Here is a 72089-nt window from a genome sequence, read left to right as displayed (position 1 = left end):
TCCATTATGGCCCAAGGTTCATGTTTCTTCTCCTTACCAAGTTTGAGACCCCAAGTACTTTAGGTGATATTATTGGCCTAAAATGCCTAAAATATTTCTTTAGGGCCAAAGGATAGGTTTTCCTTGCCCAACCATGTTTAGGGAACTATGACTAAAATCTAATGCTAAATACCTTACAAGAAGGCCCATATCACTCATCAAGGCCAAATATACCATAGGAAGGTCTTGTGTGGCCGTCCAAATCCTTGTTCATGTCTCTTTAGCCTAATAAGCTACCTTTAAAGCTTAGGGCATGATTTTTCTTCCTTAACCATGGTCAAGGAAATGAATCTCATACGTAGAGATTAAATCTCCTGATGATTCCCACATACCAACTAAGAGGGAGACAATACTCTCAAAACATCAGACATGGTGTTTTGAGGTCTTCATCTTGAAGTTGAATTTTTGGGAGCTCCCCTTACATCCTAAGAATGAATGTTCCTCCATTAACCATGTATATTTCCAAACCACCTATGCCTGGTCATCAAAAACTTCTAGTAGTGTTTATCATTAATATCCATTCTCAGAGTGCATGTATAAGTTGAAGAGGTCATGCATAGTAGATCAAGTTTTCATTATTGAACCTTAATTCGTACAAGCTTCATTTATGGTGTAAGGCATATATTTCCTCCTTCAAAGATATCTAGTGTAGAGAGAATTATGAACCTGTATGAAAAGTCCCCTAATAACACCCATATCCTTAATAAAAGGAACATATTACCTTGAGAAGCCTTTGGTGGTGGTTTCATATTTTTTTCATAACATGTATTCCAGAAAGATGTCTTTAGGGTTTAATAAGTTTTCTCCCTCCCATGGCCATGTCAAGGGCCTCATGGATCATAATTGTTGATCAAAATATTCTATAGATGCACACATCCCTACTTGAAAAATAAGGATGCCCTCAAGATGCCAAGTGTGGTGATTCAAGTTGTTGGTCTAGATAAATTCATACTTAGAAGAAACCTCTATGGCCTAGGAGCCAAGTTTCCTTCCTTTACCATGTTAAGGGACCTAATACCAATACTCAATGCTGAAATCCTCTAATGTCATTAATATCCCTACTTGAAGAGGAGGGTATACACTCGACAAAATAATTTATTCACAAAAGTGTGCATGCATTCCTGGAAGTATCATACACACTTTCGATAGTGTGAATACACATTTAGGAGCATGTGTGTTTTCAATTGTGAGTGTGTGCTTTTAAGAATGTGCCAATGTTATTTTATGTTCAAATTCTCTTTAAGCGGGTTATGACTCTCACATATGTTTTTTCTGCATTGGATTCCTCAGATATAGATTAAAGATGACAAGTGTGGGATAAAAATTGATTGAAACTTACATTTTTCAGAATACCTCTTATTATCTCTATTTTTGACATTGTTTTTTTGTATGTTAAACAAATCTAATGTCCATAAAACTATAGAAATATATAGAATCAACTACATAGACTCAAACGAGGTTGGTATAAAGACACCAGGGCCTAGTTAAACCATTGGGAGATCAACGAGAATGTTGCATTGCAAAACATTAATAACATTAAAAATATTGTTACTTCTAAGTTCAAAAAAAAATGTGGTGTGAGAAAGATTTAACAGCTAAAAAAAAATTCAGATATTATAAGGAGGTCATCAACCCCACCCTAGAAGATAAAAACTATTTCTCTATTTTAACTAGCTCAAAGAAGAAAATTAATCTAGCCAAGATTGGAACGAACTCTCATGAGCTCCATAGTGAAACAAGTCATTGGGCAGTTCCTAAAACACCATGGATGGAAAGGTTCTGCCATCTCTGTCAGAATATGAACATCGAGGATGAAAATCACTTCCTCTTAGAGTGCCCCGCGTACAACCAAATTAGATCTCAGTTTCAAAATCTTTGTTGCAATACTGACCTTCCTAACCTTTTACGTTGTCAAAATTATAGTGAGATCAGGAGGCTTCTCTCCAAGCTTTTTGAGCATAGGAATAAAATATTTAACCAAACTAAATAATTCGTTTCTTTAGGTCTGATAGACCAAAGTTTGGTCTCAGTGGATGTAACCATCATCATCATCATCATATCTATATATATTACTATTTTTAACATATTTTTGTCTTGACATATAAGGAAATTATATGGTGCACGAAAGAGATTGAAATCTAACATCTAAAAAAAGATTGTTTTATAATTCCAAAACTCTTTGAGTTATCATTGATGCAAGGCATTGTTATTTAAAAGATATAATGTCTTTGATAATTTAATAAAATATAAATTTAACAATACAAATTTTGAAAAAATCATTGTGCACAAGAACAATGTCTTTTCTACAATTTTTTTGTAGGGGATATCTATTGTTTAGGTACTCAAAATTAGCATGTAAACATATACATTTGGAAAATTAGCATACTCATTTTAGGAAAACTCAAATGCGATGTAGTCATACACAATTTTTATATAAATAAAAATGATATGTTCGGAAGCTAATTCATTTTCCTTTTTACATCATTTTCAAACTCATTTTGGAGGTATCTAAAATCAACCCTCTAAGTTGATTGATGTTTTTTTTTTTTAATATATGTTTGTATTATCCCTAATGTGTCATGAGATACCATCATTAACTTGCACCCACCATTGATGACTAACACTCTTGTGTTTGTCTCAAAGGGTCATTACTCCTATTCTTTTCCTCTCATCGTGGGTTAAGAGATAACCTTTACTATGAGGGGGTTGGCCCACCATTCCTATAAAAATTTATTAGAATATAAAACTTTGTTCAATATGATTTTGTGTAACATCTAATTTATAGAGTGATGTTTCCATTTGAGAAAATATTTGGAAAGAAGGGCCATTAAGCACTTATATGTATTAGTAGTTTTGGTATATTGCATGTTCTTCTAACATCCATTCTATTTATATAATGTGTATAATAGTTTTTTTTACAATTTTATTGTACAACTATGTTCCACATGATTAATAACACTTTCTGAATAATAAATTGTAAAATGATTAAAAATATATATATATATTTCTTTCATCGTTACTTTATTTTAATAACATAAAATATCCAATATTCATTTACCCAAGAAACATATGACCAAACCCTTTTACTTGGAAAAATGAATTGCATTGATATTCCATAAATACTTGAAATAAAATGATGATTTTAAGAAATCATATCATCGTCCTGTTAAAAGTCATTTTAATGATTATGAAATTTTATATAAATTTTTTTCCATAATTGACATCTCAACAACCATTATAATAGAACAATAAGAATTAATTATTTTATTATATAACCAATTAGATTTAATGATTTGGCAATAAAAATGACACCTATCCTATTTTAGAGTTTTATAAGTATTCCATCTTTCCCAAAAATATATCTTTCTTATTTTAGAATTTTATAAGTATTTCATCTTTCCCTTAAATAATAATTTTGTATCTAAAATATTTTTCATCGAATTATACAACTTAAAAATAAATATTTTTTTGTAATTCTCTTACATTTAATTATTGAACTTTAAAATCAAAAGATTTCTTTGATTTCAAGAGTCAATGATCCATTTTTTTCTTCAAATTTCTTTTCCCAATTAATCAAATCAGTTTTTTTTGCTGGTCGACATTTATTACATATCTTCTTATTATTTACAAAAATGAGCTAACATTTTAAGTTTTTTTACTAGTAGACATTTATTACATAGCTTCTTATTATTTAGAAAAATGACCTAACATTTTAAAACCTAAAGTTGATATTTTAATTTAATATTAAATGATTTAATATTAAATTTCATTTAGAAAAATATCCTAACATTTTCAAACTTAAAGTTGATATTTTAATTTAATATTAAATTTTATTATCTTTATTTGATTAGTTCAAACATTCATATATTTGGAATACAATGCATTTTGGCCATTTATACTTGTTGATAGATTGAGTTTTTTCTTTCTTTGTTATGATGACGAACCACATTAATAATTCAAAATATCAACCAACAAAAAAAAATAATGTCATTAACTAGAAAAAAAATCTTAATAAACATTTTTATTTTTTATTTAAAGAAAATATTAACATGATAAGTGATAAATTTTATATATAATATCTAAAAAAAATAACCAAAACATTATTTACTGAGACATTTAAGAAATGTGGAATAAATTGGTAAAAATAATAATGTAGAGTGTTTGTAACATTTGTTTGTGCAAGTGTCTTAATACTTAACTTTTTTCTTAGTTCATTAATTTTGTATATACACACATTTATGTTCGTCATATATATACACACACACATATGATGATGATGATGATTGTTAATGTCCACTGAGACCCAACTTTGGTCTATCAGACCTAAAGAAACAAATTATTTAGTTTGATTTAAGATTTTATTCCTATGCTCAAAAATCTTGGAGAGAAGTCTCCCGAGCTCACTGTAATTTTGACAACTTAAAAGGCTAGGAAGGTCACTATTGCAACAAAGATTTTTAAATTGAGATCTAATGTGGTTGTACGCAAGGCACTCTAAGAGGAAGCGATTTTCATCCTCGATGTTCATATTCTCACAGAGATGGCAGAACCTTTCCATCCATGGTGTTTTAGGAACTACCCAACAACCTGTTTCACGATGGATCTCACAAGTGTTTGTTCTAATCTTGGCTCTATTAATTTTATTCTTTGAGCTAGTTAAAACAGAGAGATACTTTTGATCTTCTAGGGTGGGATTGATGACCTCCTTATAATATCTTCATTTTCTTTTAGCTGCTAAATGTTTCTCACACCACATTTTTTCATTGAACTTAGAAGTAACAATATTTTTAATGTTATTAATGTTTTGCAATGCAACATTCTCGTCGATCTCCCAATGTTTTAAGTAGGCCCTGGTGTCTTTATACCAATCTCGTTTGAGCCTTAGGTGGTTTTGGCTAGAATTTAAAGCTAGCTTAGGAAGTCTATGGTCTCCTATGTTATTGAGTTTGTGCTTGTACAATAGAATCCTAGTCATAGCTATGTTCTCGATAGGGAAAAGACCCACTTCTATAATGAGAATAGGATAGCATGTGTTGCTTTAAATTTTGAGGTTATACGTTATAAAACGCTTCTATATTTGCTCAATCTTTCTCCAGGATTCTTTAGAGATGCTACAACCCCAAACCTCACATCCATATAAGATAACCGGAGTGACTAAAGTTTGAAAGAGGAACTTCTTTCTATCCCACATTACGAGGTTTGTCGTTTTACAATTATTTTCAAGACCAAAATAAGCTTTCCATCCCCCATTAATCCTTTTCTCAATGCTATAGTTCCAGTTGAGCTTGTGATGAATATAAATTCCTAGGTACTTGTAGGAAGACACTTCCTCCAAGTTATTATTGTCATACATAAAATTAGCATAAGTGTCCTTCTTGTATTTGATAATCATAACTTTTGTTTTGTCAGTGTTAACAATCATACCCATGGTATAACAGAAATCCTTAAGAAGTATAAGTTGCTTATCAAGATCATATGTGCACCTTGCGAGAAGAACAATATCGTCAACGTAGAGAAGAAGGATGATGACTATCCCAGCTAAGACTGTGTCAGCACATCCTGCTTCCTCTAAACAACCTTCTAGCTTGTCGAGGTAAATGCCAAATAGGGTAGGGGAGAGGGGAAACCTTGTTTAAATCTGATATTACACTTAATATCTTTCGACCACCCCTCATTTCTCTTTAACTTGGCAATTACATTCTCGTATAACCTTATAACAACAACTCTCAACTCAAAAGGAACCTTTAGTTCTTCTAATTTGTTCCAAAAGTTGTTTCTAAGAACTGTATTGAAAGCCTTTCTAAAGTCCACAAAGCAACAAAAGAGATTGGATTTATCATTGCGGCATTCCTCCACAATTATCCTAAGCGTAACGAAGTGGTCTATTGTTGAGTGCTGCTTTCTAAAACCCGCTTGGCCTTTAGCCCACTTACCTTCACTTTCAAGACATATGCTCAACTTCCTTTCCAAAATAATACCATATAACTTGGCTAGGAGAGGGCTGATCATAATTTTCCGATAATTAGAGGGGTTGTTTGTATCCCCACTTTTAAAAATAGGGATAATGAGGCTCTGAGTCCATGGCTTAGGGAACCCTAGCTTGACCACTTGATTGAAAAGCTTGTGAATGTGGGGGATGAGGACAAGACCTCCAATTTTTAAGATTTCTGCCTGGTAACCTTCAATGTCCTTAACTTTCCCATTAGCCAAGCGATTAACCCCAAAATCAATGTCTTCTAATGAGAAAACTTCTTTCACTGTGAGCAGGGTTTCAAAGTTATCCATGACATTTGGAGATTCATAAAGCTTTTTAAGATAGGAATTCCAGTCGTGTAAAGCAATTTTATTATTATGTTTAGTTTTCCTAGTTAGAATCCGCCTCCAGGATTTCTTAGGAGCTACCTTAGAGAGGTGTATGAGATTCTCTTGACTTTTACGAATATACTGCCTTTTTCTCCTTTCAGTTAGGGCTTTGTATATTTTTATCTTGCCAATTTTAAGAGATTCATCAACAACTTCCTTAATTTCTCTCCTCGCACTTTTACAATCTTTGTCATACCATGGGTTGGTTTTGCTATTTCTTTTATTACTTGAAACTTCAATTGAGAACTTGTTAATAGAATATGAGAGGGTTGTAGTAAAATTATGATAAAGATCTTCTATATATATATATATATATATAGCAATTATACATGTATATACACATACATACATATATGTACTAGTTCACCATTTCATTTCTTATATATTCCAGTCTTCTATTACACTTCCTTGATTCATTTTGTTAAGGTTTTATTCATAATGGTGTAAGCTGGAAATATTAAATATAAATAAATCTAAAATGACTGAAACCATTAACTTTTGAAAATTTGAATTTAAATTATTCATAAATAAAATTTACACATTTTAATAATTTTGAATATATTGTTATTAAGGGTTCAATTAAAAAGAAAATGGAAAAGATGTGAGGAAACCCTTTTTAAAAAAACCAACATATTTTACTAAAAAAATCTAAAATAAATCGTCTTAGAAATCAATAGTATTTTAACTTTTTAAAAAATTAATCATATTTTGACTTTTGGAAATGTGAATATAAATTATTTATAATTAATTTTTTTTATTAAAATTTTAAATATTTTTAAAAAATTAATTTTATGTTCTTTTATTAAAATGATTTTAGATAGATTTAATTAAGTGTTTTGTTAAAATATTTTTTAATATAAAATCATTAAATCATAATTATATATTAGATATGACAAAAATATAATCTCATAAAACTTAAAAAAACAAACTTCCCAATCAAATTTTGTCATATATCTTCATGAGAATTTACAAAAAGAATCTGATTCACGATCTCCTGCATCACTAAGATGGATATATAAAGCCTTTTTGTTTTTATAAATGAATAACGTGTAATAAATTTTTCTTCTTTATAAATAGATAAAATTTACAGATGAATAATGTGTAATAAATTTTTACTTTTTATAAATAGATAAAAACACATCTCAATCCTATTAAGTAAAAAAAATGGAATCCATAAATTATTCCTGTATTCCATGCATTAATTGTACATGAACGATAAAAACAAGTATTCCTCCATTGTACAGGCCATATGAGCCCCTAATGGCTTCGGCCTTGTTGGACACCTAATCCTCTAAGGGTTAGTGTGGAAGCCGAATAGACAAAAGGAAATCCAAGAGACCTTGGGATGTGGAACCCAACGATCACACAATGTACTATAAATGTATATCATTTGTTAATAAAAAATGTACTCTCATGTTTTATCTTTCATACTCTTTCTGCCATGTCCATGTTTAACATGGTATCAGAGTGGGTGATCTCCTGCCCTACTCAAGTGTGAGCCACCTGTTTCTATGGCCTTTGTAAACCAATGCTCTCCTCCTGATTATACCTTTATGAGAATTTCTTAGAATAGAGGTTGTTACCTCTATCATCTCTGCCATTCCTCTATTGTGAGCAGTCCTAGCCCTCTGTAACTTAAATTCTCTATTCTCAAATCCTATCAGCCATATTTTAGTTGCACTCTGTGCACACTAACCCAAATAGAAAATTCTGGCAGCTCTGATGCTTCCATTGGCCTGAACGCATCATTATTCCCCTACGACTCACTATTATTCCACTGGCCTATTCCTTCTGCTACGCTGCTCCTGTCACTGGTCCACCTGCATACAAAATGCACAGCTCTCGCCACCGGTTGCCATACCCATACAAACCTAGCACCTGGCGTCATTACCATTCTGTCGCGTTCTGCATTCAATCTGACATGGATTGGAGTAATTGTACATGAGGCTATGATAAACATCTGTTACGAGGCTCAGGCTAGGCTCTCGGATCCTGTTTATGGTTATGTTTTGACCATATTTGCACTACAACAGCAGGTGAGTCGCAACCCAGCCTTTGCATGGCACGCTTAGTTATGGTTACTTATTACACACATAATTTCAACAAAAAAATTTCCTTCCTGCCATCCATGTAGTAAATCGACCAAGAAATGGTCCTGTCGTGAAGCCAGGACAACAATCTTGAATTTGGGATCTATCTCTAGCACTCTCACAATTGATTTCTGTGCATTGAACATCTTTGCCAATTTCATGAAATCCTCCTCCATGACTGCCCGTGGCCACTGCGAAGGATCATAGACAAACTCATTCTGGGAGTAGAAGACCTATTTTTGTCTGCTGACAAAAACATCACTGATGAGGATATTCCCGCCATGAGACGCTATGCATTCAGTCAGTTTCGCCATTATCCCTATCTGATCCGGACACTGAAAAACATGCACGCCATTGAAGAGGCTAGAAGTTGTGGATTGTATGGTTGTTTCTTCTCCCACAACCTTCCATGAATGATACGAACGAATTAACTATGGTGGGCTTGTGTTTGACAGGGATGGGAATCCCACTGCGGATGCAAATGAAGGTATTACCGTGCTGCCTCTATTGTTAAGAGCCATACTCCAGAGACAATTCCTCGCTGCTGTTAACTGCAAGAATGTCTACCCTAGCATTATTGTTCTATGGCATTTTTCCATCGTGATTCCCTCCACAGCTCCACTTGCCTACCTCTGAACGTTGTAACCCTTGAGCCTCATCGTTGTTCTACTTTTTTGTTAATTCGGGATATGGCCAGATCCTTATGAAAGAAAACAACAGGAAAATTACAGATCAATGCTTCTGCTACTACTGCCTCAGCACTACTCATAAAAAAAATAAACTTTATAAAAAGAGAACATGATCATGCAATTCTCTGTGCTCGGAAGTTTTGTGTATTTTGTGTGAGCCCAGTGGTTCTCAACTCAGCTATAGCTCAAATCAGTATCTATCCACCACTCATTGACAAGCGGCTCCGCTCCTCTCCTTATCCGTCTAGAGGCTTCACACCTTTTGAAATCTGAAATTCTAATTGCTATGGGGCCTATTTAACCTGACCTGTAGAACTTGCCATTGCATCTATACTATCTCTTGTATTAATTCTTCCTAGCTCTGCATTAACCCATGTTTTGAATTATGTATTATGTGCGACGCCCTAATTGAAAAAGACGATAGTGTTGACTGCATATGGATGGTTTTAAATGTGGGTGTTGTTTGAAGGTTGATATATATGCATACTTCTCTAAAAAAAATGGGATTTTGAAAGAGACTTTTTTGATGTATTTCAATTGAGTATTTATAGTGGAATGTGAAGCAGAAATTCTTGTGCCCTGACTGTGATTCAAAAGGCTGAGTCATTCTAGATCTAAGGGTTTCAAGAGTTGAGTTATAATAGGGAGAAATCCACATTATTCTAGATGCACCCGTGATAGTCTCAAGCGCTTAAGTGGATCAAATAATCCGCCATCACTCCATGTCTATCGAAAGGAAACAATTCATCTAGCCATTGGAGAAGCCATGTTGCAATATGAGGATCAAAGCAATCAAACTACAACTACTAATGTTATAATCTAATTTCTACATGCCTGTAGCAGTGAGTTTATGAGAGGCTGAGCTCATGTACATGTTCCTTATTTTATGTGCCTGTAGTAGCTTTTAATGTGCATGCAGCAGTCTATCAATATCTTGTGGTTTATTTTCTTTGTAAAGGAAGGGAAGATCTCGAGAAAGAGAGCACTTTACTGGGTTCACCAGAAAATTTCATTGAAGGCTATTGTGCACCGATGTTAATATTATATGGTGTATTGTCGCTGAAATATAGAAGCTAATCTCATTTGTGTTCGGGTCTTGTTATTGCTGGAAAAGAAGAGCCTGTGGGCTGCAAACCTGTCAAGCTAGAAATTTTGTTAAAATAAAAATATTGGGATTGACGTGCAAAAATTGAGGCACAAGACATTGTGAAGTGAGAACATGAGTAGTGCAAATTATTTCGTGTTGAAAAGTTGGCAAATTAATTTTCTAAAATCATTATTGTTTCTACAAGTGCATTTTTGGTCATTTATTGATTTGATTGTTTAAATAATGGAGAAAATTCATGGATTATTGAAGTTATTAAGCACTCTAATCTTATCTACTGGTGGAAGCACAGTTAAAGTTAGCAAAGACACTCTCAGAGATATTCAAACATCTTTACAACATGCACAAGAAAACATTGATTTTTTCCAGCTTGAATCTCAGCTATAGCGAGCAGAATTACAACAATGGAGTCATCATTCTGAACCTGTTTCTATTCAAAACAATTAAACAAACTCCCATAAACAGCAAGAAAATAATGTTACAGTTGATTCAGATCTAGTGCCCAATAAAGCAGCAGTTGTACATGTAGATGTAGAAGTCTAGTTTGCACTTCCCAAGCCCATCATCAGACCTTGGGAACAACTTGTCCACAACAAGCACATAATTGGTCTTGGATATGACAAGGACATGTCCTTTCATATTCTAGACTACTCCAAACCAATCCAATTTCGAAGTGATGGATTTCTTCAGGACGGTTCATCTTCACCTGCTCTTCATGACAGTTCACTTCAGCTATTTTAGATTCTGGTTCTCTTCCACAATAGCCACAACAAATTGTGAAATGCCAACACTATGATCAAGTTGGCCATCTTTGTTTTGATCTTCATCCATGTAAGCACTGTCATTAAACCAGTCATTCTTCAAACAGATGCTTCAGAAACAAACCTCCTGCAAGAACAAAGATTCATCTTGGATAGATCACTTCTTGGCAATGGGCATCAACAGCCAAGAAGATATTCCAGACACATGTCAGAACTTGTTCTAGAGTATTGAACAGTCTTGCAGTTGATTTTTCTCCATCATCTCACCTTGTATCTGACAGTGCGGGAAATGATGGTCATCTACAAGCTTCAAAGCCACATCAAGCGAACCTGAGCCACAACCTACCATACTAGATTTAGAGTTGTAGTCAAAGACAAAGATGCCCCTGAGCATGCCTTCAGTTGGTAATTTGGGACACTTCCTCTAGCATAAGACTTCAGCTTCTTGCCAATTTCGGAAGAATTCCAGGAATAGAATTGGGGAGACTTCCTCTAGCAGAAGACTTTAGCTTCTTACCAATTTCAGAAGAGTTCCAGGAATTGCATTAATCATTCTAGAGCTGTTGGTCATCCTTAAACCATCAAAGGTTGAGATTTCCATTTTCAGGTTGAAGTTCTCCCTTTTATGTGGGGTGAGACCTCCCTTTCGTGGTTGAAGGTTCCTCTCTTCAAAACAATAGGAGCACTTCCTCCAGCAGAAAACTTCAGCTTCTTGCCAGTTTTGGAAGAGTTCCAGGAATTGCATTAAGCATTCCAGTGTTGGTGGTCATCCTTAAACCACCGCCCTTTGTACCAAGATTTCAGAAAGCACTTTAGCCTAGTGCTGCCATGCATTTTTGAACATTTTGTATTACATCTCTCTTCTTGGACTCATACATAACCCTTCGTATTGAAGGGGGGAATGTTGGACACCTAATCCTCTAAGGGTTAGTGTGGAAGCCGAATAGACTAAAGGAAGTCTAAGAGACCTTGGGATATGGAACCCAATGGTCACACAATGTACTATAAATGTATATCATTTGTTAATAAAAAATGTACTCTCATGTTTTATCGTTCATAATATTTCTACCATGTCTGTGTTTAATAGGCCTTCCTTTTTGTTAATATTGTTTACAACATGTATGACTCTACAAGTTGAGCAAAGTGGCTAAAGTTTTTTATAACACCAAATACAATACCAAACTGATCTCTGACAAATACAGGCGAAAATAACATATTTACATGACCATCTTCTCATCTCCACTATCGTCCAAGAAGCATCTTGGTGAAAATAGCTACACCGGACATGGAAATTCTATAAAAGTCATTGCACATGGATAAATGAAAAAATTACACGGTGAAATAAAAAGCTCAAGATTATTACCTAGAGTGGTAAAATCCAGAGCGACTGTCATGTTACGTAAATGGAAGGAACATGTTGCTAGTGCCCAGCCCTTCTGTAGCAACTTGGGTAATACTAGCACAACCACATTTACCAATGTGGTTGATATACGCCGATAGGCGTATATGAAATATATATACTAATACAACCACATTTTCCAATATGGTTGATATACGCGGATAGGCTTATATCAACTGAATTAATAGTTATTATGTGTATTTTTTTAAACACCAACTATTTATCATTATTAATAACTATATAAATAATAGCAACCATATTCTTATATATTTATATATATTATTATATGATTAATATATTACAATATAATGATTATTATATTATAATTGTTAATAATATTAGATTATTATTATAATAATGTAATAGTTATAATAATAATAATATATTATAGTTAATAATGATTAATTATAATAATAACCCTTAATAATATTATATTATTATTACATTATAATTATAATAATAATAATAATATTGTATTATTATTATAATAATATAATATATTTATTATTATATCATTATAATAATATTAACTCATAATAATAATCATGATCCAATAGTAATTAGAATTGTGATAAAAAGTTTATTATGTGTATTATTTGAAAGACCAATTATTTATGATTATTAATAACTATATAAATAATAACAACCATATTCTTATATATTTTTATATTCATGATTATTATATTAATATTATAATAATAATATTAACTCATAATAATATTAGTAATATTAATTAATTAATAATAATAACAGATAATAATATTATATTATTATAATTGGGGGCTATATTATTAATATTAGTGTTGTTTAACAATAATAATGCTTCATTTCTATCTATGACATGCACTATTGATAAATATATAATAATAATTTATTATTCATTTTTTACAACATATAAATAAATAATTACTTATTTTATTTTAAAAAATTATCTTATTTTTAGAAAAAATATAAATATTTTTAACCAACCATGGTTTTCCATGGTTGGTTATGGTTGATCATGGTTGACCATGATTGATATTATAAAACCAAGTTAATAATAAACCGAAGGGATTGATATTACGAACACAAGGGAAAAATAAACCCAAGGTTAATACTAAAACCCCAAGGGATTATGAAGCCAAGGGGATAATATTAAACCCAAGGGACTAATATTATAACCGCAACATTGTTAAACCCTAATATAAATATTACAAGCACTAAAATAAACATAGTTTATTTTCATAGTGAGACAATCCCAAAGGATTATGAACCCAAGAGAATAATCTTAAACCCAAGGGACTAATATTATAACCCCAATGTATATAAACCCTAAGATAAATATTATAAACACTAAAATAAGCTTGATTGACCATGGTTGATTTTCATATTGAGACAATTTTTATCACAATTTCATGCTGGACCATGGTTGACACGATTGATTTTCATATCAAGACAATCTTTGTCACAATGTGACATTGGGCCATGGTTGATCATAGTTCATTTTCATATGGAGACAATCTTTGTCACAACGCGACATTGAAACATGTTTTAGAATGATTGACCATGGTTGACCATGATTATCCATGATTGTCCATGATTGTCCATTATTTTTATAACAACCATATTCTTATATCCATATGTTATGACCATGGTTGAACATGGTTGGCTATGATTGACCATGGTTGACCATGATTAATATTATAAACCCAAGAGATTGATATTATAAACCCAAGGGAATAATAAATCCAAGGGATTAATACTAAAACCCCAAAGGATTATGAACCCAAGAGAATAATCTTAAACCCAAGGGACTAATATTATAACCCCCAACGTATATAAACCCTAAGATAAATATTATAAACACTAAAATAAGCATGATTGACCATGGTTGATTTTAATATTGAGACAATACTTATCACAATGCCATGTTGGACCATGGTTGACATGGTTGATTTTCATGTCGATACAATTTTTGTCACAATGTGACGTTGGACCATGGTTGATCATAGTTGATTTTCATATGGAGAGAATCTTTGTCACAACGCGATGTTGAAACGTGTTTTAGAATGATTGACCATGGTTGACCATGTTTTATTCTATAAAACATGGTTTACCATCATCAACCATGGCTCACCATGGTTGACCATGATTGTCCATGGTTGACCATGATTGTCCATGATTGTCCATTATTTTTATATGATGACAATTTTTGTCATAATGTGAGATCTCACCATGATTGACCATGGTTGGTTATGGTTGATCATGGTTGACCATGATTGATATTATAAACCCAAGTTAATAATAAACCCAAGGGATTGATATTATGAACCTAAGGGAATAATAAACCCAAGGGATTAATACTAAAACCCCATGATTGACCATGGTTGACAATGGTTGACCATGATTGATATTATAAACCTAAGGGAATAATAAACCCAATGGATTGATATTATAAACCCAAAGGAACAATAAACCCAAGGGATTATGAACCCAAGTGAATAATATTAAACCTAAGGGACTAATATTATATAACCAAGGTATAAAACCCGAATATAAAGATTAAAAATACTAAAGTAAACATGTTTCAGCACGAATTATTTTCATGTTTAGACAATCCTTGTCACAATGTGACATCGGACCATGGTTGATTATGGCCGACCATTGTTGAATAATATTAAACCCTAGGAATATGAACCCTTAGATCAATAAACCCAAGGGATTTTTATTATAAACCCAAGGGAATAATAAACCTAAAGGATAAAAATTATAAACCCAAGGTATATAAACCCTAACATGAATATTATAAACCCTAAAATAAACATGGTTGACCATGGTTGACTTCTATATAGAGATAATCCTTGTCACAATGCAACGTTGGACCATGGTTAACCATGATTGACCATGATTGATTTTCATATCAAGAAAATCTTTGTTAGAATGAAACATTGGACCATGGTTGACCATGGCTAATTTCCATATCCATATGGTTTTACCATGGTTGAACATGACTGGCTATCATTGACCATTTTTTACCATGATTAATATTATAAACTCAATTGATTGATATTATAAACCCAAGGGAATAACAAATACAACGGATTAATACTAAAACCCCAAGGACTTATGAATGTAAGAGAATAATATTAAACGCAAGGGACTAATATTATAAACCCAATGTATATAAACCCTAAGATAAATATTATAAACACTAAAATAAACATGACTTGACATGGTTGATTTTCATATTGAGACAATCCATATCACAATTCCATGTTGGACCATGTTTGACCATGCTTTCCCGAGGCTTGTGTGTTTTGGCCCACAACCCTTATCGAAAGCATTCCTTTAACCCTAAGCCTTTAAATGGCACTTTTACATTAAACCGAGACCATATAGCTTTCGTAGTCCATTAATTGTCGAGATTTTCTTTAAAGCCTGGAGCATCAAAACTTAACCGCAATACACAGAAGCATGGGAAAATTCCACTCCTGAACATATAGGCAGATCTTAAATATTATAAACTCGCACTCAGAATTGTCGTCAAGTCTGCTCCTTGTCACTTTTTGCTGCGCTAATCCTCTGATCTCCAATCACCGCAATCGTCGATCACCAATCGGCTTATCGGCGATATTGCAATATTGGCCATTAGCGTATCGTCGTTCCACAAACTACCGTCCCTTGACCTCCCTGATATGCGATCACCGATTTCATCTAAACCATCGATCTGGACCCTTGATCCAACGGTTGTGATTTAAATCGCTATATTGAAAAGCCTGGTTCCAATATCATTATAATGGTTCCGCCGATGTGATAAAGCTCTGTCCCTCAGCGGCATCATCTGGACTGTTGATCATATTGATCCAACAACTCTTGTCTATCGTTCCACCAACCTCCTCTTGGACTTAATATCTTTCAACGTGAAATCCACAGTTTCTGCCATACTCCACTTTAGACACATGACACACAGTTAACTCATTTATCAATGGATTTCCAACAATCCTTAAGTGATCGATGGTCGATCAACATTACCTAAAAATGGAATTTAAGTCATTTGCACATATATATTGCATAACTGAACAAAAGCATAAACAGAGGCACACAGAACTCACAGAACACATAATCTATACATTATACAATATTGAATACAGGCTAAGGCATTTCAGCCTTAGATACAAGTTCTTATCTAAACTTATTTTTTTTAAATTAATAAAATTCATTTATATTAAATTAAATTAGTTATTCACTTTCACCTCAAACAAAACAAAAGTAATAAAATTACTAGCACAGTGAAATGCATTGATAATAATATTAACAACATTACTTTTGGGCTTGATTACTCCATTACGAAATCTACTTCTGTTGGTGGTTTCAATACTATATCAAGAATATCATAACATCGAATTTTCGTTTCGAGAACACCAGGTACTGAATGATTAAGAGTATTTTCCTTTCGTTTGGAAACAACACGCGAATCGAAGAAAACAAAATTATAAAATATATAGTAAAAATTTAAAGGAATGCACTGTATATTACACTGGAGAATTGGAAAAATTTATAGGTATGCACTGTACATTTGCTTGCTTGCTCGCTCTATATCATTTTACAATGTGATAATGCAAAACTTAATGATAGAAATTTACAAGTATTGAACCTACCATCTAGTTTTGAAAGTTGAAAAAATATATCAAGGTGCAACATAATCATAGAAATCCAAAGTATTGAACATTAATATATCTACTTTTTAAATCTTGAGAAAAAAGATAACAAAGGAGCTGTTACAGATCTGGAATAAAATTTTAAAGCCTGTTAGAGTCAACTATTACTTATTTAGCTACAATAATTTAAAACCCTTAAAGAGGTTTGAATAAACAGAGAAATCAGTAAAATTATCCCTTCCACAGACAAGATTGTTTCAACACTATGCTCCTTTTCCTTACAGAAGGGGTTTTTACGACTATAATCTTCCCAATCCTACAGTCACAACCTGCAAAAGTTGACTCCATGCTATCCACTGGTTTCTTTCCTCTGAAGAAGTTGTTTCCCTGTCGTCCACAATTTTTGTCATAATGTGAGATCTCACCATGATTGACCATGGTTGGTTATGGTTGATCATGGTTGACCATGATTGATATTATAAACCCAAGGGATTGATATTATGAACCCAAGGGAATAATAAACGCAAGGGATTAATACTAAAACCCCATGATTGACCATGGTTGACAATGGTTGACCATGATTGATATTATAAACCTAAGGGAATAATAAACCCAATGGATTGATATTATAAACCCAAGGTATTATGAACCCAAGCGAATAATATTAAACCCAAGGGACTAATATTATATAACCAAGGTATAAAAACCCTAATATAAAGATTAAAAATACTAAAATAAACATGGTTGAGCACGAATGATTTTCATATTGAGACAATCCTTGTCACAATGTGACATTGGACCATGGTTGAACATGGTTGATTATGGTCGACCATTGTTGAATAATATTAAACCCTAGGAATATGAACCCTTAGATCAATAAACCCAAGGGATTGATATTATAAACCCAAGGGAATAATAAACCTAAAGGATAAAAATTATAAACCCAAGGTATATATAAACCCTAACATAAATATTATAAACCCTGAAATAAACATGGTTGACCATGGTTGATTTCTATATAGAGACAATCCTTGTCACAATGCAACGTTGGACCATGGTTAACCATGGTTGACCATGATTGATTTTCATATCGAGACAATCTTTGTTAGAATGAAACATTGGACCATGGTTGACCATGGCTAATTTCCATATCCATATGGTTTGACCATGGTTGAACATGACTGGCTATGATTGACCATGGTTGACCATGATTAATATTATAAACTCAATGGATTGATATTATAAACCCAAGGGAATAATAAATCCAAGGGATTAATACTAAAACCCCAAGGGATTATGAACCCAAGAGAATAATATTAAACCCAAGGGACTAATATTATAAACCCAATGTATATAAACCCTAATATAAATATTATAAACACTAAAATAAACATGGTTTGACATGGTTGATTTTCATATTGAGACAATCCATATCACAATTCCATGTTGGACCATGTTTGACCATGCTTCATTTTCGTATCAAGACAATCTTTGTCACAATGAGACATTGGACCATGGTGGATCATGCTCGATTTGCATATTGACCATGGTTGACCATGATTACTATTATAAACTCAATGGATTGATATTATAAACCCAAGCGAATAACAAATCCAGGAGATTGAAATTATGAACCCAAGGGAATATTAAACCCAAGGGATTAATACTAAAACCCCATGATTGACCATGGTTGACAATGGTTGACCATGATTGATATTATAAACCTAAGGGAATAATAAACCCAATCGATTGAAATTATAAACCCAAAGGAACAATAAACCCAAGGGATTATGAACCCAATCGAATAATATTAAACGCAAGGGACTAATATTATATAACCAAGGTATAGAAACCCTAATATAAAGATTAAAAATACTAAAATAAACATGGTACCCAAGGGATTATGAACCCAAGTGAATAATATTAAACCCAAGGGACTAATATTATATAACCAAGGTATAAAAAACCTAATAGAAAGATTAAAAATACTAAAATAAACATGGTTAAGCACAAATGATTTTCATATTGAGACAATCCTTGTCACAATGTGACATCAAACCATGGTTGAACATGGTTGATTATGGTCGACCATTGCTGAATAATATTAAACCCTAGGAATATGAACCCTTAGATCAATAAAGCCAAGGGATTGATATTATAAACCCAAGGGAATAATAAACGTAAAAGATAAAAATTATAAACCCAAGGTATATAAACCCTAACATAAATATTATAAACCCTAAAATAAACATGGTTGACCATGGTTGATTTCTATATAGAGACAATCCTTGCCACAATGCAACATTGTACCATGGTTAACCATGGTTGACCATGATTAATTTTCATATCGAGACAATCTTTGTTAGAATGAAACATTGGACCATGGTTGGCCATGGCTAATTTCCATATCCATATGGTTTGACCATGGTTGAACATGACTAACTATCATTGACCATGGTTGACCATGATTAATATTATAAACTCAATGGATTGATATTATAAACCCAAGGGAATAACAAATCCAAGGGATTAATACTAAAACCCCAAGGGATTATGAACCTAAGAGAATAATATTAAACCCAAGGGACTAATATTATAAACCCAATGTATATAAACCCTAAGATAAATATTATAAACACTAAAATAAACATGATTTGACATGGTTGATTTTCATATTGAGACAATCCATATCACAATTCCATGTTGGACCATGTTTGACCATGCTTCCCTGAGGCCTATGGGTTTTGGCCCACAACCCTTATCGGAAGCATTCCTTTAACCCTAAGCCTTTAAATGGCGCTTTTACATTAAACCGGGACCATATAACTTTCGTAGGCCATTAATTATCGGGATTTTCTTTAAAGCCCAGAGCATCAAAACTTAACTACAATACACAGAATCACGACAAAATTTCGCTCCTGAACATATAGGTGAATCTTAAATATTATAAACCTGTGCTCAGAATTGTCGTCGAGTCCGCTCCTTATCACTTTTCCCTGCGCTAATCCTCCGACCTCCGATCGGCCTGATCGTTGATCGTCGATCGACTTATTGGCGATATTGCAATATCGGCCATCGGCGTATCACCGTTCCACAAATCACCGTCCCTTGACCTCCCCGATATGCGATTGTCGATTTCATCTAAACCGTCGATCTGGTCCCTCGATCCGACGGTTGTGATTTAAATCACATATCGCTATCACTATATTGAAAAGGTCGGTTCCAATATCATTATAATGGTTTTCTCGATGCGATAAAGCTTTGTCCCTCAGCGGCATCATTTGGATCATTGATCATATTGACCCAACAATTCTTGTGTATCGTTCCACCAACCTCCTCTTGGACTTAATATCTTTCAATTGATGGATTTCTGCGTTAAATCCACAGTTTGTGCCATACTCTGCTTTAGACACACAACACACAATTAACTCATTTATCAATGGACCGCCATCGATCCTTAAGTGATCAATGGTTGATCAACATTACCTACAAATGGAATTTAAGTCATTCACACATATATACAGCATAACTAAACAAAATCATAAACACAGGCACACGGAACTCACAGAACACATAATCTATACATTATACAATATTGAATACAGGCTAAGGCATTTCAGCCTTAGATACAAGTTCTTTTCTAAACTTATTTTTTTAAATTAATAAAATTCATTTATATTAAATTAAATTAGTTATTCACTTTCACCTCAAACAAAACAAAAGCAATAAAATTACTAACACATTGAAATGCATTGATAATAATATAAACAATATTACTTTTGGGCTTGATTACCCCATTACAAAATCTACTTCCGTTGATGGTTTCAATACTATATCAAGAATATCATAACATCGAATTTTCATTTCAAGAACACCAGGTACTAAATGATTAAGAGTATTTTCCTTTTGTTTGGAAACAACACGTGAATCAAAGAAAACACAATTATAAAATATATAGTAAAAATTTAAAGGAATGCACTGCATATTACACTTGAGAATTGGAAAAATTTATAGGTATGCAATGTACATTTGCTTGCTCGCTCGCTCTATATCATTTTACAATGTGATAATGCAAAAATTAATGATAGAAATTTACAAGTATTGAACCTACCATCTAGTTTTGAAAGTTAAAAAAATATATCAAGGCGCAACATAATCATAGAAATCCAAATTATTGAACATTAATATATCTTCTTTTGAAATCTTGAGAAAAAAGATAATAAAGGAGATATGACAGATCTAGAATAAAATTTTAAAGCCTGTTACAGTCAAATATTACTTATTTAGCTACAATAATTGAAAACCCTTAAAGAGGTTTGAATAAATAGAGAAATCAGTAAAACCCTTAAATCTATGCTATCCTATCCCTTCCACAGACAAGACTATTTCAACACTATGCTCCTTTTCCATATAGAAGGGGTCGTTACGACTATAATCCTCCCAATTCTGCAGTCACAACCTACAGAAGTTGACTCCATGCTATCCACTGGTTTCTTTCCTTCGAAGAAGTTGTTTCCCTATATTATCTCTCTAAAGCAGCCTCAAGTTACATGGGGTTGATTGCAGGATTTCAGGGTTTCTTCGGCAAATAAAATCCTAATAACTTCCCCGATCTCAAGGTTTTCCTCTTTCTTAACATATAACGTATATCAATATGGATCAATTTGTCTATATTGAAAACAAGAGATCAACAAAACCTAAAGATATGAAGAGGGATTCAGGAAACAAACCAGAGGCACTGAAGTCCAATTTCCTCCTCCTCACCATTCTTGAGCAGGACACAAGTCGGATCGAGGAAAAGCCATTAATTTATGGGATTTCCAGAATTAATTAAAAATCAATGTGATTTGCCGAATTAAGTTAAAAATTAAAACATTTACACATGAGTAACACACCATAGTGGATAAAGCTCGACCCTCTCTAAGCTACAAGTACTATCGTGCCCTACTATGAGGTTCAAACTTTTGTAATGTAACTAAAAACTCAAAACCCTTGGTGGAGGAGAATACGAATAGGTAGAACGTTTCATATTTCGACTGTACTTAACTTAATGATAGAAATTTACAAGTATTGAACTTACCATCTAGTTTTGAAAGTTAAAAAAATATATCAAGGCAAAACATAATCATAGAAATCCAAAGTATTGAACATTAATATATCTGGTTTTGAAATCTTGAGAAAAAAGATAACAAAGGAGCTGTTACAGATCTGGAATAAAATTTTAAAGCCTGTTACAATCAACTATTACTTATTTAGCTACAATAATTGAAAACCCTTAAAGAGGTTTGAATAAATAGAGAAATCAGTAAAACCCTTAAATCTATGCTATCCTATCCCTTCCACAAACAAGACTGTTTCAGCACTATGCTCCTTTTCCATATAGAAGGGGTCGTTACGACTATAATCTTCCCAATTCTGTAGTCGCAACCTGCAGAAGTTGACTCCATGCTATCCATTGGTTTCTTTCCTTTGAAGAAGTTGTTTCCCTGTTGTCCACAATTTGGTATATTATCTCTCTAAAGCAGCCTCGGGTTACATGGGGTTGATTGCAGGATTTCATGGTTTCTTCGGCACTTAAAACCTTGATAACTTCCTTGATCTCAAGGTTTTTCTCCTGCATAACATACAACGTATATCAATATGGATCAATATTGTCTATATTCAAAACAAGAGATCAACAAAACCTAAAGATATGAAGAGGGATTCAGGAAACAAACCTGAGGCACTGAAGTCCAATTTCCTCCTCCTCGCCATTCTTGAGTAGGACGCAAGTCGGATCGAGGAAAAGCCGTTAATTTATGGGATTTCCAGAATTAATTAAAAATCAATGTGATTTGCCGAATTAAATTAAAAATTAAAACATTTACACATGAGAAACACACCATAGTGGATAAAGCCTGACCCTCTCTAAGCTATGAGTACTATCGCGCCCTACTATGAGGTTCGAACTTTTGTAATGTAACTAAAAACTCAAAACCCCTGGTGGAGGAGAATACAAATAGGCAGAACATTTCATATTTCGACTATACTTAACTGAATTAAAGAAATATTTCATCGATCGATGCCTACATACCTCATTGTCGTGGTTATTGATGATTGTCGGGCATAAATGCTTCAACCGTCATTGTAATGGATGAAAATGTGTCCTTATTACTCAAATTTTGAACATTCATACATTTCCGAATGCAAAGAGACCACTTTCAAAGGCACTTTCAAAGACAGGTGTTTGACACTAATTTATTTATTTCATTTCTTCTGAATTCTACATACATGGTTATCAACAAGAGGCACAGTGAATTTTAATCATGCTTGGTAAAAAATTAATTTAAGTATGGTTTAAACATGTGATCTAGACATGCAAGAAAGTTACTGTTGCGAATTTCATCATTGATTTAGTGACGACTAGGAGCCATCCCATCAAAAAAATTAATTAAGAAAATGATTAAATTGGCATAAAAATCATACATTTTTCTGCTAAAAAAATAATTAATGAAAAAAAAATATTTTGCTTTGAATTATTTTTCTTGCATGTTTTTCTCTTTAGATGGACTTCCTGCCTTTCATTTTTATCTTACCAATTCCATTAATCAAAGTCGGACATAATAAATAGAAAAAGAGTGAAAAAAGAACATTTACAGCACGATTATCTCATTTCTCGAATAGTGGTGGAAATCTTATTTAACGTACTGTACTGTAACGCATTTCAGCTATATGCATGTGATTTCTGATAATACGAATGTCCATCTTCTGGTAGCTTATTGTCTATAAGGCCGTGAATAAGCTTTACAATTGATGAGATCGAGATTGGCGATATAATATCCTATTGGATTTACTTTCTATAATTAAGCTCAATCATAAAGATCTCAGTAGATCGTTTGATTTGGGATGTCTAGGGAGGCACGGAGGCAGCGCAGTAGGTGGGAATGGCAGAAATGGAGAAGCCATTAAAATTAGACCCGGCGGAAGCAGCGTAAAAAACAAGTCAGTCAGCCACGCCCAGCTCCCGCAACAAGAAACCGGTGAGCACGGTGTTGAAAGCGTCGCAGGTGGGTCCAAAAACGGTAGATGGATATCTGGGCAGCCCGTTGCAGGAAGTATTGGATCGCCTGGATTTGCAGGCCAGAGGCAGCGCAGTGATGACAGCAAATACAATACCAAACTGATCTCCGGCAAATACAGAAGAAAATAACATATTTACACCATCTTCTCATCTCGACTATCGTCCAAGAAGCATCTTGGTGAAAATAGCTGCATCGGACATGGAAAGTCTATAAAAGTCATCGCACATGGATACATGAATACATGTACACGGTGAAATAAAAAGTTCGAGATTATTACCTGGAGTGGTAAAATCTAAAAATCCAGAGCCACTGTCATGTAACGTAAATGGAAGGAACGTGTTGCGAATGGCCAGCCCTTCTGTAGCAACTTTGGTAATAAAAAGATAATTTTTCTATTTAAAAAAAATGGTAAAAAAGATTCTTTATTTTACTTAGAATTATTTTTCTTGCGTTTTTTTCTCTGTAGATGCACTTCCTGTCTTTCATTTTTATTTGACCAATTCCATTAATCAAAGTCGAACATAATAAATAGAAAAAGAGTGAAAAAGCAACATTTACAGCACGATTATCTCATTTCTCGAATAGTGGTGGAAATTTCAGCTATACATGTGATTTCTGATAATAAGAATGTCCATCTTCTGGTAGATTACTGTCTGTAAGGACGTGAATAAGCTTTTCGATTGATGAGATCGGGATTGGCGATATAATATCCTATTGGATTTACTTTCTATAATTAAGCTCAATCATAAAGATCTCAGTAGATCGTTTGATTTGGGATGTCTAGGGAGGCATGGAGGCAGCACAGTAGGTTGGAATGGCAGAAATGGAGAAGCCATTAAAATTAGACCCGGTGGCAGTAGCGTAAGCGCCCATGTTGGGAAAAACAAGCCAGTCACCCACGCCCAGCTCCGGCAACAAGTAATCGGTGAGCACGGTGTCGAAAGCGTCGCAGGTGGGTCCAAAAACGGTTGATGGATATCTGGGCAGCCCGTTGCAGGAAGTGTTCGATCGGCTGGATTTGCAGGCCAGAGGCAGCGCAGTGATGACATTGTTATCGTGGAGAAGACAACTCATGGAGCCATGGATGCCATCGTTAATCCAATACTCCCTCACTTCTCCTCTTACCCGTTTTCCGATTACACAGGAGGCCAGCCAGAATGAGGTCTCGGCGAAATATCGACCGGGTTCAGCCATAATGGAAATCGCTGTTGCATCGGGGAAGTATGTTTTTAAGGCGGATTGGACAGTAGCCGCGACCTCTGCAAATAGCTTTCCTGCGGTGAAACCGCCGCCGATGTTAAGAATACCAAATTTGGGCAACCCGAGTCGAGAAGCCGAATCGAAAACGCCGCGAGCAGCCGCAACAGCACCGTGGTAGACGCCAGAGCGCGAGACACCACTTCCGACGTGAAACGAGACGCCCCGCACGGTGAGGCCGGACCCCTGTGCTGCCTGCAGCAACGGGTCGACTTCGTCCGGCAGGGCTCCGTACTTGCGACCCAACGGGATCCGCGCACCTCCCGCCTCCTCGTTGGGTACCTTCACCCTCAGCAACAACGCGCACCGCGGGTGGAACTTCTTGATTTTCTCAACTTCTTGAATGGAATCGAACGTTGTTAGATTCACGCCGACGCTCGCCGCGTATTTGAGGTGTGTCTCTGCCTTGCATGGATTTGCGTAGACGATTCGATCGGGCGAGACGCCGAGCTTCAGGATGGCTTCGATCTCCACCCGGCTGGCGCAGTCAAATCCAGACCCAAGCGTGGCCAGGGCCGACAATAACGCCGGCTCTGGGTTACACTTGACAGCGTAAAAGGGGCAGACAGTGGGGAGGGCCTCCTGCCATTTGTGCCACAAATCAACCACCACTCCGAGGTCAAGGACGTAAAACGGGTCGTTCACATCGTCATTGTCGATAATGGACTGCACCATCTCCTTCACAGCTTCCTGCGACCTTGACCGCAGGGCCGTCACCTTTCGACACTTCAGTTCAGGGCATGCTACCACCCTCTCTAGCGCCGACCACGAGCTCTTCCACTCGTTTACGCCCGAGTCGGTAGGTTTATTTAAACTTGACAGTGTCACCATAAGCTGCTCGCTGGCCATGTCCACAGCCACAAACAGAACAGAAAAAGAAAATTAAAATGCAAAGAGATGAAAGGATTATAGTGCTTAAAGCCACACATTAGGCGTTGCCTTCATCTCTATTGATAGTGTGGAATTGCACTCTTCGTCAGGGTGACAATGATCTCAATATTCAAATGGTTAATCTTCGGCTTTGTCTTTTATCATCATCACAGCTATGCTAATACGACTTTGCACTGATCCATCTCTATCTCGATAATGATGGGCCCTATACAATGGCAACCAATATTCCCTTGGTGTGAACTCCGTGTGGGCATGCATGCGGTCTGCAGTCAGCTAATTCAGCTCAGAGCCGAACGTTATAGCATTGAAGTCTGCAGGATGTTGCTGAAGTTGTAGCTCGCTCCTCCTCCTTAGCTTGCGCGTGGATTTTAGAAGGCGGGTTCACAAATTCAAAATTCTAATTCGAATTTTAGAGCGCCATTATATCATTCAAAATTTGGAAAATAGTACGCATTAATTGTGTGTTGGAGTTGACAGCGTGGAGTATGCGACATGGGATGGCAAGCTATATACATGGTCATGCCCTTTCATCCATCCAAGAGTACGAAATAGAACCATGTATGCATACATCCGCAGGGGCGATTCCTATTCCGCCACAATTCTTTAATTAATGCCCCTGACATGCGGGGCATTAGGGAAATATAACGTGAGCTATATTTCCTTAATGCTCCCACATGTCAGGGGCATTAATTAAAGAATTGTGGCGGAAATAGAAATCGCCCGGGCGGAGTTGTCAGAATTGGAAAAGGGAAACCAGATTTCCATTTCGTAGAATGGTTAGGTTGGCATCCGGTACTGTCAGATACTATCTTCGAGACCTTAAATACCCAATAGCGTAGGAAATATTGGTTGCCCTATAAAATATTCAATGGCATATGCTCAGATAATGATGGCCCTATACAATATTCAATGGCATATGCTCAGATGCGCACGAGCATTATGTCTGATCTCCGAACACGACAACTACATAGAAAGGTTATTTTAAAAGTTATCTCTATCTTTCATGATAAATGAAAAAATATAAAAACTTATCACTAAGGTTACGTGTCAATTTTCTATTAGATTAAAATAGATCTACGTATACGTATACATCTCCTTTATTAAGAGGCACTTATTTTATTTTTATTATAACTAATTTTTTTTACTATCTATATAATATTATATTTTTCAAATAAAAGAGCATTTTTTACTCTTAAATAATATATTATTACTTTATTTTAAAAAATGTTTCTATTTGGGCTAATACATTAATTTCCATAAATTAAACTCTTTACGCTATTTTTTTTTATAAAAAGTCAAATAAAAAATTCAATTTCTTAAAATTATTTATTTATTATAATAAGTATATATATACTAAAATATTACTAAATATTGCAATCTCTTTATAGGCTTGTTATGGGAGAATTAAATTAAATTGGAATTCATTTTTTAGGTCAAATTTATATTAAAGTATTATTTTTGAAATAATATTTTGTTGCCAATCAATGATTATAGATAGAGTAAAATTTTGATACATTATATTTTCATTCATTATCTTTTAGAAGTAGTTATTACACATTTTTATGATATGATTACATATTTTTGGAATATAATTGTAATTAATTTTAAACTTTACCTTTGATTGATTTCAATATTTATTTATATTAATTAATTTTTATTTTTTAACATTAAATACAACAATAAAATTTTAAAAAATAATTAACTATTTGATTTTAGGTTTTTGTGATTTATATTAATTTTGATAGATTCTTTTAGATTAATCAAATTATGAGTTTTTGTCAATGTTTCGAACCATCTAACGTGATTCATTTGTTCTAATGATAAACCCCATTAGATAATTCGAAATGTCGACCAAACACTCATGATGTGATTAATCCGAAAAAATTTATCAAAAATAATTAACTATTCATTAATAACATTTAATGAATATAAAAATAAATATATATTTTTATTAAAAATAATAGTAAAGATATTCCTAACATATTTAATCCTACTCATGACACCTTTATTAAGAAAACCATCCTTTCACACTTCAATTTATTTTGCTTATCATTCTAATTAATAATTTATTTATTAATAAGTAAAACCTTACATATTTTCTCTATTATAATTAGAAAAATACGACATTATTCTTTAAAATTAATTAAACATTATCCAGTGAATTGTACCCTACCCACTGCATAGTTGCTTGCTTCTTGCTTCTTATTATGATTTATAAACCGATTTACTAAAATAGTTTCCTAAATAAAGTTTCAAACCATTCATAAATTTATTATTTCTTCACTCTGTCTTATAAAGTTACTTTTCATGGCCACCTAACAAATTGCTTCAAAATATTCTCTCCATATTCTCTCCACATTTATTCTTCTATTTTAAATTTTCTAATTTTGTAATCATCTTCAAAGCATAATATGACTATATTCAAAGCATAATATGACTATATAAATTTTCTTTTTAACTTGGAGACAATCGCTTCTTAATATTGTATTTTGATATTTATCTTTAATTTTTCCCATTTTCAAGCATATGCATGTGTGACTTTTGGTAGCCCAGTGCTTCGCTTTGCTTTGCTTTGCTGGGTGCGATGTCTGGCTACTCTAAATGCAAATGCCAGTTGGGTTTGTAAGGTTGGCTACTCTTATTCGATGGCCCGTGCAGTTGAATTCAGTAGCTCTTGTTCAATGATCGGCCAAATGACACCATTGACTCGTCGACCTATCAACTCTTTTATCATCCCGGGTGTCACGCCCCTACACTGGCGGTACTCTTCCAACCGCACTATAGCAAGGTGCGGCACTACCAACCGTTTTCTTTTCACCAATACTTATGTTCATGCACTAAGCCTAACCACTTGTCCTACTTAGTTTGTGTTTCTCAACCAAGTATTATTATGTTTCCTTTATACCAATGAACACCTATACACATTCATTATCGTCAGCAATTATACATGAAGAACACAATTGCATAGTATAAAGGGAGGGGCAACTCCCTGAAAAATGTGTCTACCCGAATACAATACATTATATAATGTTTACAAAGCTTACAAGTATACTTGAAGACACCAAGTTTCATACTTAGCCAAATTTTACAACTTTTCACACCTCCGTGTGATAACCAAGATTCCTTACCCAAGCTGGGCGGGCGCGCCCTCACACAGGCTGCCAATCGTGCTTCTCAACCGAACCTTGTTTCGACGGGCGGGCAACCTCACCTGAGTCACCCTTCATTTACTTCCGCACAGTAGGCGGGCGACCTCACCCAAGTCCCCTTTTCCACCTCCGCATTTAGCCTTGCATGACGGGCGGGCGCTCACCCAAGCTACCCAAGACACCTGTGTCAAGTTCGGCATCTTCACCCGTGCCCACAACCAATAACCAAAACCCATGCGATGTTCTACCATGTATGCCTGCCCAAGAACAGGCGCATTATGACCTGTGCCTCTCTTGTTGTGGCTTCACCTCTAACTCGCACTTTCCCTTGTCATCGTGCGCTCCTCACTCCCATTACTCATTGAATGCTTGAGTTTGAATGTCAAATGCCTCCACAAGGCATTCAATATATATGCTTGTGGAACGGTCGTGCCATCCTTTGGCCGACCTTTGTTTATGTGCCAGCCGACGCCTTTGTTCACCTTTGCAGTTGGTCGGCCATCGACCAACACCCCAAATCAAGCTCTTCTACCATCGGATTTACTAAGGATGAATGCTCGTTTGTTCACCATATAAACCATCTTCGCTCCATCCTCTATGCGCATTATAAGTTGTCTTCTCGCGCATTTGGTTGTAGAGTTGCCTTCGCTTATATTTTCCAACTCACTCCTTTGCCAAACGAGTCGCACCTTGTGCGGGAGGTCGTGGTAAGAACCGCAAGTCCTCACATCCTCCCCCACTTGAAATCATTGTCATCCTCGACAATATCTCATCCCAGCAACCATCTGTCACCAAGATTACCATACCAAGGTATACACCCCATCGGTATGTCATACATCGGAAATCATCTCAATCCATGATCATCAACCACCCTGTCACAATCTCCACATGATGCTCTTCATCATGGAAGGCTGGCCCCTCCATCTCAAGCTACATGCTTCCTACAACCTCTCGTGTCAACCTCATCATGTGTCGTCTTCGTGTGAACTGCTACCATGATACTCCAACATAATGCTAACACATCTCTGCACATTGAGCTCCCTCATGTTTGAACTAGTCGGGTGATCAGTCCAATTATCACGCTCAAACCATGAGAATGCACATCCTCATGCCACCATCAATTGTTTCTCTGAACATCTCGTCACATCCTCAACTCGATCAAGAATCCATATCCATACAAGTATAAGCCATGCTCAAGTCCATGAAGTAATCTCCATCTCATCTGCAACATGTTGTCCATGATGTTTTTTGTCCAACATCATCATCCATCTGTAAAACATCCATCTCCTCAAAGTGAAGAGATCATCTCCTCAAACTTCGACTCTCGATGTGCCACATCCAGGTCCATGAAGCAACCTCCATCATATCTGTATGTGCCATCCCTCAAGCCTGCCATAGAAACAAGTATACACCTGTCTCATCTCCCATGTGCTGCCCATGATCATAAATCAATCAGCTCCCATGTGTCAAAGGTGGTTGAGTCTCGGCTCAACCCATGCCCAAGTGTTACCACCAAGGCATCATCATCATTGTAACTCCATCACTCCAAAGTGTCTCATATCGATCCTCCACATCAAGTCACTCTTTCAAGCCACACCCATACATGTACTTGAAAGTATGCATCCCATTCTGCATCAAAGTCCCTGACCTCAGCTCATCAATGCATTAGATCCTCCAAGTCCACCATATATGAAGTCCCTAAAAGTCACAACCTCATGTCATCATGAGCTCCATGAGTCATCTCCAACCAACAGATAGCAAGCATACAAGTCTTGGCCCAAAGGTCTCTACAAGATGCCTGAGCTCTCCATGTAGTAAGAATGCTCCATAGTCTGCTCACAACTCCATCCAAGTCCATGGCCTTGTTGTACAAGAGTGCACAACCTCTCCATCGGCTCATAAACAAAACATCTCCATGTCACATCAGCAAATCCACCTGCACAACATTCTTGCCTTGGCACTCCTTATTGGATGCCCATAAATGACACCTCTACACGTGCTCCTGCATAATGTCCCTGCATAAGACTGCCATGCTCCATGTCTCCAACCTGATGTCCATGACTAAGTTTCCCATGTAGTCCAACCAAGTAAACTCATCACAATAATCGGTCATCCTCATCCAAGTCTGCAATCTTCGGTTTAGTGAACTCGGTCACCCAACCATATCATCATCACATGAGTCTCTCCACCATGGCTCCCCCACTAAAGGTTCCACCAAGACTACCTCTTGGTCTCGGCCATGAGAAGTCCACCCAAACAACTCAAGTGTGTGCCCTCCTCAATCTGTCCATGAGTCATGCCGGGCACTTAGCCAATTCTCCATGTGGCTAAAGCATGACCCATTCCTCCGCAACGATCATCATGTTCCTCCCTTATCACGGACCTTTGTACCTTCTACCATAAGGTCACAAACAACCCCAACAAGTCCTGCAACAGTCAACAATCCTTACTTCTCCATACAAGGTCTCATCATAGACATCCATGGTAAGATGCTCCCCTACACCGGCAAATTGATTTTGCTCTTCCCTGCATACGGTTCATCTACCAAAAGCTTAAGTGAAACACAAGTATTAATAACACATACATCGTCATCATGAGGCTCCTCCATGTGAGTATCCCCATCCATCCATGTCTGCAAACTACATGATCGTGGTCCAACTTGATCAATCTCAAGTTCACCCTCCATTGTTGTCATATCTGCAACATCCTCAATCATCACGACTTCCTCTTCCTTGTCAGCACATTCTGCAACTTCATCTTGCTCCATTGTCCAACCAAGTTGAAGAAATGTGTTTTCAACATTCTTTTCCAATACTTCAAGCTTATCTCGAATCCGGGGATTCTCTTCTTTCATCCACTTCAACCTATATAAGGTAAGCAAGAACTTCCCTTCACATTCTTCCAAACCTGCCATGCCTTGTCATTCAGCTTAGCCCAAGCACAAAGCTTCAGCTATGCTAAACCTGTTTCACCATTCACCTGAATCACGGTCCCAGAAATTCCACCTGTCACCTACAAAACTTGAACTCCCTGCCAAGCCTTTGGTCTTCGTAGAATCAGCTCCCTGATTCAGTTCACCAGCTCTGATACCACTTGTTACGATAGTGCAGTGGGATCAGCACTTCATCGTCAACCCGATCAGCTTCCTGATTATCAACTCTAATACAAACTGTCACGAAGTGCAAGTGTGTATTAGCTTCAACGCTTCAACACCAGCACTAGCTCCCCAGCACTAGGCTCTGATACCACCTTTCACGCCCCTACACTGGCGGTACTCTTCCAACCGCACTATAGCGAGGTGCGGCACTACCAACCATTTTCTTTTAACCAATACTTATGTTCATGGACTATGCCTAACCACTTGTCTTACTTAGTTTGTGTTTCTCAACGAAGTATTATTATGTTTCCTTTATACCAATGAACACCCATACACATTCATTATCGTCAGCAATTATACATGAAGAACACAATTGCGTAGTATAAAGGGAGGGGCAACTCCCTGAACAATGAGTCTACCCGAATACAATATATTATATAATGTTTACAAAGCTTTACAAGTATACTTGGAGACACCAAAATTCATACTTAGCCAAATTTTACAACTTTTCACACCTCCATGTGATAACCAAGATTCCTTGCCCAAGCTAGGTGGGCGTGCCCTCACACGAGCTGCCAACCGCGCTTCTCAACCGAACCTTGTTCCGATGGGCCGACGACCTCACCCGAGTCACCATTCGTTTACTTCCGCACGGTGGGCGAGCGACCTCACCCAAGTCCCCTTTTCCACCTCCGTGTTTAGCCTTGCATGACAGGCGGGCGCTCACCAAAGCTACCCGCGACACCCATGTCAAGTTTGGCGCCTTCACCCGTGCCCAAAACCGATAACCGAAACCCATGCGATGTTCTACCATGTATGCCTGCCCAAGAACGGGCGCATTACGACCTGCGCCTCTCTTGCTGCAGCTTCACCTCTAACTCACACTTTCCCTTGTCATCATGTGCTCCTCACTCGCATTACTCGTTGAATGCTTGAGTTCGAATGTCAAATGCCTCCACAATGTGTTCGATATATATTCTTGTGGAACGGTCGTGCCATCCTTTGGCCGACCTTTGTTTATGTGCCAGCCGATGCCTTTGTTCACCTTTTCGATTGGTCGGCCATTGACCAACACCCCAAATCAAGCTCTTCTACCGTTGACTTTACTAAGGATGAACGCTCATGTTTGTTCACCATATAAACCATCTTCGCTCCATCCTCTATGCGCATTATAACTTGTCTCCTCGCACATTTGGTCATAGAGCTGCCTTTGCTTATATTTTCCAACTTGCTCCTTTACCAAACGAGTTGCACCTTGTGCCGGAGGTCGCGGTAAGAACCGCAGGTCCTTACACTGGGTGTAAGGCCCACGAGTTGTAGATCGTTTGGTGAAGGGTGCATGTCAGGCGAGCAGGCGAGCAGGCGACGAGCTGGGGCAACTGGCGAGTTGGGCATGCCCGCACGGTGTGGCGAGTTGGGCTGAACGATAGAGGAAACAAGTGAAGGGCGCACGACGGGCGAGTGACAAGCTGGGAGGTAACCAACAAGTTGGGGTGCACCCGCACGATGCAATGAGCTGATCGAATAGAGGAGAAGAGCCAATGTGCGACACGAAAGTCATCTTGAAAAATGACTAAGTATCAAGAGTATTGGCAAGTTTATATGTGGGGGTTGTCCTGCACATGGGCGCCCATACCATGGGCTGACGCGACAGAGGGGCGAGTTGGACGAAATGGTGGGTTGGCTTCGTGGGTCGACGCCCCAACCGATGAGCCACCTTCACATAAGTAGAAAGTTGGAATGGTGGCAAAAGGCATCCAAACGAAGTTTCCAAGTGTTCATGCAAGCTAGGAGGGCGAGCTACTTAGGAAGACTGAAATTTTTGAAGTGCAGGCGGACTGTTGGGCCGAAGCATGGAACCATAGCAAACACAGAAAACAGAACCTTGGGTCATTCAAAGGCATTTGGGCGAGGGCATGCAAGGGCGTAGGCCTGAATGACCAAAAGGGCGAGGGCGTGCTAGGGCATTTGTCTAAACGACTGAGTGGGAAAGGTTGTTCGAAGGCATTTGGGTGAGGGTGTGCGAGGGTGTCGACCTAAATGACTGAATAGGCAAGGTCATTCGAAGGCATTCAAGTGAAGTCGTTCCAAGGCGTTCAGGAGAGGGCATGCGAGGGCACTGGTCTGAACGATTCAACGGACGAGGGCGTGCGAGGGCGCCAACTTGAATGACTGAACAGGCGAGATCAGACTGAATGAGATAATGGGCGAGGGTGTGTGAGGGCACTGGCCTAAATGAGTGAACGGGCAAGGGCGTGCAAAGGCGTCTACCTGAATGAGTTGAGGGTGTTCAGCTAAATGAGCGCAGGGCGAATGAAGGCATTCGTGAAACAGTGAACGACGTGTTGAATAGTGTGACGATCAACGAGTTGCGACGGATGGTAGAATCAATGGGCACTCCAAACGGTGGTTCAGGTAGTCCGAACGATGTAGGCCGGGTTGCACGGTTGTGACAGAAATTGTGCCAAGGAAACTTGGGGTTTCCTGCAAAGACTGTAAAATTGTATATTTTGTGATATATTGTTATTATCGGGCAAACTCATATTTCAGGGAGTTCCCCTCCCACTAAAATATCTGCTATGCATACGTGTAAATGGTAATAACAATGAAGATGAATAATTAAATGTTTCTACTGTGTATGTGAATGTTGTACTTAGGAAAGTTGAAAAATAAACTAAGTATAGAAAGTAGGCATAGTCCACACTTACAAGTATTGTTAAAAAGAAAGTGGGTGGTGGTGCTGCACCCCCCATCATGCAGTTGGAAGAGTACCACCAGGGTAGGGGCGTGACAGATGGTATTAGAGCTCCGTATTCCGTGGACTTTGGTGATTCAGAGAACGAGTTGAGGCTAATCTTGTAGCACTTCGTACAAGGACCATAGACTTGATTTAGAGAATCGAAGAGGATTTCCATTTTGTAGAAGATTGGTTTTGCAAGGGTTATGACCTTTGAAGAATGGTAGGGGCACACATCAGGGCCAAGTCAATCTGAAGGAAGTCTACCTAAAGAATCAAGTGATTTGGAACAAAGAATTGCAGAATTGAGTAAGGACTTGTTCGAAACGAGGGATGCTCTTCGCGCTTTGGTCAAGGAGGGGATCTTTGACATGAATAGAGGTGAAACCTATCGAGTTGCAGGGAAAGTAGACTTATTTGATGCAAAACTCAAGGAGTTAAATATAAGGAAGAACTTTCTTCGGAAGAAGCTGGAATGGCTAACTCTTGAGAAAGAGTCGTTCATAGCTTTCATCCATGATAAGGAGAAAGCTGCAGATTGCGATGATAAGGAAGAGGAAGCCGTGATGTTTGAGGATGTTGCAGATATGATAGTGATGGAGGATGAACTTGAAATTGTTCAAGTTGGACCAGGATCGTGCAGTTTGCAGACATTGGTGGATGAGGATACTCACATGGAGGAGCCTCATGATGAAGTAAGTACTACTTATACTTATGTTTCATTGGAGCTTTTGGAGGATGGACCATATGCAGGGAAGGGAAAAATCAGTTTGCCAATGCGATGGAGGATCTTACCATGGATATCTACGATGAGACCTTGTATGGAGAGGCAAGGACCATTGATTGTTGCAGAGCTTTTTCGGGCTGTTTGTGACCTTATGGCAGAAGGTACAAATGCCCATGACAAGGGAGGAATGTGATGATCATTGCAGAGGAAGGGGTCATGCTTTAGCCATATGGAGAAATTGGTTAAGTGCCTGGCATGACTCATGGATAGATTGGAAAAGGGCACACACTTGGTTTGATGATACTTGGGTGGACTTCTCATGGACGAGACCAAGAGGAAGTCTTGGTGGAACCGTTAGTGGGGGAGCTATGATGGAAGAGACTCATGACTTGATGATGATATGGTTTGGTGAGTATGGGCACTAGACTGGGTTGCAGACTTGGATGAGGATGACCGATGTTGTGATGGGTCTACTTAGTTGGACAACATGGGTAACTTGAGTCATGGGCATCAAGTTGAAGACATGGAGCATGGAAGTCTTCTGCAGGGACATTATGCAGGAGCACTTGTAGAGGTGTCATTTATGGGCATCCAATGAGGAGTGCCAAGACAGGGATGTTGTGCACTCCTGTACAACAAGGCCATGAACTTGGTTGGACTTGTGAGCAGACTATGGAGCATTCTTACTACATGGAGAGTCGAGGCATCTTGCAGGGACCTTTAGGCTGAGACATGTACGCTTGATAGGATGTTGTTTGGAGATGACTCATGGAGCTAATGATGACATGAGGTTGTGACTTTTGGGGACTTCATATTATGGTGGACTTGGAGGATCTGATGCATTGAGGAGCTGAGGTCAGGGACTTTGATGCGGGATGGGGTGCATACTTTTGAGTACATTTATAGGTGTACTTGAGAGAGTGACTTGATGTGGAGGACCCATATGAGACACTTTATAGTGATGGAGCTGCAGCGATGATGATGCCTTGGTGGCAACACTTAGACATGGGTTGAGCCGAGAGTTGACCACTTTTCATACATGGGGACTAATTGATCTATGATCATGGGAAACACATGGATGATGAGACAGGTGTATACTTGTTTCTGTGGCAGACTTGAGGAATGACACATTACAGATATGATGGAGGTTGCTTCATGGACCTGGATGTGGCACATCAAGAGTCGGTTTGATGAGAGGATCTCTTCATTTTGAGGAGATGGATTTTACACATATATTGATGATGTTGGGATAGATGCGTCTGATTTCATGTAGCACATTGACACCAACATCATGGGCAGCATGTTGCAGATGAGATGGAGATTACTTCATGGACCTGGGCATGGCTTACACTTTGATGGAGATGGATTCTTGATCAGGTTAATGTTGTGACAGGAGGCTAAGATAAATGATCGATGATGGCATGAGGAGGTTCATTCTCATGGTTTGGACACGACAGTTGGATTAGCTACCCAACTAGTTCAATTCATGAGTGCTAGTAGTGTACCTAGGTATGCTCGATTTGTGTTGGAGTATGATGACAGCAGTTCACACGATGACGATACATGATGAAGTCAACATGATATATGTTGTAGTGAGCATGTATCTTGAGTTGGGGGGACCAACCTTCCACAGTGGGGCAGCATGTGGGGTTGCAATAGATGTGGTTGATGATCATGGATTGAGAAGACTTTCTGATTCATGGAGACATAAGCCTTTATGGTTTATGCGATGGTAGAGCAGAGGCAGGTAGCATGCGCATTTTGATGTTGGAGCTAGTGACCCTTCGCGATGTCGTATGACAGTGTTGTCGAGGACGACAACCATTTAGAGTGGGGGAGAATGTAAGGCCCACAAGTTACAGATCATTTGGCGAAGGGTGCACGACGGGTGAGTGGGTGACGAACCGGGGCAACCGGCGAGTTGGGCGCACCCGTACAATGCGATGAGTTGGGCTGAATGACGAAGGAAACGAGCGAAGGGCGCATGATGGGTGATCGATGAGCTAGGAGGTAACCAGTGAGTTGGGGTGCGCCAAAATGGTGCGACGAGCTAACCGAACGGAGGAGATGAGCCAACATGTGATGCGAAAGTCATCTCGAAAAATGACTAAGTGTTAGGAGTATTGGCAAGTTTATATGTGGGGCGGTCGTGCACATGGGTGTACACACCATGGGCTGACGCAATGGAGGGGCAAGTTGGACGAAACGGTGGGTTGGCTTGGTGAGTCGATGCCACAACCGATGGGCCAATCGCCATATAAGTATAGCATTGGAATGGTGGCAAAAAGCATCCAAGCAAAGTTTCCAAGTGTTCATGCGACCTAGGAGGCCAAGCTACTTGGGAAGACTAAAATTTGGTGAAGTGCAGGTAAACTCTTGGGCCGAAGCACGGAGTCGCATCAAATGCAGAAAACGGAACTGTAGGTCATTCGAAGGTGTTTGGGCAAGGGCGTATAAGGGCGTTGGCCTGAACGAACAGACGGGTGAGGGCGTGCAAGGGTGTTTTTCTGAACAACTGAACGAGTGAGGTCATTTGAAGGTGTTCGGGAGAGGGCATGCAAGGGCATCGACCTGAACAACTGAATGGGCAAGGTTGTTAGAAGGTGTTCGGGCGATGTCGTGCGAAGGCATTCGGGCAAGGGCGTACGAGGGCACCGGTCTGAATAGTTGAACGAGTGAGGGCTTACGAGGGCACCGGCCTGAACAACTAAACAGGCGAGGTCGGTCTAAATGACGGAATGGGTGAGGGCGCCAGCCTGAACGAGTGAACGGGTGAGGGCATGCGAGGGTGTCCACCTGAACGAGTTGAGGGCATTCAGTTGAACGAGCTGAGGGTGAACAAAGGCATTCGGTGAAATGGTGAACGGCATGTTGAATAGTGCGATGATGAACGAGTTGCGACAGATGGTAGAATCGGTGGGCACTCTGAACAGTGGTTCAGGTAGTCCGAACGGTGGTTTGAGTAGTCTGAATGGTGCAGGCCGAGTTGCACGGTTGTAAAAGAAATTGTACCAAGGAAACTTGAGGTTTCGTCCAAAGACTGTAAAACTATATATTTTGTGAAATATTGTTATTATTAGGCAGATTCATATTTCAGGGAGTTGCCCCTCCCATTAAAATATCCGTTGTGCATATGTGTAAATGGTAATAATGATGAAGATGAATAATTGAATGTTTCTGCTGTGTATGTGAATGTTATACTTAGGAAAGTTGAAAAATAAACTAAGTATAGATAGTAGGTGTAGTCCACACTTACAAGTATTATTAAAAAGAAAGTGGGTGGTGGTGCCACACCCCCCATCATGTGGTTGGAAGAGTACCGCCAGGGTAGGGGCGTGACACCGGGCATAGCTAGCGGTAACCAACCTGCAAGCTATTATGGGTCCATGCTACCCATTCACATAAGACCACCGAGTAGGAATTGTTATCAGTACTGGCAGCCGTATGTGTGGGTTAAACAAACCGACCAGCTTAATTGCATAGGTATATGGGTGGGAGGCCCGAGCGCGTTAAGCTTTCTGTTCTTCTGTCTATATTTGGGTCAGTCCCAGTAATTAGTGAGTGTATGCATGAGTCTCATGAACCCCATTAATTAGTGATGATGAGATGTAGGCTTTCAAATTGAAACCGTTTACACGTTTCCCAATTTTTTTTGATGTAAAATATTCTTTATTTCAAAAGATACATTAATCATTAACTTGCCTATAATTTAAAAAAAGTCTTATTGATTCGCATATAAAAATAATAATTTGTGTATATTGGATGAACTAGCGCTCCGTGTGTTTAACCGTCTTTTGTGGATCTGTGTAGGTTTTGGTGTAACTGCAATCGTGACTCCAACAAGTAGTATCAAGGGGTAATTATTGGACATTAGATACGTTAACTCTATGATGACCAACAAAATAACAAGTTTCAAAACTAGCACAACCACATTAATAAATGTGTGTGATATTCGAGTCAACTTTATATATGCTATATTATAAATCTAATATGCTAAATTAATATATTAATATTATTATTATTATTAATATATTAATATTATTATTAATATATTAATGTTAATATATTAATATTAATATTATAAATCTAATATGGTAAATCAATATATTAAATATTGTTACTAATATTGTTAATTATTAAATATTTATATTAATATTGTTAATTAATATAAATATGGTTAATTATTTAAAAAATAAGTAATTCATTTAATTATTAAATAATTAATTAATTCATTATAAATAATTAAATATAAATAAATAATTCATTAATTATTATTAATAATAAATAAATAATAAATAATAAACCATTCATTTAATCATTAAATAGTCAATTCATTCATTATTAATAAATAAATATAATTCAATAATTATTAATAATTAATTCAAAATTAATTAATAAATAATAATAATAGTTTATTAATTAATAATAATAATAATTATTATTATTATTATTTATAAATTCTTAAGTGATAATAATAAAATAATTATTATTATTTATTAAAATTTAGGAATAATATTATAAGGGATTGATATTATAAACTCAAGGCACTAATTATGATGATTAACGTCTACTAAGACAAATGTGGTCTATTGGACGTCAAGAGAAAAGAGTATAGTTGTCATTCTTCAAAATCTTATTTCTGTGATCAAGGAGGAGGGAAGGAAGCATTCCAAGATCATTATAGTTGGGATGGTTTAATAAGTCAAGAAGATTGGAGGTGTGGCTAATGATAGGGAATTGAGAGCGGACGTGGACGAGAGTCGGGCAGTCTAAAAAGAAGTGCTTTTCATCTTCCACCTTCTTAGTATCACAAATTTGACAATTTCTATCGGTCAGGGAGTCTTGGGAGTAGACCACCACCTGATTTCACTCCAAAGCTCATGAGAGTTAGTTCTAATCTTGGCGATGTCTTCTTAGTGCTAGTCAACATAGAGAGGTAATTCTTGTTATCAGGGGTGGGGTTGATCACCTCCTTATAGTACCTTAGCTTCCTTTTACCCTCTAGCTCCTTAGCATCCAACATATTTTCCTTAAAACTAGAGATAATAGTATCTTTGATACTGTCCTTGCTTTCCATTATGATCTCCTCCTTAATCCCCCAAAGGTTGAGCCAAGACTGAGCATCTTGATGCCACCCGCGCTTGAGGCCCAGGTGGGGGTTTTGACTAAAGTTAGAAGCAATTTTTTGGAGCCCTTTGGATTCTATATTGTGAAGCTTCTTCTTATACATCAAATATCTAAACATAGCCACACTTTCGATGGGGGACAGGCCAACTTCGATCGAGAGGATAGGATAGGGAGTATTTCCCTTGATCTTGAGGCTATTATAAACGTAAGCTATATAAACCCTTAGATAAATATTAAAAACCTTAAAAAAAACATGGTTGACAATGGATGACGATGGTTGATTTTCATATTGAGACAATCTTTGTCACAATGCACTATTGGACCATGGTTGATCATGGTTGACCATGATCGATTTTCATATTGAGAGAATCTTTATCACAATGTCACATTAGACCGTCATTGACCATGATTGATGATGGTTCACGATGGTTGATTTTCATATTGACACAATCTTTGTGAGAATGTGACGTTGGATGAAGGTTGACCATAGTTGTCACAATGTGACGTTGGACCATGAGACAATCTTTGATATAATGTGACCATGGTCATTGACCATGGCCGAATTTTATATTGAGACAAATCTTTGTCGAAATGTAACATTTGACCATGGTTGAACATGATTGATATTATAAACCAAAGGGAGTAATAAACCCAAGGGATTTATATTATAAACCCGAGGGATTAATATTAAAACCTCGAGGGATTATGAACCCAAGCGAATAATATTAGAACTAAGGGACTAATATTATAAACCCAAGGTTTGTAAACCCTAAGATAAATATTGTAAACATTAAAATAAATATGGTTTATCAAGGTTGACCATGGTTGGCTATGATTGACCATGATTTATCATGATTAATATTATAAAACCAAATAATTTTTATTCTAAATCCAAGGGATTAACACTAAAACCCCAAGAGATTATGAACCCAAGGGAATATTAATAAACCTAAGGGACTAATATTATAAACCCAAGGGATTTATATTAAACCGTAGTAATAATATTATAAACCCTATCAATACTATTATACCCTAGGAATATGAAACCTTAGATTAATAAACCTAAGGGATTCACATTATAAACCTATGGCACTAATAAAGCCAAGGGAATAATATTGTAAACACAAGCTATATAGACCCTTAAATAAATAGTATAAACCCTAAAACAAGCATGGTTGACCACATATGACATTTGTTGATTTTCATATTAAGACAATATTTGTCACAATGTGCTATCAAACCATGGTTGACCATGATTGATTTTCATAATGAGAGAATCTTTCTCACAATGCGACACTTGACCCTCGTTGACCATGATTGGCAATGGTTGATTTTCATATTGAGATAATCTATGTCACAATGCAATGTTGGACCAAATTTGACCATGGTTGTCACAATGTGACGTTGGATCACGAGACAATCTTTGACACAAAGTGACCATGGTTGACCATGGTTTATTTTCATATAGAGACAATTATTGTTACAATGTGATGCTGGACCACGGTTGACCATGTTTAACCATGGTTGATTCTCATATCAAGACAATTTTTGTCATAATGCGACATTCGACTATGGTTAAGCATGATTGACCATGGATGATGATGTTTGACTTTATAAAATATGGTTAACCATGATTGACCATCGATGACCATGATTATCATATTGAGACAATCTTTGTCATAATGCGACGTTGGATCATGGTTGACCACAATTGATTTTATAAGACATGTTTGACCTTCGTTGAATAAAATTTAATGAAAGAGACTAATAATATAAATCCAATGTATATAAGCCCTATGATAAATATTATAAACACTAAAATAAATAGAGTTGACCATGTTTGATTTTCATATTGAGACAATCCTTGTCACAATATGATGTTGGACCATGGTTGACCTTGATTGATTTTCAAATCGAGAGAATCTTTCTCACAATGCAACAATGGACCTTGGTTGAACATGGTTGACCGTGATTGTCGATGGTTCATGATGGTTGATTTTGATATATATATAATCTGTGTTAGAATGCGACGTTGGACCAAGGTAGAACATGGTTGTCACAATGTGACGTTGCACCATGAGACAATCTTTGACACAATGTGACCATGGTTGACCATGATTTATTTTCATATTCAGACAATCTTTGTCGAAATGCGACATTTGACCATGGTTGGCGATCGTTGACCATGGTTGATTATGATTGGCCATGATAGATATTATAAACCAAAGGGAATAATGAACCATAGGAATTGATATTATAAACCCAAGGGAATAATTAACCCAAGGGATAAATACTAAAATCCTGAGGGATTATTAACCCAAGCGAATAATATTAAACACAAGTGATTAATATTATAAACCCAAGGTATATAAACCCTAAGATAAATATTGTAAACACTAAAATAAACATGGTTTCCCATGATTGACCATGGTTGGCTATGATTGACCATGGTTTACCATGATTCTATTATCAACCCAAGGGATTGTTATTATAAATCCAAGGGATTAATGCTAAAACTCCAAGGGATTATGAACCCATGGGAATATTATTAAACACAAGGGACTAATATTATAAACCCAAGGTATATAAACCCTAAGATAAATATTGTAAACACAAAAATAAACATGGTTGACTATGGTTGATTTTCATACAGAGATAATCCTTGTCACAAAGTGACGTTGGACCACAGTTGAGCATGCTTGACCATGGTTGATTTTCATATCAAGACATTTTTTTCATAATGAGACGTTTGACCATAGTTGAGAAAGATTGACCATGGATGAACATGTTTGACTTTATAAAACATGGTTCACCATGTTTGACCAAGGTTGAGCATGATTGACCATCGTTGACCATGATTATCATATTGAGACAATCTTTGTCATAATGCGACGTTGGAACATGGTTGAGAAAATGATTGATGTTCATATTGAAACAATATTTGCCACATTGGGACATTGGCCAATGGTTGACCTGATTAACCATGGTTGACCACAATTGATTTTATAAAATATGGTTGACCTTCGTTGAAAAATATTAAAACAAAGGGACTAATATTATAAAGCCAAGGTATATAAACCCGAAGATAAATATTATAAACACTAAAATAAACATGGTTGACCATGGTTGATTTTCGTATTGAGACAATCCTCGTCACAATGTGACGTTAGACCATGGTTGACCCTGATTGATTTTTAAATCGAGAGAATCTTTCTCACAATGTGATAATGGACCCTAGTTGACCTTGATTGACGATGGTTCATGATGTTTGATTTTGATATTGAGACAATCTGTGTCTGAATGCAACTTTGGACCAAAGTTGACCATGGTTGTCACAATATGGCGTTGGACCATGAGACAATCTTTGACACAATGTGACAATGGTTATTGATGGTGGTTGACCATGGTTGATTTTCATATTGAGACAATCTTTGTCGAAATGTGACATTTGACCATGGTTGGCTATGATTGACCATGGTTGACCATGATATATATTATAAACCAAAGGGAATAATAAACCCAAAGGATTGATATTATAAACCCAAGGGAATAATTAACCCTAGCGATTAATACTAAAACCCCAAGGGATTATGAACCCAAACGAATAATATTAAACCCAAGAGACTAATATTATAACCCCAAGGTATATAAACCCTAAGATAAATATTGTAAACACTAAAATAATCATGGCTTCCCATGGTTGACCACAAACCCAAGGGATTAAAACAAAAACCCCAAGGGATTATGAACCCAAGCAAATAATATTAAACCCAAGGGACTAATATTATAAACCCAAGGTATATAAAACCCTAAGATAAATATTGTAAATAGTAAAATAAGCATGGTTGACCATGATTGATAATTATTGGCTATGATTTAGCATGGCTTACCGTGATCGATGTTATAAACCCAAGGAATTAATACTAAAACCACAAGGGATTATGAACCCAAGGGAATATTATTAAACCCAAGGACTAATATTATAAACCGAAGGTATATAAACCCTAAGATAAATATTGTAAACATTAAAATAAATATGGTTGACCATGGTTGATTTTCATATAGAGACAATTCTTGTCACAATGTGACGCTGGACCATAGTTGACCATGATTAACCATGGTTGATTTTCATATTAAGATAACTTTTGTCACAATGGGACGTTCAACCATGGTTAAGCATATTGACCATGGGTGACCATATTTGACTTTATAAAACACGGTTGACCATGATTGACCATTGATGACCATGATTATCATATTGAGACAATATTTGTCATAATGTGACGTTGGACCATGGTTGAGACAATGATTGATTTTCATATTGAAACAATATTTGTCACAATGCGACATTGGCCAATGGTTGAACCTGATTAACCATGGTGGACCACAATTAATTTTATAAAACATGGTTGACCTTTTCTGAATAATATTAAACCAAAGGGACTAATATTATAAATCCAAGGTATATAAACCCTAATATAAATATTATAATCATTAAAATAAACATCGTTCACCATGGTTGATTTTCATATTGAGACAATCATCACAATGTGACGTTGGACCATGGTTGACCACTTTTGACCATGACTAATTTTCAAATCAAGAGAATATTTCTCACAATGCAACAATGGACCTTGGTTGACCATGATTATCGATGGTTCACGATGTTTGATTTTCATATAAAGACAATCTGTGTCAGAATGCGACGTTGGACCAAGGTTGACCATTGTTGTCTTAATGTAATGTTGGAACATGAGACAATATTTGACACAATGTGACCATGGTTATTGACCATGGTTGACCATAGACGATTTTTTTATTGTGACAATCTTTGTCGAAATGCGGCATTTGATAATGGTTGACCATTGTTGGCTATGGTTGACCATGATAGATATTATAAACCAAAGGGAATAATAAACCCAACGAATTGATTTTATAAACCAAAGATAATAATTAACCCAAGCAGTTGATACTAAAACCCTAAGGGATTATGAACCAAAGTGAATAATATTAAACAAAAGGGACTAATAATATAAACCCAAGGTATATAAACCCTAAGATAAATATTGTAAACACTAAAATAAACACGGTTGACCATGGTTGATTTTCATATAAAGAAATCCTTATAACAAAGCGAGGTTGGGCCAGAGTTCGCCATGCTTAACCATGGTTGATTTTCATATCAAGACACTTTTGTCATAATCTGACATTCCACCATGGTTGAGCATGATTGACCATGGATGACCACGTTTGACTTTATAAACCATGGTTGACCGTGTTTGACTCCATGGTTGACCATGTTTGACTTCATAAACCATGGTTGACCATGTTTGACCAAGGTTGAGCATGATTGACCATTGCTGACCATGATTATCATATTGAGACAATATTTGTCATAATGTGACGTTGGACCATGGTTGAGAAAATGATTGACGTTTATATTGAAACAATCTTTGTCACATTACGACGTTAGCTAATGGTTGACTGTGATTAACCATGGCTGAGCACAATTGATTTTATAAAACATGGTTGGCCTTCGTTGAATAATAGTAGACCAAAGGGACTAATATTATAAAGCCAAGGTATATAAACCCTAACATAAATATTATAAACACTAAAATAAACATGGTTGACCATGGTTAATTTTCATGTTGAGACAACCCTTGTCACAATTTCACATTGGATCATGGTTGACCATGATTGATTTTCAAATAGAAGGAATCTTTCTAACAATGTGGCAATTGACCCTGGCTGACGATGATTGATGATGGTTCATGATGGTTTATTTTCATATTGAGACAATTTGTGTTAGAATGCGACATTGGAGTAAGGTTAAGCATGGTTGTCATAATGTGACGTTGGACAATGAGACAATCTTTGACATAATGTGACCATGGTTATTGACTATGTTTGACCATGACTAATTTTCATATTGAGAGAATCTTTATCGAAATGCGACATTTGACCATGATTGATCATGGTTGGCTATGATTGACCATGGTTGACCATGATAGATATTATAAACCCAAAGGATTGATATTATAACCCCAAGGGAATAATTAAACCTAGGAATCAATACTAAAAGCCCAAAAAATAATGAACCCAAGCAAATAATTAATAACCCAAGGGACTAATATTATAAACCCAAGGTATATAAACCCTAAGATAAATATTGTAAACACTAAAATAAACATGGTTGCCCATGATTGACCATGTTTGACCATTATTGATATTATAAACCCAAGGGGTTAATACTAAAATCCAAAGGGATTATGAATCCAGGGGAATATTATTAAACCCAAGGGACTAATATTATAAACCCAAGATATATAAACCCTAAGATAAATATTGTAAATATGTAGGTAAACATGGTTAGCCATGGTTGATTTTCATATAGAGACAATGCTTTTCACAATGTGACATTCGACCACAGTTGACCATGCTTAAGCATGGTTAATTTTCATATCAAGATCATTTTTGTCACAGTGCGACGTTTGAATATGTTTGAGCATGATTTCCCCTCGATGACCATGTTTGACTTTATAAAACATGGTTGACCATGCTTAACCAAGGTTGACCATGACTGACCATGACTGACCATGATTATCATGTTAAGACAGTCTTTTCTATAATGCAACATTAGACCGTGGTTGACACAATGATTGATTTTCATATTCAAACAATGTCGGTCAAAAGTGACGTTGGCCAATGGTTGACCCTGATTAACCACAATTGATTTTATAAAACATGATTGACCTTAGTTGAGTAATATTAGATAAAAGGAACTAAATATTATAAAGCCAAGGTATATAAACCCTAAGATAAATATTATAAACACTAAAATAAACATGGTTGACGATTGTTGATTTTCATATTGAGACAATCCTTGTCACAATATGATGTTGGACCATGGTTAAACATGCTTGATCATGATTGATTTTCAAATCAAGATAATCTTTATAACAATGTGACATTGGACCATGGTTAAAAATGTCAAGAAAAATAGTCTACTAGACATTCTCAACTAGGTGAACCCAATCACAATATCAATTTTATTAAATTTTACTATTCTTTGTCAATGGACATGGTTTAATATTTTCTAACTATTTAAGAATTACCAACAAATTATCATTTCAATGATTAAGACATTGATTGAGTAATATTTAAATGGTTTGAATGGTTTTAAGTTTTACGGACAAAGACATGGATTTTCATAAATGCATGCATGTAGACGCAATACAAATATTCTATGTACCAACATAACTTTGTAATTAATTAAATAGAGGGCTATATATCAACATAGTATAGTTGAATGAGAGGTTGTCGTGATCAGAAGACCAATGGTCTTTGATATTGATAACAACCGCATTTATAAAATAATTATTTTTTTTCACAATTTCTTGAGATGCTGCAAATTTAAATATACAACGATGTACTCTTTTATATTTGGAAGACTTTAATATTATTTAGCAACAGAAAAATAAATTACAGTCATCCTCAAATTCTATCGATCATTGAAATTAACCTTCTGGACAAGTGCACGTGAACTTTAGTACTATCAACGTTGATGAAGTTGACGTTGAAGTTGAGAATAACATTGCTTGCGTTAGTTTCTATCCATTTTGGAATAACACAGGTACAATTATTGAAGCAGTGAATTCATTTAACGAATGGCTGGTGCCCTTCTATGATTGCAAAATCAAACGTACCTCTGACGCATTAAAATAAAAATACAAACAAACCGAGCATTATGTTAAACATATACTTTTATAGATGTCCATGGCTAACAATAAATGACATTAATAGGTTTTGTTATTGCCATTTATGTGGATTCTCACATTCAACACTAAATTAGCATCAATTTTTTTTTTTTGACAAATAACATCTTCTTGATTTAATAAATTCACCTACATTTATTCATTCAATTAATAATTTAATTTGCAAATGATAATACCAACAATTTCAACGACCTTCACCAATGTGGAAGTTGCCACCTCGTCCATGAGTAATATTGAAACTGTTCATAGTGAGCTCTTTTTTGCGCTGTAAGACCATGTCTCTCTGCAAGATGATCCAAGGTTGCACTGCATGTAATATGGCATGCACAATGGAACCATTGTGTCATTTTTAGTCCGGATGATAGTACATGGGGTCTTCACATTGCATAATATGTTTCTCACATCACTCTGGAAGATGATTTTGACAACCACGAGTGCGAATTCAGGCTTCATATTCACCATTTTTTAAATACCTGAAGAAACAACAATAGCAGGTGTGTGCATAAGATGAATACAAAGACAGAACCATTGTGTCATTTTTAGTTGTGTCATTTTTAGTCCGGATAATAGTACATGGGATCTTCACATTGCATAGTATGTTTCTCACATCACTCTCGAAGATGATTTTGACAACCACGAGTGCGAATTCAAGCTTCATATTCACCATTTTTTAAATACGTGAAGAAACAACAATAGCAGGTGTGTGCATAAGATGAATACAAAGAGCAAAGAGGAATATGTATGGGGATTAAAGATTAAATTATTGTACTTACGGTCTGTTACCTTGGTGAGCCACATAGTAAGATTAATGTTTCAAACAATTATGGTCTTTTGATGGAGGAAAGGCAGTCCACTATAGCATAAACTGAATGACCTACGTAAATGCGCTTGCCAGCTTTAAGCTCATCTAAAATGGTGAGGAGGTCATCCACATAAGCAGAGAGTTAATCTGTATATTGTTTGAAGTTGAAATGTTTGGGATCGAAACTGCCACAGAATACCATATCGAATACAACATATTAAAATGTCCACAAAGAGCTGAAGAATTTTAAAATCATGGACACAATTTCTTTCATAGTTAAGAGTGATGTGAAACTTTCATATAATTAAATCATACTTTGATTTATGGGTATTAGAATATTTAATATAATGAAGTTGATGATTAAGGGTATTAGACTATTTAACATAGTAAAGTTGATTGTGGAATCAAATGCCAACAATTTTATTGTTTGAAATTTAATTTTTAGTTGTCTCAGTTGTGATTTTCTATATAAAAAGTTTGTTCTTATTCTATAGGAGTGGTTTCCTTAGTTTGGTGTGTGGTTGATATATTCTCTCAACCAACAAATTGTGTGTCCAAGATAGTTTTCCTATCTTGAGACAATATTCCTGTATATATGTAATTTCATATTCGATTAATGATATACAAATCTCCTTTATGAAAATTTAACATGGTATCAGAGCCCCTTGAGGGCTTGGCCCTTCCTAAGCTTAGCCCCTTACTAGGCTAAGGGAATAAAGGGTTTTATGAATGTTTGTTTGTATGTCTATCATTCTCTCAGTGTTGAATCTGATGGAGACTAAGTCCATATCACAAAAAAATGGCGCTGGCGCAATCAGGCAGAAGCAACAACATTGGAAAGTAGGTGAGCCACCAATAGGCAACGCACTGGCTCAGACAACGAGTAATCAGAGCAATTAATAAGTTATCAGATTGAGACACATACACGATTTCTTCAGAAGAGCTCGAGAGCGTTGCTCGGAGTTTGAATTCAGATGGATTTTCCCCCTTCTTGTCATGTCTCTATGACATTTACATCCACTCGCAGCAGAAGAGCAATGTGAGGAAAGAATGCGTGAAGCTCTTCGCCACGATGGCCGATGCCGATGGTGAGTTGTTGTCGCCCCACCTGTCAAGAATGGTGGCAATGTTGTCCGTCGCCTAAAGGACCCCGATTCCAATGTCCACGATGCCTGCATCGATGCAATTGGTATCATGGCGTCGAGGATCACAAACTCAAATTAGTCAATTTCTGCGTTTGTGAAGCCTTTCGGTGGCGTAGTTTGGGAGGCCAAGAAGAGGAGCAAGCTGCGGGCTGAGGGGTGGCACAAAGGAGAACCGCGATATGACAGAGTTTGCATGCTGCATGGTGGATCGTGGTTGCCAAATTGCACCTGCATCTACGTGGCTGCATGGAGCCTAGATGTGGAGGTCACCCAGTGTGTGTTACTCTTCGCGTGAAGGTGTCGGATCTGCGTGGGAGCTAGATTTGAGTTTGATATCACATTGTAGTAGCGGTGATAGAGTGCTAAGAAACATTGTGCTGGTGAGTTGAAACGACGTGCTGTGCGAGTGAACGTTGCCGCCAAATGAGAGATCTGCTTGAGGCAACTGGTGATCATCGGCGTGGCTGTTTGTTGGATGTTGTGGAATTTCCAATCCGAGACGACCGATAGTGAAGGTCAAGCTGGCGGTGCTGTGAGAGGCACGACTTGTGGTTTTGTTGGTTTACAGAATGGATTGAAGGTTTTGCTGGTTGTCAGCGGTGTCAGAATCATGCTGTGTCAGTTGTCAACCATTGAGAACGATAACATAATCTTCCCTGGGGCCGTTCTCAAGCTTATCCATAAGCTCGAAGAAAACCCACCTGGAACCCCAGGTGATCCCCTGTTGCTGCTTCTCTAGCCGGTATCTCTTGCAGAGCTTCTCCCAACAGATGTGGGGTAGATGGACATGTCTACAACTCTGGTAAATGATGTGGTTTCCCAGATTCTCTTGGTCCTTTCTATTTCTCTTTCAAACTGAGAAAATAGCCAGGTCATAGCAGTCTATGACCTGGATTGACCATCGTTCACCCGAAAATGAACCAGTGAGTGAGACATACGTTTGTCTTACTCTGGTTGGAGTCGTGAGAGCTGTATTTTTCACTGACTCAATAGGGATTCACACAATCCTTTAACCAAGGCACACCATGGAGCTCAATCGTTGTTTGTGAGTTCTGCATTTAAAGTGCTTTCGTACCGCCTGGGACACGATCTCCAATGCTATTATGTTTAGGTGCTAAGTATGGTGTTGAGTGAAGGAGCATGGAACCAAATAGTGAAAGAAGACACATGCTTAATGGGCTACGCTCAATTTAATGGGCTACGCTCAATTGGAGCAACTGAAGGACCTAGATTTTTGCATTCGAATTCAATTAAAAGTGTTTAATTTTTTTAGGTCATTAATATAAATCTGGGTGAAAGAATTGGATATATTGTTGTGACATTTGGTATGGCCAACTGTGGTCATTAGTTTAAGTCTATGTTGAAATTGGACATTCTAATAATAGACAAATTTATTTGCAGGAATGCTTAACAACCAGATATAATGAAGACATGACAGTGAAGATGGCATTAGAGGAGCTGCATCAGCGATTGGAAAATGATGGACAATCGAGTTTGTGTGAATTAGTGTGAGTTTGTGAAACAGATTCATTGTGTAGTATGAGTCACATATTGTAATTGGAACAAATATACATGTCATATACTCTTTTGTAATGGTTAGTTGTGGTCTTGAAATGTTTTATGTACCTGCTGTAAGACCCAGAGAGGCATGCATACCCTTTGTTATGTGTTCCCTCTGTAAGAGAGTTTTAACACCCTGGAAGAGTGTGTCATGAGGGATGGATACACTTGTGTGGGCCGTATTGGTTTTAGATTCCATGAGGTGAAATTATATAGCTAGGTGGAGTTCATTGAGAGGTTGGATGAACCATGTATGTGAAGGACTTCCTAGTAGACTGGCTATATGGAAATTGACAATTGGTTGAACAAGGTACAAGGTGTAGTTACGAGACTGAACAAGATGTAAATCTTGTTGATTGATATCGAGACAAGTAGTCATTAAGGGGATTGATATCGAGACAAGTAGTCATTAGGGGGAGTGTCGGAAAATGTAATTCCACTTGTCTTAGTTGTGACTTTCTATGTAAAAAGTCTATTCCTATTCTATAGGAGTGGTTTCCCTAGTTTGATGTGTGGTTAAGATATTCTCTCAACCAACATATTATGTTTCCAAGATAATTTTCTTATCTTGAAAGAATACTCCCCTGCCTATATAATTTCATATTTGATTAATAATACACATATTTCTTTATAAAAATTTAACACTTATCATCTGAAAATGATGTGTTTATTTTTTTTATCCACGAAGTGTGAGGAGGTTGGTTTATGTCACCCATGATTCCATGTCCCCACACAAATTGAGGCATCTCATGGAAAAAATATTTTTAGGCTTATCATTCATTGCATCTCATGGACAAATTCCTTTGCTTTTGCTTCATAAAGGAAGTAGTTAATTTGCAGTGTCAGGTTAATATAGAGCAAAAGTAAGGTAGCCAAAATACGAGAAAAAAGGTATGGTAGGCATATGAAAATTGAGAAGAAACAGGTAAGATATTAAGTAATTAATCACATCTCATATGTTGAGGAAAGATCAACAAACTACAATCCGAATCAATAAGACAATTCGTGTGGTGTACTCTCCTACTATATGGAAAATTCCTTAAGGAATCTCACAAATGATTTGGCTCTTCAAAATATTTGTACTCGCCCTCGTCATCGTTATCGATATCGGCATGAAGTTCATCCAAATCGTGTTGGGGCATACACACATACATGTGAGAGGTTTTCCAGTCCAATGCTTGGCAAGCGCCAGAGCAGTAATTGACGAAACTACAAGCCGAACACCTCATGAATTCACGCTATCTAGTTTCTAGGCAGCTACAATGTTCATTATAACAAATCTGAAGCCCTGGCTGAGGAGGGTACAAAGAAAACCAATCTACAAGAAATTTATTAGCAATATGTGGCTCAGATGGAGTAACATTGCATCCGAAATCACTGAGTAAAGAACAACAACTTGTTTGAAGAAATGAAAAGACAGACTCTGAATTTGAATCCTTCTTATCACTGAAAAAATACTCAGTTTGGGATGATGCGGTTAGTCTAAGTGTATTTTGAAGAGATGGCAGAGGACGAGTAATTTCTGCGGCTGCAGCTTCTCATGCATTTGCTTCAAGTCACATTTTTTTTTCCAGTTTGCATAATGATCTTGGTCAAGTAATTAAGGGAATTGTCACAAAGAGCTTATTCCATTACCGTTATGAACTAAATTGAGGAGGAAAATTAACTTTGAGAAAGGCTCTCCCTCGTATCAAATTACACAACGCCCCCTTCTTTCAGAACGAATAACTAGATAATGAGCAGGCTATTGACAAACATGATTTTGACGATTGGGGATTTTCGCCCCCTACTTTAAGAGTGAATGGTGCTGTTGAAAAACATGATTTGCATTTGAATAACCTTTGTTTATGGTTTTCTTGCAGTGATCGGATCACGGACACAAGTTCGACATTGTCTAATCACATAATTTTCACGATTGGGGATCTCATATCGAATTCTGCAACTTGAAAGGCTTCACCCCCTACTTAAACAAGGAACGACCAGAGAAGGTGGAGTGTTATTGACAAACGTAAAGTGATACAGGTGCGATGCCAATTCAATTCCGTGCACCACCAAGGAAGGATTCAATTCCGTCAGTGCATGCTCTCTCGGTGATTCAATTATGTCGACACATGATTCATATTAATTTTAATTAATTTGAATTATTGACAAAGGTAACTTCGTATAGGTGTGATTCCGATTTAATTCCATCAGCCATCCACGCATGATTCAATTCTGTCAGCCCATGATCCCTTGGCGATTCCCTCGGCACATGATTCAAATTAATTTGAATTAAACTGCAATGCTGCATGCTCCCTCCTGCTTGAGCCATTAATCTATGACTTAGACGAAGCATCTACTGGCATATTTCATTGAGAATAAATCTACGCCATTCATTTAAAAAATAAAAAAAGGTCAATGAAGCCCCATCCACCTAGAAGTCGATATAGGAACGCCTACAGAGAAATATATATACGGTATCCAATCATTGTTATAGTGTGTTTTCAATGGCGTGGTGGAGTTATGAGTGATTCAATTACGCTCGCTGGCAGAGAGCATAATAGATGAGAAATATGACTCCAACAAAATGAGAAGTTTCAAAAATATATATGTATATATCTACGGCTTCAGCTTATCAAATTGTTGTTATAGTGAAAGATGAATCGTTCTTATAGTGTATTTACAGTGGTGTGGTGTAGTTATGAGCGATTCAAATACGCTCTCCAGTAAAAAGCGTAGTGTAGTAGATGAGGAATAATTTAATCATCCAATGCACAGTACATCGATGTCCATGTTCATCCACAAAAAACCATACTTCATTTATTGATGCTTCAAGGAGTCTGTTCAAGCACCCTCCTGACAGGTATGGCATTATATCAATGTCCATGTTCATCCATAGAAAACCATATTTCAGTTGTTGACGCTTCAAAATCCTTGAGCACATATTTGGCCCTGGGGTTTCGGACCTGAAGTCTGCCACCAAGAAGAAAAGTTGATGTAAATTAATTCACATATTAATGGAAAAGTACGTGGAAATTTTCCATTATGGAGGTTGACGTTGAAGTTGGGAAAAAAAATTATGCTATGTTGTTATGTTGTTGGTGCCAAATTTGACTATTTATGGTTTGAGGGTTACTACGCTTATGTAATCTGTAGCCAGGCAAGTATTTTACTTCCCTTTGTTTATCTATGATATGTTTTTTTTTGTTTCAGCCTGTTGTTTGGAAACATATGATCAAGTATCTAAGGTCTATAATCGTCGTCAATGTAAAACATCTTTAAGTATTTTACTTAGGTTTCCTTTATAGAATATTTATTTCGAATTTTTGTTATGTTGATAGGTGTCCTTTTATTGGAGTTGGGCATTTTAATCATTTTTTTAATTAATCTTTTTGATTAGATGACCTAAATTGAAAGATGCCAGTATATTATTGTGGTTGCCACTATATCAATGGATATAATTCACACCACTAATTTACTTGCATGTCTAAATCACACGTTTAAAGCATACTTAAATTAATTTTTTACAAAAAATGATTAAAAATTTACCATAACTCTTCTTGATAACCACGTATGTTCATTGGCGTAAAATGTATTTAAAAAAATTATAAATATATATTCAAACTAACATTGATTTTAAAAGGTATGTCTATTTACATTCTTAAACTTATGCCTCTTCAACCATTTGCCAAGTGTTTTTTCCCCACTGAGAAATATATTTAAAACAAATTATAAAACATATATTCAAACCCGCATTGATTCTCAAAAGTATGTCTATTCACATTCTTAAACTTATGCCTCTTCAACCATTTGCCAAGTGTATTTTTTCTAGTCCATTAGCTAAACTGAGTGGTTGCCTATGTGTTACTAATTCCCTCACCCATTTCATGGTTAACTGGTTGCATTACAGGCTGAAGAAATTTTAATTTGTTTGATCCGCTGAAGAAATTTTAATTTGTTTAAATTTTAAATTTCAACGCTGCTTTACAAAGATAATTATAAATTGCAGTTATAATGATATATTTGAATGCAAAGAAGTAAGTCATTACAACATAAATTTGAGATGCCATATTAGATCACATCGTTTTAGGTTTTCGAAAGCTCTAACAGTCAAGGCTATTCAGAACCAAAGTCGAAGTAAGGATGGGATAAAGCCCCAAAGTCGAAGTAAGGATGGGATAAAGCCTCGCTGGCTGAAATTCTCTTTGAAGGATCGTATAGAAGCATTTTCTGCATAGAAAAATCATAGTAAGACATTTTAATATAGTTTGTTTAATTCTAATATTCTAAATTGACAATATTTATAAATTTGACAGGAATACTTATAGATAATAAATCTAAGCCACATTCATCTAAATTAGGGATTTTATCTAGGATATACATTGATTCGATAATAATAATTTTTAATTTAATATACATTGGTTTTATAAAAAAATACAATGTTTTAATGGACATTGATTTTAATACAAAACATAGGTTTAATTTTATTATTTCAAAATTTGTAATCTAATATATTGCAATTTCAAAATTTATAATAAGGTGCTAATTTTTTTTATTAAAGTGGTTTCATAGTTTTTTAGTTATAAAAAAATAATGTGGAATTTGATATACATTGATTTGATAATAATAATTTTTAATTTAATATACATTGATTTTATAAACAAATACAATGTTTTAATGGACATTGATTTTAATACAAAACATTGCTTTAACCTATAATGGTTCCAAATCATTTCGATAGAATCTCTTTTTAATCTTTAAGACCCTCATCAATACAATAATGTGTAGTTTAACATACATTACTTTTACATAATAATTTGTAATCAATACAATATTGTGTAGTTCAATGTACATTACCTTTATATGATAATTTGTAATTTAATATAATGTAAAATGATTTAATATAAAATATTGTTTTAATATATAATGATTTTAAGCCCCAAGGGTTAGCTCAATTGGTCAAGTCGGGGCCTCGCCAAATGGGAGGTCACAGGGTCAATTCTTGAAAGCTCTTGGGGTCAGGTCTTGCAGTAGGCCGAGGGGCGTCAGCCCAGATTTTTCCAGTGGATGTAGCACCACCCGTTGACCGAAGGTGTTCGTGAACCACGCAATATATATATATATATATATATATATATATATATATATATATAGATTTTATATGTCACTTTGTAATTTATGTGATTTAATATATAGTGATTCATCTATTATGAATGTTATAAATAATAATTAATTAATGTGTTTAGTAATAAAAATTAATGTTAGATCTTAGACTTCTGAGATCCATATTGATAATAAGGTTGTTTTTGGGATTAATCACATTGTAGAAATTTGGCCTACGTTTCGAACCAACTAATGTGGTTCATCCTCACCACAAATCACATTTGTTGGATGTTTCACACCATTTGTCGTGAGGATCAACCACATTAGTTGGTTCGAAAAGTCGACCAAATCTCTACAATGTGATTAATCTGAAAAACAACCTTATTATCAATAAAAATTAAATAACATATTAATTTTTTGATAATTACTTTAATAATACAATGCATTAATATATTAATATTTAATATTTCATATATTGTAGGTTTGAAGTTGAGATTTGGTACAATTGGCATATTCTATTTTCTATCTTTCAAATCAATTTAGGATAAAAAAATCGTAAGGGAAATATTGTAAAGAAAACCATATAAATATATGAAATGGAATAGAAGTAAATATGGAGGAGATACATTTCTTTTTTCGCCCCACTATTTATACTTATTATAACACTATGGTTTTGGACATTTATTTTAATACAAAACATAGGTTTATTTTTATTATTTCAAAATTTGTAATCTAATATATTGCAATTTCAAAATTTAATTTAAGGTGCTAATTTTTTTAGTTATAAAAAAAAATGTGAAATTTGATATATATTGATTTGATAATAATAATTTTTAATTTAATGTACATTGATTTTATAAACAAATACAATGTTTTAATGGACATTGATTTTAATACAAAACATTGCTTTTACCTATAATGGTTCCAAATCATTCTAATAGAATCCATTTTTAGTCTTTAACACCCTCATCAATACAATAATGTGTAGTTTAACATACATTACTTTTACATAATAATTTGTAATCAATGCAATATTGTGTAGTTCAATGTGCATTACTTTTTTATGATATTTTGTAATCTACAATGTGATTAATCCGAAAAACAACCTTATTATCAATAAAAATTAAATAACATATTAATTTTTTGATAGTTACTTTAATAATAGAATGAATTAATATATTAATGTTTAATATTTCATTTATTGTAGGTTTGAAGTTGAGATTTGGTACAATTGACATATTCTATCTTCTATCTTTCAAATCAATCTAGGATAAAAAATCTTCAGGGAAGTATTGTAAAGAAAATCATATAAATACATGAAATGGAATAGAAATAAATATGGAGGAGACACATTTATTTTTTCATCCCACTATTTATACTTATTATAACACTAGGGTTTATATCCATAGTCAACCATGGACAATCATGGTCAGCCATGGTTGATGATGGTCAACCATGTTTTATAGAATCAAACATGGTCAACCAAAGTCAATCATGGTCAAACATGTTTGAACGTCGTGTTGTGACAACAATTGTCTCGATATGAAAATCAACCATGGTCCAATGCCACATTGTGACAAATATTGTCTTGATATGAAAATAAACCATGGTCAACCATGGTCCAACATGGAATTTTCATAAGGATTGTCTCAATATGAAGATCAACCATGGTTAATCATGTTTACTTTAGTGTTTATAATATTTATCTTAGTGTTTATATAGATTGGGTTTATAATACTAGTCCCTTGGGTTTAATCTTATTCCCTTAGGTTCATAATCCCTTGGGGTTTTAGTATTAATCCCTTGGGTTTTCTATTCCCTTGGGGTTTTAGTATTAATCCCTTGGGTTTTCTATTCCCTTGGGTTTATAATATCAATCCATTAGGTTTATAATATTAATCATGGTAAACAATGGTCAATCATAGCCAACCATATTCAACCATGGTCAAACCATATGGATATGGAAATCAACCATGGTCAACCATGGTCCAACGTTTTTTTCTCACAAAGATTGTCTTGATATGAAAATAAATCATGGTCAACCATGGTTAACTATGGTTCAACATTGAATTGTGACAAGAATTGTCTCTATATGGAAATCAACCATGGTTAACCATGTTTATTTTAGGGTTTATAATATTCATGTTAGAGTTTATATACATTGGGTTTATAATTTTTATACCTTAGGTTTATTATTCCCTTGCGTTTATAATATCAATCCCTTAGGTTTATTGATGTAAGTGTTCATATTCCTAGGGTTGAATATTATTCAACAATGGTCAACCATGTTTAACCATGGTCAACAATGGTCAACCATGGTCTAATGTCGCATTGTGATAAGGATTATCTCAATATGAAAATAAGCTATGCTCAACTGTGTTTATTTTGGTATTTTTAATATTTATATTAGGGCTTTTATACCTTTGGTTTATAACATTTGTCCCTTGGGTTTAGTATTATTCCCTTAGGTTCATAATCCCTTGTGGTTTTAGTATTAATCCATTTGGTTTATTGTTCCTTCTCCATTATAATATCAATTTCTTGGGTTTGTTATTCCCCGGTCAACCATGGTTTATTATGATGTCAACCATGGTCAACCATGGTCCAACATGGAATTGTGATAAGGATTGTCTCTATATTTAAATCAACCATGTTTATTTTAGGGTTTATAATATTCATGTTAGGGTTTATACACCGTGGGTTTATAATTTTTATACCTTATGTTTATTATTCCCTTGGATTTATAATACCAATCGATTGGGTTTATTGATGTAAGTGTTTATATTCCCAGGGTTTTAATATTATTCAACAATGGTCAACCATGTTCAAGAATGGTCAACCATGGTCCAATGTTGCATTGTGACAAGGATTTTATTATTTTTAATATTTATCTTAGGGTTTTTATACCTTGGGTTTATAATATTAGACCCTTGGGATTAATATTATTCCCTTAGGTTCATAATCCCTTGGTGTTTTAGTATTAATCCCTTGGGTTTATTGTTCCTTCTCACTTATAATATCAATTGCTTGGCATTATTATTCCCTGGTCAACCATTGTTGATTATGATGTCAACCATGGTCAACCATGGCCCAACATGGAATTGTGATAAGGATTGTCTCAATATGAAAATAAAAGATGGCCAATCATGTTTATTTTAGTTTTTATAATATTTATCTTAGGGTTTATATACATTGTGTTTATAATATTAGTCCCTTGAATTTAATATTATTCCCTTTGGTTCATAATCACTTGGGATTTTAGTATTAATCCCTTGGGTTTATAATATCAATCCATTCAGTTTATAATATTAATCATTATCAACCATGGTCAATCATAACCAACCATGTTCAGCCATGGTCAAACAAAGTTGGATATGGAAATCAAGCATGGTCAACCATGGTCTAATGTTGCATTTGACAATGATTTTCTGGATCTGAAAATCAATCATGGTCAACCATGGTTGACCAATGGCCAATGTTGCATATTTTTGACAAGGATTGTCTCTATATGGAAATCAACATAGTCAACCATGGTCAACCATGTTTATTTTAGGGTTTATAATATAGATGTTAGGGCTTATATACATTGGGTTTATAATTGTTATCCTTTAGGTTTATCATTCCCTTGGGTTTATAATACAAAACCCTTGGGTTTATTTACCTAAGGGTTCATATTCCTAGGGTTTAATCATATTCAACAATGGTTAACCATAATACACCATGGTCAACCATGGTCCAGTGTCACATTGTGACAAGGATTGTATCAATATGAAAATTAACCATGCTCAACCATGTTTATTTTAGTATTTTTAATATTTATCTTAGGGTTTTTATACCTTGGGTTTATAATATTAGTCCCTTGGGTTTAATATTATTCTCTTAGGTTCATAATCCCTTGGGGTTTTAGTATTAATCCCTTCATTTTATTATTCCTTCGGGTTTATAATATCAATCTGTTGGGTTTATTATTCCCTTAGGTTTACAATATCAATCAAGGTCAACCATTGTCAACTATGGTGAGTCATGGGGTTTTAGTATTAATCCCTTGGGATTATAGTTGGGTTTACCAATGTTGGGTTTATAATATTAGTCCCTTGGGTTTAATATTATTCCCTTGGGGTTTTAGTATTAATCCCTTGGGTTAATAATATCAATTCCTTAGGATTATAATATCAATCATGGTCAACCATGGTCAACCATAACCAACCATGGTCAACTTTGGTCAATCATCGTCTGATCTCACATTATGAAACAAATTGTCTCTACTTAGGGTTTATATACCTTGGGTTTATAATATTAGTCCCTTGGGTTTAATATAATTCCCTTAGGTTCATAATCCCTTGGGGTTTTAGTATTAATCCCTTGGGTTTATTGTTCCTTTGGGTTTATAGTATCAATCACTTGGGTTTATTATTCCCCAGTCAACCATGGTTTATTATGATGGCAACCATGGTCAACCATGGTCCAAAATGGAATTGTGATAAGGATTAGCTCAATATGAAAATCAACAATGGTCAATCATGTTTATTATAATGTTTATACTATTTATCTTAGGGTTTATATACGTTGGGTTTATAATATTAGTCCCTTGGGTTTGATATTATTCCTTTGGGTTCAAGCATGGAAATCAATCATGGTCAACCATGGTCTAACATTGCATTCGACAATGATTGTCTCGATCTAAAAATCAATCATGGTCAACCATGGTTTACCAAGGGCCAATGTTGCATATTTGTGACAAGGATTATCTCTATATGGAAATCAACATAGTCAACCATGGTCAGCCATGTTTATTTTAGGGTTTATAATATTGATGTTAGGGTTTATATACCTTGGGTTTATAATTTTTATCCCTTAGGTTTATAATACAAATCCCCTGGGTTTATTGACCTAAGGATTCATATTCCTAGGGTTTAATCATATTCAACAATGGTTGACCATAATGAACCATGGTCAACCATAGTCCAATGTCACATTGTGACAAGGATTGTCTTAATATGAAAAATAACCATGCTCAACCATGTTTATTTTAGTATTTTTAATATTTATCTTAGGGTTTTTATACCTTCGGTTTATAATATTAGTCCCTTAGGTTTAATATTATTCCCTTAGTTTCATAATCCCTTGTGGTTTTAGTATAAATCACTTGGGTTTATTATTCCTTCGGGTTTATCATATCAATCTGTTGGGTTTATTATTCCCTTAGGTTTAGAATATCAATCACCGTTAACCATTGTCAACTATGGTGAGTCATGGGGTTTTAGTATTAATCCCTTGGGATTATAGTTGGGTTTACCAATGTTGGGTTTATAATATTAGTCTCTTGGGTTTAATATTATTCCCTTGGGTTCATAATCCCTTGGGGTTTTAGTAATAATCCCTTGGGTTTATGTTTCCCTTGGGTTCATAATATCAATTCCTTAGGATTATAATATCAATCATGGTCAACCATAACCAACCATGGTCAAATTTGGTCAATCATCGTCTGATCTCGCATTATGAAACAAATTGTCTCTACTTAGTGTTTATAATATTAGTCCCTTGGGTTTGATATAATTCCCTTAGATCCATAATCCCTTGGGGTTTTAGTATTAATCCCTTGGGTTTATTGTTCCTTTGGGTTTATAGTATCAATCGCTTGGGTTTATTATTCCCTGGTCAACCATGGTTTATTAAGATGGCAACCATGGTCAACCATGGTCCAAAATGGAATTGTGATAACGATTACCTCAATATGAAAATCAATGATGGTCAATCATGTTTATTATAATGTTTATACTATTTATCTTAGGGTTAACATACGTTGGGTTTATAATATTAGTCCCTTCGGTTTGATATTATTCCCTTGGGTTCATTATCCGTTGGGGTTTTAGTATTACTCCTTTGGGTTTATTATTTCCTTAGGTTTATAATATCAATCATGGTCAACCATCATTAAATGTCACATTGTGATAAGGATTGTCTCACCATGAAAATAAACCATATTTATTTTAGTGTCTATAATATTTTATTTCGGTTTACCAATTTTTGGTTTATAATATAGTCCCTTGGGTTTAAAATTATTCCTTTGGTTCATAATCCCTTGGGGTTTTAGTATTAATCCATTGGGGTCATAATAACAATCCCTTGGGTTTATTATTAACTTGGGTTTATAACATCAATGATGGTCAACCATGGTCATCCATAACCAATGATGGTCAAATGTGGTCAATCATGGTCAGATCTCACATTATGAAAAAAATTATCTCCACTTAGGGTTTATATAGCTTGGGTTTATAATATTAGTCCCTTAGGGTTAATATTATTCCCTTAGGTTCATAATCCCTTGGGGTTTTAATATTAATCCCTTGGGTTTATTGTTCCTTTGGGTTTATAATATCAATTGCTTGGGTTTATTATTCCCCGGTCAACCATGGTTTATTATGATGTCAACCATGGTCCAACATGGAATTGTGATAAGGATTGTCTCAATATGAAAATCAACGATGGTCAATCATGTTTATTTTAGTGTTTATATTATTTTTCTTAGGGTTTATATACATTGGGTTTATAATATTAGTCCCTTGGGTTTAATTTTACTCCCCTGGGTTCATAATCCCTTGGGGTTTTAGTATTAATCCCTTGGGTTTATTATTCCTTTAGGTTTATAATATCAATCCCTTGGGCTTATTATTCCCTTAGGTTTATAATATCAATCATGGTCAACCATTGTCAATCATAGCCAACTATGGTCAACCATGGTTGAATGTTGCATTGTGACAAGGATTGTCTCAGCATGAAAATAAACCATGATCAACCATGGTCCAACGTCGCATTGTGACAAAGATTGTATCGATATCAAAATTAACGATGGTCAACCATGGTCCAACATGGCATTGTGATAAGGATTGTCTCAATATGAAAATCAACCATGGTAAATCATGGTTGCTTTAGTGTTTATAATATTTATCTTAGGGTTTATATACATTGGGTCTATAATATTAGTCCATTGGGTTTAATATTATTCCCTTGGGGTTTTATTATTAATCCCTTGGGTTTCTAATATCAATCCATTAGGTCTATAAGATTAATCATGGTAAACCATGGTCAATCAGAGGCAACCATGTTTAGCCATTGTCAAACCACATGGATATGGAAATAAACCATGGTCAAACTACATTGATATGGAAATCAACCATGGTCCAACGTTGCATTGTGATAAGCATTGTCTCTATATTTAAATCAATCATGGTCAACATTGTTTATTTTAGGGTTTATAATATTCATGTTAGGGTTTATATACCTTGGGTTTATAATTTTTATACCTTAGGTTTATTATTTCCTTGGGTTTTTAATATCAATCCATTGAGTTTATTGATGTAAGCATTTATATTCCTAGGATTTAATATTATTCAACAACGGTTAACCATGTTCAAGCATGGTCAACCATGGTTCAATGTCGCATTCTCACAAGGATTTTCTCAATATGAAAAGCAACTATGCTCATCCATGTTTATCTTAGTGTTTTTAATATTTATCTTAGGGTTTTTATACCTTGGGTTTATAATATTAGACCCTTGGGTTTAATATTATTCCCTTCGGTTCAAAATCCCTTGGGGTTTTAGTATTAATCCCTTGGGTTTATTGTTCCTTCTCATTTATAATATCAAATGCTCGGGTTTATTATTCCCTGGTCAACCATGGTTGATTATGATGTCAACCAAACATGGAATTGTGATAAGGAATGTCTCAATATGAAAATAAACAATGGTAAATCATGTTTATTTTAGTTTTTATAATATTTATCTTAGGGCTTCTATATGTTGGATTTATAATATTAGTCCCTTGGGTTTAATATTATTCCCTTAGGTTCATAATGCGTTAGGATTTTAGTATTAATCCCTTGGGATTGTAATATCAATCCATTGGGTTTATAATATTAATCATTATCAACCATGGTCAATAATAACTAACCATGTTCAACCATGGTCAAACAAGGTTGGATATGGAAATCAAGCATGGTCAACCATGGTCTAACGTTGCGTTCGACAATGATTGTCTCGATATGAAAATCAATCATGGTCAACCATGGTTGACCATGGGCCAATGTTGCATATTTGTGACAAGGATTGTCTCTATATGGAAATCAACATAGTCAACCATGGTCAACCATGTTTATTTTAGGGTTTATAATATTGATGTTAGGGTTTATATACCTTGGGTTTATAATTGTTATCCCTTAGGTTTATTATTCCCTTGGGTTTATAATACAAATCCCTTGCGTTTATTGATCTAAGAATTCATATTCCTAGGGTTTAATTATATTCAACAATCATTAACCATAATGAACCATGGTCAACCATGGTCCAATGTTGCGTTGTGACAAGGATTGTCTCAATATGAAAATAAACCATGCTCAACCATGTTTATTTTAGTATTTTTAATATTTATCTTAGGGTTTTATACTTTGGGTTTATAATATTAGTCCCTTGGGTTTAATATTATTCCCACAAGTTCATAATCCCTTGGGGTTTTAGTATTAATCCCTTGGGTTTATAAGATCAATCAGTTGGGTTTATTACCCCCTTAGGTTTATAATATCAATCATGGTCAACCATTGTCAACTATGGTTAATCATGGGGTTTTAATATTAATCTATTGGGTTTATCTTTCCCTTTGGTTGATAATATCAATCATCGTCAACCATGGTTTGATGTCGCAATGTGACAAAAAATGTCTCCATAGAAAAATCATGGACAATCTTTGTTAACCATGGTCAACCATGTGTTATAGAATCAAACATGTTCAACCATGGTCAATCTTGGGTTTTTAGTATAAATCCCAATGGTTAGTTATTCCTTTGAGTCAAACATGGTGAATCATAGTCAACCATGGTCAACCATGATCAAATGTCACTTTGTGACAAATATTGTCTCAATATGAAAATCAACCATGGCAATCGCGGTCAACCATGGTCCAACGTCACATTGTGATAAAGAAGTAATTATTATTATTAACATTATCATTATTAATTATTATTATGTAAAGATGAATTGACTATTATTATTTTTATTTCATTAATTGGTATTCATATTATTATTATTTAATAATATTTAATTAAAAAAATATTATTATTGCTAAAAAATAATTAAATATTTAGCTGTTATTTATTATTATAATAAAGTAAAATAAAAATATTTATATTTTTCTAAAAATAATATATTTTTTAAAAATAAAATAAGTAAATATTTATTTACATTTGATAAAGAATGAATAATAAATTATTATTATTATATATTTATCAATAGTTTGTGTCATATAGAAATAAAGCTTTATGGGTATATCAACCACATTTACTAAACAATTATTGTTATTATTAAATAATTAATGTTATGAAGATTATTTTTGTTAATTAATATTACTACTACTACTAATAATAATATAGTATTATTACTATAATAATATAATAATAATTATATTATATTATTATATAATATAATAATATTATTATTACTATATTATATAATAATTATATTATTATAGTAATATAATAATATAATTTTCTTTTTATAATATTATTATCATTTAATATTATTATTATAATATTAATATAATAATTATTAATATATAAATATTCTTTAATATTATTATTATAATATTAATATAATAATTATTAATATATAAATATTCTTTAATATTATTATTATAATATTAATATAATAATCGTTAATATATAAATATATAAGAATATGATTGTTATTATTGATATAGTTATTGATAATCATAAATAGTTGGTTTTTAAAAAAAATACACATGATTTTTATTAATGTGGTTGATATAGGCCTATCGACGTTTATCAACCACACTAAAAAATGTTGTTGTATATATGCTTGATATAATCCTATCGGAATATATCAACCATCTGGTAAATGTGGTTGTGCTAGTATACTAATTGAGAATGTTTTAGTTAATCATTTTCTTATAGGTGAATTCATGTGGACTAAGTTTCAACTAAAACACTTCAATTCCTATTAGTATTGTTACAATTTTCTTAATTCATATTTTCCTCGAATTTTGAAATTGTGATTCAGTCTCGTTTCATGAGAAGTCTCGATATAATCATAGCAGAAAGAATATGCTAATTTATATATAACCCCATTGATAACACATGCCCTTAGAGGTAAGGTCTATAGCCACGTGAAGACCCATTCACCATATCTACTAGGTCCTTGGGATTCCCCATGGAACTCTTTTTCAACTTTCAGTTCCCATTGCCAAAAAACTCCTAGGAAATAGGCTCGCCAGTTTGACCCTTATAGAGAAACCCTCCTTGAACTAGAAACCCTCGCAGGACCTCCATATTTCTCTCCTATTTCTACATATAGACTGCCCATTCTGTGCTTAACTTTTATTACATGTGTAACATCTTGCCATAGATATAATAGACTAGCTAAATTATTTGAAGTTCTGTAGAAATGCTAGATAACTTAGTGAACCTTTGAATATTTAGTAGTACATTGCACAGTGTAATTTGAGCTTTATAAAAAACACAACAATTAAAAACCCAACTTGCATGCTATAAATTAGTTACTGTGTTTACCTCCATTAAATTAAAGATTTTGGGTTCAAGCAACACAACTTACCATTTAAGACTAAGGTTTACGAAGTGCGAGTCACAATACTAAATGAGCATATGAATATTGTTAGGGAAATATGCAACAAAATTTCCTTCCCATGCTCTATGCTGCTCCCGAGATTAATTTTTGTCTTCCCATGTTCTCCAGGCCTCTGAGATTAATTTTTCTCTTCCCTTGTTCTCTAGACCTTTGTTACAACAATGCTCTCACTTGCTAAGTTGCATAGCAAAGATCAAGTTTCGATAGACAACTGCACAATTACAGGTTTGTCACTAACTCCAGCAATGAAAATCTAGCTACAAGTTGCTTAAATTTTGGTCCTGACAACTGCATAGTCTAATACCATAACATGTACATTTATGATGACTTAGACTTAAACCATAAAGAAAGCGCTTCATATCTTAAAAAAATTGGACCATTTTTCGATTTGTGCACATGCTTCGTATCTAAACTATACTTAAACCCTACATCTACATCTATCTACATCTTTAGTGGATGGTAAAGTACATGTAGCTCCCAATCAAGGTATATATATATATACCTTGATTGGGAGCTACATTAACTTTACATATTGAATAACTTGTTAGTCCCTACTCCTTCCGGCATAAGAGGGAGTAATCGAAATCAATATAGTCTAAAATATCACACAAAAATTGATATAGATTAAAACTTTTAAAACAGGCTTTGTTACATATCATGTCCCCGCCACTTTTTTTCGACCAATGAGGTATACAAACCTTTTTTTTATTTATGAATGAGGGAAATTTTCATCTTATTTGGCCTCACACTGAGGCAAGTATCAGGCTGAACTTAGAATAAGTATGAGAAAACAATGAAATATGATGAAAAGTTCATCTTCACACAAACTAATGCTAACATTAATTCTGAACATTAGATGCTTATAAATGTTTGAAAATTATGGCTCCTAAATAGTATAAGATTGAAAATAGTGTCCACCACTTTACATGTATGCGGCCATCAGTTTTGTCTACCGATTTACATGTATGCGGTCATCGGTTTGTATACATATAGCCGATTATTTTTTCATATAACAGGTGCCATACCAGGTGCCATACAATGTAACATTTGTCATAATATTTCTATCGTGCTTGTTAGGCCCCTATACTACTAGTGTAACCCCTTATTGTTATTAGTACAACCCACTTATTATATTGATGTACCCATGTAGTGCCCATATTGTTAGTATTGTGCCCCATAGAAGCCCACTGTTGTTATTATTGTGCCCTTACATTATTATTGTTATGTCGGCTCTGATTATGTTATGACCCCTTAGACTCCTATATATAGAAAGGAGGTCTTTTCATTTGTATCATCCAAGAATTTTTCATTTATGTAATGTAAAGGAGGTTGCCCCCTCAAAGAGGCTGAATTCTAAGGCGTTGATCTATCTTTTCTATCTTCTCTTGAGTTGGTTTCATAACATTTGGTATCAGAGCTTGGATTCTAAGGTTTCGCTGCTCCAAATAGGTCATCGTGGAATTTTCGCTATAACTTTTTTTCTGTGACGTTTTAGAAGTCGCAAAAAAAACCAATTTGAGAAGAAATCACATTGAACCTTGGGTCCGAATTTCAAAGCTTTTCGCGCGATATTTGCGGAGATATGATCTAAGGAAGTTGGTCTTTTTGCAGACTCCTGAATTACATTCAAAACAGGTGACCTGGGGAAAATCATCATAACTTTCTCTCTGGGGATCGGATTGAAATTTCGTAAGAAGGTACAAAAAGAGGACGGACTTTAGTTTCTTGTATGTATTTTTAAGATCCAAAGGTCAAAACAGTGACTCGTGGCACGTCGTACAAGTTCTCTCTACTGAACTAGTCTATAATCAGGTCATCCTGGGAGATTGTGCATAACTCTTTCTTGGAGAATCCAATTTGGATCAGACTGGTGGCATTGGAAAGAGGACGCAGAGGGCTACTACAGGTCGCAATTTCAGAACTTAAAGATCTAAAAGTACAAAGTTACAGTCATTTCAAGATCGAGCTCCTAAAATCAAGAAAAAGCAAGATGAGGAAGTTTGATGGCAAGGATCCGGTAAATTGGATACTTCAAATGGAGCAATATTTTGATCTACATGGTGTACCACTGTTACAAAAGGTATGTATTGCATCTTCATATTTAGAACCAGATCAATTTTTATGGTATGAAGGGCTTTGTTCTCGTAAAAAACTTGTTACGTGGTCAATTTTCATGGAGGAAATGATAGCACATTATGAGGATACAAAGAGAAACACCTTCTTTAGAGTAACACCACAACAATTGGAAAGAGTAAAAGGGCTTTGTGACATACTGGAAAGCAAAATTATGGAAACCAGGAAGCATACCCCTCACAACTATAAAGATGGAAGTGTTGTTTCTCCCAACCTTCCACAACCTACAAGGGTTACACCACAACAATTGGAAGAAAAAAGAGAAAAAGGGCTTTGTTACAATTGTGATAGCAAATGCACTAAAGATCATAAGTGTGCTGAGAAGAAATTATTTTACATAGAATATGAAGAGGAGGAAGAAAAGGATCAAGAAACATCAAAAGAAGATGATATATGCCAGGACCCCACCCCAGAGAAAGAAGAAATGAATCAGACCATATCTTGTAAAGCATTGGCAAGAATTACCACTCCTCAAACTCTCAAGATAGAAGGACATATCAAGAAGAAAAAGGTGCAAGAAGTGAAAGATCACATCGAGAAAGAAGAAATGAATCCAACCATATCTTGTAATTCATTGGTCAAAATTACCACTCCTCAAACTATCAATATAGAAGGACATATCAAGAAGAAAAATGTTCAAGAAGTGACACATCGAGCATCAAGAAGTGAATCTGACCATATCTTGTAAAGGATTGGAAGAAATTACCACTCCTCAAACTCTAGAGATAGAAGGATATATCAAGAAGAAAAAGGTTCAAGCAGAGAAAGATCACATCGAGCATCAACAACAAGTTCTCCAACTTTTAAAGGATAACGCCACTTCAATGCAAAATCAAATGAAACAACAGGTAGATCAACATCATAGTGAAAAATGTTTTGATGTAGGTGATTGGGTATTTTTACTGCTACATCTCAAGCAAGCTAATTATGAGAAGGAAATGTTGAAAATACTACATGCACTTAAAAAATGGCGACCTTACCGAATGGGAAGACTCTTCAATGATGAGGCTGTGGAAGCATTGTTTTTTGCTATTTCTATTATCCAACCAGATTGGATAAACGAAGCAAGGGATGAATGAAAGAAGGACGAAGAATTATGTCCACTTATTCAAAAGTTGCAAAAGATTCCAATTCAAACAATATTGCCAGAAATTGAAGAGGAAGGAAAAATCATATTGGAACCTGGAGCAGTCACAGAAATAAGAACCCGACAGCTACGAAATCAATCAATTTCAGAGTATCTCAACAAGTGGAAGAACTTAACCGCTGAAGATTCCACATGGGAGGACAATAATTTTATACAAAAGCATCAAAAACTACTCAAGCGTTGAGGACAACGCTTTTTGAAGGAGAGGGGCATGTTAGGCCCCTATACTACTAGTGTAACCCCTTATTGTTATTAGTACAGCCCACTTATTATATTGATGTACCCATGTAGTGCCCATATTGTTAGTATTGTGCCCCATAGAAGCCCACTGTTGTTATTATTGTGCCCTTACATTATTATTGTTATGTCGGCTCTGATTATGTTATGACCCTTTAGACTCCTATATATAGAAAGGAGGTCTTTTCATTTGTATCATCCAAGAATTTTTCATTTATGTAATGTAAAGGAGGTTGCCCCCTCGAAGAGGCTAAATTCTAAGGCATTGATCTATCTTTTCTATCTTTTCTTGAGCTGGTTTCATAACAGCGCTATTATTGTTGTCCTTGAGGCCTCTATCCCCATGCCGGAATGCTAGAAGTAAACAAGAACACCTCAAGAAAACAAGAATTTCTCCAATGTTGGATGATTTTTGATGCGT

General features: G+C 35.4%; 1 pseudogene; it reads right to left on the bottom strand.

Moving 5' to 3' along the window:
- Positions 1–24924: 24924 nt before the first annotated feature.
- LOC149219816 (ornithine decarboxylase pseudogene) lies at positions 24925–26250 on the bottom strand (annotated as a pseudogene).
- Between the last annotated feature and the right edge of the window lie 45839 nt (positions 26251–72089).

Source organism: Pinus tabuliformis, chromosome Q, assembly GCF_031772625.1.
Source record: "Pinus tabuliformis cultivar Carrire ecotype Pingquan chromosome Q, CPIR1, whole genome shotgun sequence".
Lineage (NCBI taxonomy): Eukaryota > Viridiplantae > Streptophyta > Pinopsida > Pinales > Pinaceae > Pinus > Pinus tabuliformis.
Note: the sequence above shows the minus strand (reverse complement) of the source record. Positions and strands in the feature narration are given on the sequence as shown.